Consider the following 72,089-nt stretch of genomic DNA (forward strand, 5'->3'; position numbering starts at 1 on the left):
CAGCCTCAGGAAAGAAATACATCCTAGGAAATGGGCTTTCGAGAACACTTCCCAGCTACATAAACACCTACAATCCACTCTGACCTTCACTGAAAAGTTCCTCTGAGGGAAGGAAAATTTTATCTTTTAATTTTTTCTGGTGTTTTGGTTTATTGTTTTTGCTCCTTCTCATGCAATATAATTAAAATGATGTCCTCAGAATTGGAGGATACTTACAATAAACAGCTTATACAGATGCTGAACGACTCAGCTATGGTGCTTAATCAACTGGAGAAGATGTTTATTGCTGCATATGCTCTGCTGCTGTGAAAACTAGCCCTTAAACATTCAGTTTCTAAACAAGAGAAAATAAAAATCCAATAAGAAGAAGTTAAGGTCCTTGATGCACTGTAGCGAAGTAAAGGCACAAAAGGATTGTCTCTTGCAAAACAGGATAGACTTAGGACAGTTAATACATTACAGAATGAATTACTAGCAATAGATGAACCACAGGACACATAAAATGCTGGGTTTATTCCAGTAAGTGTCTATGCAGAGAGATCTTTAAGTCTGCAAAATTTAACTCTCCTTTGACTCTCCCAGTGCCGACTGCTTTAGAACGCCAAAAAAAAAAAAAAAAAAAAAAAAAAAAGGCTACAGGCTGCATCACAGCTTATATGCCAGCACTTTCTCCTTGGTTTACCATGCACTGCACCCTATAAGAGGCCTAAACAGAGCTATTCAGTGACTGAAGTATGTATTTTAAATAAACACAAAGGATACAAAAGCAGATGTTAGCAGCAGTGATAAATAATTGGGAAATATGTTGAGGGACAAATGTTCAAAAGTCTCCACAAGCATAAAATGAACCTGTCACTATAACTGAGCCTCACGCTTAGCAACCAAAAACGAAGACACGGGAAGAGATGATGCCAGGACGATGCCTAGTTTTGCCTCAAGAAATATAAAGAATCATACAGCTCTAAACATTTCAAGGTCCTTCCTACTGCATACAAATAAACCAGTGTCATTTTGTGAGTTTTTTAGATTTGACAACATTATATAGGCAAAGCTCATCAGTGCTACAGGAATGTTCAGTCTGCAAATCATCCACATTTTATTCAGTAGGATGGAATTTGGCAAAATTACAAGGCTGCAGGAAAGATGGCAATAAAGGGTACCAGGAGGAGAGAACTGCAGAGCTGTGGAGAGCATGCGTTACATGTCTCTCTCATAGGGGACTTCTGAGACTTAATGGTCCCAAATTAGGAGTTCACTTTTGAGCATGCAAAGCTTGCGCACAAAAATTCTGCAAGGCTCAGCTGAGGCAGACAGTTAAGGAAGGCTGGCCTTTGGTGTCTGCACTTCTGTGAATCAGCTCCTTTATAATTAGCTAATTTTTGTCCTATGTTTCTTTTCAGGGAACAGTTTTTATATCTTCCCTATTATGTATTTCTGTTGGCACCTTTAAGTTTAATAAATTACATTATTAACAGCACTAATAGCAACAGAGTGAATGATTGGTAGGCTTTTCATTTGGCATGCTAGAAATTACAGTTTGAGATGTGTTTTAAATGTTGATAAACAGAAGTAGAGGCCTCCTACTTTGCTAAAGGAATAGATGTTTCCTTTCCCTCCTCATATGATCGATCTGGAATCTGACAAAATGATTTCCCTCTCCAATATGCTGCCCAATCCCTGCATCTTGTTTCTTCCTTAAACTTTGAGTTACAGATACAAAGCTTTTGCACTTTGACTTATCCTGACTCTACTGAGTCACCACACACCTAGAAATAGTGACCCCCCCCCCGTAAATCTTCAGAAGCAAATTGCTCTGAACTAGAAAAATAGAACGCATAGCAAAGCAAAGCATCTCCTTTCTTTGGGCAGCAGGGAGTAACTCATACAGATAACACACAATAAGCACCTGGTTAAGCTTGTTATAAGAAGCCAATATAAACCTGCCGGAGTCACTGAAGCACCAGTCATCAGGTTTTATTTTCCTCAGCCGTGCTAAGCAACACTGCATTCTTTCAGAAACCACACCAGAATTAGTGGGACAACCTGAGGAGCTAGGCATTAATGGCAAGTCACAGGTCTATATTAGGAAGCCCCCCGCCCTTTTTAAGGTGGATTAAGAATGCTGAAAGATTCCTGGCAAACCGCTCTGGAGACCAAAATCCAACCCTAATATAGATGGAGAGCATCTGTATAGCACAAAGAGAAACAGCAACATCAAACTGCCTCCAGCTTCTACTACTAAACCATCAAAAACACAGCAGAAAAGTTGTTGTTGTTGTTTTAACAAATTCATTTAATTCCTCTTTGTCTCCTTCCTGTCATATTTAAGGGTATTCTAGTCAAGATGCTTACAGGCAGGAATGCTTTTAGGACCAATACGTTTTTAGAACAAGAGCAAAGAAAGCTTGCAAAGAGCACTTTCTGAACTTGTCAGTAAAAGTATTTGCAGTAGAATTTTTATTTCAAGAGTTGTATGCATTCAATTAGGGAAGAGGAGCAGTGCTGTGTGAGCTGAGTGACCAGGAGTGCAGCCTAATAGTTTCAGTACTAAGTATATGCTGAGACAAACTGAGTCAGGAACTGCTCACAGTAAATGGCTTATGAATCACATCAAGAACATAAACACAAGGCTGACATGCTTGTTCATGGATAAGTAGTGACTGAAAGCTTTTACACTTCAGGAAAACACAGATCCAGGCTCTTGCAAAATACTAGTGAGAAAGTCTCACTGAAATCACAGAAACAAGTTTTTCTACTCCTGAGCATCCTTGTTCTGCCAACCAAAGTAACCTCCCTGCTGCAATATTATCTAAACTGGAAGTGCTGAACCCCGTAAGGAAAACAGTTCTTTGACCTCAACATCCATCAGTTCACGTAAGCACAGAGTTATGTTTTTAACATTTCAAGTGATCAACTCTGACTACCAACTTGAGTGTGCTTTACTGAATCAGGACCAGAGTGCCAGCACTTTGCAGGACCCTGAATACTGAGCATCAAATGAATTTCTGTTTTGAGTCCCATCCTGTTACTGGTAGATAGAGGAGAAAATACTCCAGCAGTTCTGGTATTGGCTTTATTCAGACATCAAAACTTCCCGGCAAATCTGCAGTGCTGCCTTCTCAAACAAAATCATTACCATCACTTTATTGTACCCTAATCCCCGGGGATGCCAACCATGAGTAAAAATCCAATTCAAGGATTTTCACTGGGAGATGAAAGTGTTTCCTCACACTCACCCCTTGTTCCTTCAGCTCCGGGCAGGCACTGAATAACTCTAGATAGGATTCTGCATGGAACGAAAGGAGGAAAAGATGTAAAGCTGTGTTGGTTCTCACCAATGAATGCTCATGCAGGGAAGCGAAGATGAAAATGAGAGGGAAGAAAGCAAAATTGTAAGAGAAAAAGCCTTTATGATCCTAGTAACAGAAATTCATAATCCAACCAGTCTTTTGTTCTGGCTTGTCCCCTGAGGGACAACCACCAAAAAAAAAGAAATAGATGCAGAAACAGGAAGAGAGGGGAAAAAATTACTGAAAAAGACCGAGCAAAACAAAACCTCCCTTTAGCACGTAGCTTATAGCAGAACTATCTTCACAAACTCCTTTCTAATTCTCATAGTATCAGGAAGTGTTTTAGAACCTTTCTTCACTGAACATTAAACCCTCATCTGCCAAATCCACTGCAAATATCATGTGGTCTGCAGAACTCTGCTGGTCAGCAAATTGCTTTAAACCATAGCCATTAGGTCGCTAAACCTCTCTGTGGGATACTTGGTAGCTATTAGTAGCTTTTAGGCAAACTAATGACAAAGATTTCTAGCAAGCATGGGAGCAAATCTACCCAGCTTTCTACGTCTGATGGCATTTTTTTAGGCAAACAGATGGCTGTTCTGTACGTGATGGAGTTTTTGGCAAAAGGTTTGGAAAACTTTAAGTGAATTAACTGAAGAAAGGCCCTGCATGTCTGGAAGATTTATAAATAATGAACAGACTTTACACCCAAATCCTCTGTTTAACCTTTTCTCTTTCCATTGAACCTTTCAAATGGCTTTACCCATTCCTCATGTAACCGGAATAGGTGCCTTCTTGCAGCTGTTTGCATAATAACAACTGATTTCTCTAAAGATCTTTGCTGTTGGAAAGCCTGTCACTCCACTCTGAGCACCCTGCCCCATTCAATTTATAGTGAAGACAGACCACCTAACATACCCGAGCACTGGCAGGAATATCAAATGAAAGTGTCATTCAGAGGTACTCGAAAGAGTGCTGTTTGAAAAGCCAACATTACTAGCAAGTAGCCATGACTAGCTGAAGCGTGTTGATATTATTTCTAGTGATAAGTGAACTTCTGTTTAGCCTCAGGGCCATGGGAAGCTGAGGAGGCCAAGAAATGAAATGACCTAAGAAAGTCATGCTTGAGCCCATTTGTCCTTATTGGCTTTTATGTATTGGCATTCTCTCAGGTGCAGCAGATGAAAAGGTTTGGAAAGAGACACACAAGATGCAATGATTTTTTTGAATGAAACCCTGGCTCTGTTAAGTCACTGGGAATTTGAAATGAAGTTAATTAGAGACAGGAGTTTGCCTTTGGTTTCGGTCATAAGCTAAATATCCCAGCATGTCTTGATTGTTCTCTTCGGTATGTCTAAACATGGCCAACACACTGAAAGATTAAATGTTTGGTTCAGACAGACAGGCACACACCCGAGAGCTCCGGTAATCTTCCTGAACCTCCCGGGCCAAAGCTCAGACTGATATAAACGTGGAGAATTTGACCAAAACTGTACAATCCTTATATTAATGCTTTCAAAAAGGAAATCCTAGGATAAAGATACTAATATGTTGCTAAAAAGTCAATCAATGCTTTGCACAAATTCTGATTGCTTATTAAAATATAATTAAATTAGGCTACTTAAAACACTGCCCAGTGGGGCTGCAGCCCCTCTGAAAGGACTCCTACCCAGCTTCCCTGCCAAGGGCAGACTCTTCATAGAATGTGACAGTCACCCAGCAGTGGGAAATGACTGCCTTCAGCAAGCTCTTGGCCTGTTCAGTAGGTGTCCAACTAGAAATAAGCCCCTGATGCAATTATAATAAAGAAGATAGCACTACTATGAAGATGAGGGCATTCTAGATTTGTGATTGCAGTTAAAATGAGAGTATTATGGGCTGTTATGCCTTGTTAATTTTCTCAGGATGCTGCAGAAGGGACAGAGGTAAGGTCAGATCTCTTAAATGACTCTGTCTCCCAGGAGAATGAGACCACGGCATCCTTTATGTTCCCTGTAACTGCAGTGAATAATCACAGAACAGAATCACGGATCATGGGCTCTAACAATCCACCTCCTTCGTATTGTAGTAACTGATGCCTTCCCCCATTGATGAGGCACTTCAGTGGAGTTACTTTAATAAATACTGCGTGAATTGGCATAATGATGCCAGTCAGTATCATCTCAGACTCATGCTGAGCCCTAAAAGGCATGAATGTCTTTCTTAATATAATCATCTTATTTCAGTTCATCTCTTTCTTCTCAACCTGTCAGCCCAAAACGGTCCCTGTACCTCTATCAGAAAGGACTGTATTGGAGTAGGAAGAGAAGAACATGCTCATGACATTGCTTTTCTTCTCAGCTTTCCCTCTCACAATGCACCTGCTCAGCTCCTCCAGTCCCCTAAATTTAACAAATGCTTCAGGGCACAACTGCTGCCAGGAGAAGAGACCCATCAGCTATAAACGTTCTTGGAAGTTCATGCTCCTGCCTGTTCACTAACTGCATAGCAGGATCCAACCCAGAGATGTTTCCTTGGTGTTTCTATCATGACTCAGAGAGCTGGTTGTATGAGGGAATGAATGGGATGGAAAACATGGACACAGAGGGATTGACTGGCTGACTGGAATCAGGGATGGGAGCACCCACAGCTGGGCACACTTCACTCCCAGCTTTATTCCCTGCTAACAGTATAACCTATGACATGCATTCAACATAGCTCAACAGAGAGCAGGCTCTCCTTCCTATGGACTCACCTTCAGCCCTCAATATCCTGGTTCCTTGTCTGCATTCACAGACACTAATATTCAGGAAATTTACCCATTCCCTGGTGATACATGTCTGCCAATGTGAGTTTCAGGTAACTATCTGTATGAACTAGGAACACTCATTAAACATATACTGAGGCTTTATAAAGACAACATCATGCTGAGGAGACCAGGAAATGACCTGAAGAATTTTTCCTTAGCAATGTCTCTGAAATTTGAGGAAATTTTTTCTCAGAATGAGTGCTTTGGTAGTGTGAGAAAAAGAAGAATCAAAGAAACCATTGAATGGATCTAGAATGAAGAGCAGCTAAGTGCAATCATAGTAAATTGCACAAAAGTTCATCTTTTACTGATCAGAAAGAGTGCGTACATATGAAAACACACAAGGGGATGTGTATTTTTCCATATGGACTGAAATTCAGTTCTATGCAGAGAATCAGCATATAATATACTTATCATTGAAACCCTACTTCAGCATATAACACCATCGCCCAACTACAGGCCCTCAGGCCATATCTGGCTGCCAAAATTGTTTCACATGCTCTGTTGCCTTTGCAGAGGAGGAAGCAGGGAATGGTGTTGCCAGAGCAGCGTACCCTGATCCTCTTGGGAGACCTATACCCTTACAGCCATTATGCAAAAGCAGAAGGAGAGAAGGAACGTCTGTTTAACAACAGAGAAAAGGAATCCATATAACACTGTATTCCCAGATGGCCAGGAGCTTAAACAGAGGACTCACCCACAGACAGCAAAAGTTGGCTTGACCAAAGCATGCAGCATGTGCAGTGTGTATTGATGGTGGTTTCTCACAGCAGAAAACTTCTAACAGTGTTCTTTCAGTGAAAAGAGACAAACAAGTATTAAAATGTGTATTTTTTTTTAAACTAGAAAGATCAGAAAAACAGCCATAGGGGAAGGCTGCAACAGACATAGACGAAAAGGATGTACAGGTTCAGGGTACATTTTGTCTGCTTCAGACGTTTCCAAAAAGGAGAACAAGGCATTAATCTAATTTATTCAGCCAGTTATATGAGGTTTATGCCTCCTTTGTATTACCAGTCTGGCACAAAGCAACTAGAAATGCACAGGTAAATCTGTCCCATAATTTACGTTTTAGCTTTAACAAGTTATTTTACTGTTTCTAGGTGCTAAACATGTTTCTGATGACTGCAATACGCATTATGCAGTGATGCATCCTGAATAGATACATGAATATTAAAGGTTGCACTGTTCTGACAGCTTGTTCTAGAGTTTGCTTTATGCTGGCTGAGATTTTCAGTTCTTCTTAAATGTAACTTCCATATCAGCGTAAACTCTCTACCTCCTTCTGACAGGGTGCCCTTGTAGATGGTAATTTCCTGAGTAGGGAAGAAGAGACTCACAATTCATCTTGGATTGGGTATCCTACAGCAAGACATTTTTGCAGAACATAAATATGTATCACTAGATATAAAGCTAAGGTCCCATTCTTACAGTGTTGAGATAAATATGGAAGAATATTACTGACGTCATTGTGGCTGCAACAACGTGAAGATGGTACAAAAGAGGCCCAAACCAAGCATACACAGGAGTCCAGGACAAAGAGTTGCTATTAAGACTGGGCAAATATGAGGCAGCAATAAAAGAGAATCTGCCTTGATATTCTATAACCAATATCCTAATATTCAGAATGGGTGTAATATCAGTAGCAAGTAACTAGAAGAAATGAACTATAAACTAATACTGACTTTGTCTGCATACAATTATACTAGGATTTCTCAAATGGTGGACTTTTGTCTATCTCCAGACTGAAAGAAAATTTTGCTTTCATCTCTGGCATTCGCTCTCCCCCAAATTTGTGTCAAAGAGTCTGTATTCCTTTTTTATTCTCCTGGGGCATCGCCATACTTCCCAGCCCACCACAATGCTTCTTGGACACCACAGCCAGCAAGCCCCAACAGAATTTTCTAGTCACATATCTCCAAGCAACTTGCTGCCGTTAATAATTTAAGTCATAAATGCCCCCAGTTTACCTATAAGTAAGATATTTATAGGGGATGAAAATTAAGTTAAAATCACATGGGGCATGGCTGCACATGGTGAGGCAGAGCTCCTCTCTCATTCTGCCACCAGGCCTGGGCATGGATTGGTGCCTTTAGTAAATGAATGAACTAGGGGAGCTGAAGTAAGTGACACAGAGGAGCTTATCCTCTGCCAGCTCACACCTCGCCCATCACCTTCATCACCTTTCCCTGAGGCTTTCAAAGACAGATGCCCTCAGTGGGGAGGGAGGTCCCAGCCAGAGTCACCCTCTCACCAACATTTATTCCAACCATTTTAGCAGCAGATCTGCCCTCCAATTACACTTAAATCCTGCATCACTTGGAAGGGGAGTAGAGAAATGAAAACAGAGATGAACATCGGATACTACTTGCACTGTGACATAGCTATGGACAGTCACACTGTAATGGGATGGGAAAACACCAGTGACAAAGTAACCCTGATATGCTATTAAAAGCAATGTCTAGGCTCCTTGTTTTTGTTTGGAGCCAGCTTACTCTTTGCCCAAGCATTAGTGTGTGCCCAGAACAGGCAATTGGCTGAAATGTCTCTGCTTGGGAGCAGCTACTGTCAGGAGTTTAAACGTGTAACACTTTTTCAGAGGTAACAGGGAGAACTAGGGGAGCAAATCCTTTAGTGAACCCACAAGATGTGGCTGTCTCATTGCTAGAAGTGCTTTGGAAAACGCCAACCTACATCTGAAGAGACTTTCTCAATGCTTTTAATTTCTCTTCCTTTTGTTTTTGAAGAGAAGAATGCACAGGGGAGAGTAAAAGGAAGTAAACAGAAGCTGGAAGACCTGTCAGTGGGGGACTTTTATGGGTGTATAGAGAATCTCTGCAAGAGGCTGCAGCAGAGAACTGGAGAGACTGGAGCAGACTGGCTAGGACCTATTCTGGGAGACAGCTGGGTGAGAGGGAGAAGGGCAGGAAATCTAGCAGAGCCAGGAAAGGTGCAAATGAAGCTATGAAACAGGCAGAGGAGGAGAACAGAAGGCTAGAGAACAACTCAGAGATCAGAGAGCTGTATTTATTATGGTTTTGATAGCTGGGCTTGAACTGAGTGGCTTGTGTCACCAAGACCTGTACAGCAGAAGCTTAGCATGAGGCAGTCCCTGCGGGGCTGAAAAGCCAAGACCCTTGGCCAGTCTAAAGCTAGAGTTCAAACCAGCATTTAGGTGCTGTGGTAAATCAGGCAAGTTGGGGCTGAACATTAAGCTAGAACCCCTGGAGAACATACCACATGGATGTCATGCCATATGCCAGCATAACCAAGGAGACTGCTGGGGATGGATGAGGTTTCTTGCAGGTTGAGAGGAGGATCACTACACAGGATAAATGTGAGGAGGTAGGAGTAGGCTACAGAGGGGAAGAATCTGCTCTTTGGCTGACTTTACTGTATAAGAGCAAAACATTACAGCACCTGACTGTACTGATGCTTGGGGAGGGCTTAAGCTCATCTTTCACCCCAGACAGCTGAAGCTTTGCTCAAGGCTTCTTTCCAACTTTAGGAGAAACGGGGTGCTCACATTTGCTTGTGGAAAAGACAGGGCTCCAGAGCAGCTGCCAAAGGACATGCTGTTGCACTGCAGACGTTTTGCTCTATACCCAGAACGTGCTGCAAAGTGCTATGGCCAATCAGCCCAGCCTCCATCCCAACATGCTCCCTTTCCTGCCAGTACCCTGGAGCATGATTGCTGCACTGTAGCAGATCAGAAAATCTTGTGGAGTTATTCAGCATACTGCTCTCACAGTGCAGGCCGCTCTCCTAAAGCGCATCCAGCAACCAGCCTTCCCATGCACTGCTTGCACTACCTGCAGCATGCTGTTAATACAAGTCAAAGTAAGCCCAGAGGCAGCTGCTGCTACAGAAAATTTGGCAAATTCTGTTTGCAAGGTTGCTAGAGCTTTTCCCAGGCACTTGGCTTTATGTTCGTCTGGGATTTACATGCTCTTTGGTGCACAATTTCCAATGATCTTCTAGGCTGCAAGCAGATCCTAATTGCCACCACAAAGCATCACCTGACTTGCAAACTGAGACACATCAGAGCAGCATTCTCAAGATTTCTATCAAAGCCCTAAGTCCAGCCTTAGATCTTGTCTCAGGACTGTTCACCGAACTCAGTCTGGGTCCAGAACAATTACCCTCCAACACACGCGAATCTTACACAGCTTTGTTGAGAATGCTGATCTGGTTCTCGATTTGAGAGCATCAGGCTAAATTTCTTCCTTCCCTTGAAGGAATTACATCAACCCTTTATCTCCTCCCCTAATTTGGTGCAAGATCGAGCAAACAGCCATGAATTACTGCGTTTTGCTCCACAGCACACAACAGAAAACACACGAACCCAGCTTTTACAAAACCATCTGACATGGAAAGAAGTTATTGCAAAGCATTATGTCCCAAACAAAATACAGGCATCCCTGTAGTATCCAGCAAGACATGATACAAATCAACTGAAACGTTAAAATGTTTTGAAACATGTAATGAAATCCTGCCCCCTCATCCCTCAATCCACAGATTTTATCTAAGGGAATTATCAGTGGCAGAGGAAAAACCACTAGTCTCAAGCCTTAGTCTGTGGCTAAGTTTACTCAGCAACTGGGAAAAGGGAAAAAATATCAGGTTATAGATCCAGTTTCTTAGAACAGTCTGCTGTGAATGATGCTGGAAATATTGTAAAACAAACTTTCCCTTAGAGTAAGTCAAACATCAGTCCTTCCTCATTACCCGAGGCAAATGATTTTGCCTCCCTCTTTGTACCTGTATCTGTGCAGCACCTAGCATGACAGCCTCAAGGAAGGCTGAGAGGCAAATAATCAGTAAGACTTTGCTATCTGAAGCTGTCTCCACACATTGCTGAGAAGAAGAATTACTTTCATTGAAGGGAGAAGAAATAAAGAGAAATTAAGTAATTTGTCCAAGGCAGCACATGAAATCTGTGGTGCAGCAGAAAACTCCACTCTGCTGAGTGCTGTGAGGACTGAGACCCTCTGTCTGCCTGCTGGAAAGGGACCTGTCCCACTTCGCTGTAAGAGAGCTACAAGCAGACTGCTGCTCAACAAGGAAAGAGGGTGGGGAAAAGAGAGTGGGGAAAACTCCAGTCAAGATGAGGGAAAGTCCCCTTTCTGGAGGGCTAATTAGCATGTATCATGCTTTAATTGCTGAATTCTGTGGCAAGCTGAAGGGAGCAAATGGTTTCTCCATTTTGAGTGCTGGATTTGTCCCTAGAGCTGAGCCATGCACTGTTGCGTCATGGAGACCAGATGCAGCTTTGCAGAGGTGGCGCGGTGGCCCAGCATCGCAACTAGATCTGCCATGAAACCAAGCACCTTCCCTCCTGCTGAATCCAGCGGGATCAGAAGCTCTCAGCATTTTGAAGAAATACCTGCATGTGGTAGAACCTCTTGTACCCTGGGGGAATTTTCACCCTTTTCTGGCAAAGCCACCAAGCCACAATTCCTCAGTTCAAGCTGAGCTCCACAGTGTATTGAAAACAAGATTTTGGTTCCTAGTTATACTTGAGAAATACAGCCCATCTCCCCTGAGCTCACAGTACTAGCTCTCTAGAGATGAGCATGAATTTCCTTAGATGTTACAAGTAAATTCATTAATTGTTTCAAAAGCTGAAATTAATTAAAAATAGGGCCCTTTAATAAACTTAACATCTGTGTATCTTCTTTGTTCTGGATAATCTTAACAGTGAAATAACAGACTCTACTGATTTTTCTATATAATGAACTTCAACTGAAATCTTTTGCATTAGACAGCAGTTGAACAAAATAGGTTGAAATTAAGACAGATTATTATTTTATGCCTAATTATTAAAATTAGATAAGCCAGCATGAGACTCAAGTTAGATTTTCTGTGAGGGTCTGTGATCTCAAAGGTAGCTCAGCTCATTGCCACTTTCCCTCCATCCCAATCCCCCTGTGATTTTTGTATTCACAGCTCTTTTGCAGAATAAGAGAGCAGGCTGCAACTTTCATTCGTGGATGATTTAAGCTATGACTGGCTGCATGCTGTAGGGAACATCTCACAGCACTGCTCCTTGCCATTCAGCAAGGAAGCTGCAGGAGGCGGGGAGAAAAGAAGAACCTTTACTACAAAGAAACGTGGAGATTCAAAGACAAATCCCTCTCTTCGAAGTGTCAGGCAGTAGCATGCCAGATTCTGAGTTAAGGCTCAACTTGAAAGAACACAAGGCATGGACAGGCGCGGTTAGGCTTCCCAAGCAATTATAACTCTCCACTGTTATCCTAAGGGTAGGGAAAAAAGATCTCATGTCTTGAAATACGAGTTTAGGCTTATCTGGGACCTTGAACCCTAACTGCCCTATTTATAATAGTGGAACAGTCATGCAGGGCAGAGTTAAGGTTACCAGGGCCTGTTTACACAAATAGGTCAGATGCTGAATCTTCATGATCAACCCCAGGATGCAGTAAAGCATCAACGATGCTGAGATGACAGCAAAACAGAGAAGGCATGTATGCTTGGCTGCTTACCTTGGGCTCAGCAGTGCTCTGCTTCCAGACCAAAGCTGGTAAGTCCACACAAGGCTTCGCTATGCTGTACCACACAGACCATCACTAGATGAGGGAGATCCAGCCAGTCCTCCAGTGTGCTTTGTACACATCCTAAGGATACCCAAGCAAGCAGTCACAACTTACACATCATTTCCAGCAAGGAACATATTCTTACTGAGACAGCTCTAAACTTTGCAGTAGTGTGTTAAGACAGTGGGTACCTCTGGCTGCCTCTTCTCCCAAGACGCTCCCTGTGAATGTAGCATTCCCCCTTGCTATTTTTGATGGCTGCAATTCAAACCCTCCCCACCTCTCCTCAGAGAAACAGTAAAGGTTGACATTAAAACTACTGAAACTCCCTCTGACACGTGGAAGTTGCCCATAGCATGTCACTTAGTGTTTTCCACTTGACTGGTTTCTGTTGAGTCACCTTGTTTTATGAAGTTTTGTGATCTCTTTGCTAAGGTTGGCATCCCACATTTGTGCACTGCTGAGAGAGGAGGTTAGAACAGGTCACAGGGTTCCTCCCTGGGGAAAGCAGCAGAAAGCATAGAAGATAGGAGTGAATTTATGAAACTTTCTCTTGAAATACAGAGTCATGACAGAGGACAGCTCTGCAGCACTACTTGCAGGGGAAGATGAAGCCCGTGCTTTCTGATGACCATAAGCAACAGAAAATCTATGTAGGGCTTCACTGCACCTAGAGCAAGCACTAAACCCAGAACTTAAAATTCAGAGCATGTAAATTTTTCAGTAGTGGTAGAATTTGAAAAGTCTTATTCCCTTCAGGAGGACTTTTCTCATTTTAGAAGTAGGCAAAAAATTTAGCAAAATCATTTCAATTTAAAAAATCTTGGGACACAACCCCAAACCTCAGAGCGCATTTCTGATTTTTCCCCTTCTCTTCTGTGAAGACTGTGCCAGTGAACAGGGGATCCCACATGAGGGAAGAAGGGCAAAATGCTAGGTAAAAGGACACATTTCCTGAGCAAGAAGTGTCCCATATCATGGCAGAGGTAGAGGCGCAGAGTAGAGATGCTCCAGCTGTATCCCAGCACAAGAGTCCATAGCATACTGGAACCTCATAAGCCTATGGGCTAAATCATGGCTAGGTATAGGCAATAGTCAATCTCTTCGGACTGGGAGCTGACTTTTAGCAAGTGCTTCATAAAAACAGTAACCAATGTTTTTAAACTGATCTTAAAGTAAGTTCTTATTTCCTAACTTAGCTGACAAGGGTAACTTTATGCTGCAGTTCAGTTCCATGGTGCACTGTGAGCATTTACAAGCAGACTCCACTGGGATAACGCCTTGTTTCACTGGGATAAAGCTTCTTAATTCCTCTTTCTGGAATGTCATTACTTCCCCCACCCCTTGCACACCTTTCTTCAATGCAAACCAAAGCACACTAAGAGGGGACAACCAAGAGAGTCACTTCAGTGCATGCTCCCTAGCCAAACTAAAACATTAACGTAGGCACACCCTGAAAGTACTGTTTCACAGATGAATTGGCCTCAGGTCTCTTACACTGAAGGGCCTGTAGACTCTGAACTGGGATGAACAAAATGCAAAATCATTTTTCCCCTCAGGAAGTATAAGGCAATTTTTGCGGGCTTCTCCGTGTCTAAGCAGCACTACTGTAGACTTAAGCAAACAGCCAGTTATCAGGAGCAGCATACACTGAACACTTGGATCTTGTAAATCTGCCATACGTTTCCAACAGGCCTCAGTAAACACCTTTGTTAAATGGATGGAGAAAGTCACACATCATTGATGATGTGCCTTGGTTCTGGCTTGCAGGACTCCTTTTCTGCCAGAACACAGCATCATTTTCTACAGCAGCTCTAGTGCACAAGACAGCCTGCAGGTTTTTATGACAGCTGCAGACACTGTTATAGGCTCAGCCATAAAACACACAGCCCTGAACTACCTAGGATACAAGAGCTTTTTTCTCCCATGCAAGCAAACAGCAGAAAAGCTGGTCCTGTAACAGCTTACCTACCTGACGGTGCAGGGTCATCAGGGGTACCATCTAGGCCTAAAACCCGTGCTTCTGGGTGAGCTGTGAAACCCAAAGCAGGTAAAGTCAGCTGCAAGTTTTAGAAGGATCAAAGCTATGGGGGTGCTATTAAAAGGCCCAAGTTTATGTTTGCCCATCACAGAACGTTTGGGCCTGGTTTTCTGAATCTTCCTGGCCTCATTAGCTCACTACAGCCAGCAAAAGTACCAGCTTCCTGTACAGCTCCTCTGTGGTCCAAGTTCCAAAGCTTTCTATGAATCCCAGGTTCATTTCCATTCCACACTGATATATCTATACAGAGAAAAAACATGTTTCTGCAGCTAAAATGCTTACAGAGATTGCAAAGATGCCATTCCCTGGCTCCTGCTGCTGAGCCTCCACACAGATGGCCTCCAGGCACAGCACCCAAGGATAGAAAGGGTTGGAAGAGCATCTCAAACCCAGGACAGTCTGCGATTTTAACCTATCCCCAGACCTGATCTTTACAGTTTGTGCAGAAAGATTTTTTGAAAGGCCCAGTGTTTTGCGAGAAGTGTAAATAGTGTATCTGCAAGGCAGGGAACCTAGGAAACACAGTAACTCCCTTCCTAGCAGTCACATCAAAATAACTTGTGCAAGAGAAGGAGGGAACATTCTTCCCATGGCACATGCAGCCAAAATAAAGATTAGGATGTATTAGATAAAACAGAAAGTACTGATACAATTTATCTCATTGAAATAAACCTAGTTGTCAGGTGGAATAGCTCCTGCAGTGGTGGGATGGAAAGAGAAGCAGCATGAAGCAAAAGCACATGAGCTGCCTCTGCAGACACCAGGGTTCAAATCCCCATCAGAACCTCAATGAAAATAATTTAAAGAACTTAACTGGTATTTGACCTCAGCCCACAACTGGTGAGGATCCGCTTTCAGGATCTGCTAAAGGGATGGTTTCAACAGGAGCCTTGAAGCAACTGATCCACATTGTGGTTTATTTGCTGTCTGAATAAGCCCATGTGTAACTAGCTTTGCTAAAATAGCCCGATTTTCATAAGCGCTCCTCTATTCAGTAAACACAACCCATAAATCAGATTCAGAAATAATACTTCCCTCCTCAGGTGCTTTTATCACTCCCAATCCCTATTTAAAAAAAAAAAAAGCATGAGGGATTCTTCAGTTTACCCATCAATTTTGATTAGGTTCTCCTTTTATCAACATGTTTTCCTTAATGACTTTGCCCATTCAGTTTGCAGGTCCACTCAGATATCACACAGCTGAGCTTTCCTCAGCGGAAACTTCAAAATGTTGTTGGGAGGAAGGAAAAAGCCTAAGTGAAATCACAATCATGTGTGCTGGACTATTGCAAAGGAGTCATCAATTATACGGGTTTTGGACTATGTTACACTACCACAGCTGTTTGATAGCTAGGTGACATGATTTATGAGAGCAGCCAAGATTCAATTACTGATTTCCCATAAATTATCTATATGGTCCTTTCATCTTGTGCCAGGCCTCTGATAAACAAAGGGGACTGAGTGGGGGGGGTTATTTGACCATGAAATGAACTGGGGTTTCCAAAGAGAAATCAAAAGGAAAGAAACAACAAGCTATGTAGCGCCAGTGGGAGGTGTTGGACTTTAGATTCACGAAATTGGCCTGTCATTCCTGGGCAGGCACAAGAACACTTAGTACAGATGCACTGATTGAGCCAGACTTCAGACTATCTGTGTATTTGTCACAACTGCTTATCATATGCTTCAGGGGAGGCAGAGTATGACTAAAAGGAAATAGTACTTTTTGCTGCATTTTATAAATCTGTAAATATTATTGAGAGAAACTGCTTAATATGTTTTGGGGAAATTTTAGATGCATACGCTGATTTTATCAGAGCACAGAAAGCAGGACTGGCCCTTAGGAATGATAACAGCAATTTAATAGAGGCTGGCATTATAGTTGAAGAGTAAAAGTGACTGTCAGTCTTGCTTCAAGGCAAAACTGATCACGAAATACCAGAGAGTCTTGGCTTTAGGAAATATTTGGGAGTCTCACTTGGAAAACGTAAATGAAGTGGGAAGAAACTGAAAGATAAAGGCTTGCTCTTGTCATCCCATTGTGCCAATGACTCTAGCCAAGGCTCTGTCCTGCATGGCCAGTCAAGGACACCACAAAGCTGCTACTTATATTTATATGTTTTCCCCTCTGACTCTTCCACCCAGCCTGAACGGCTGTGAGCATGTCTCTGGCAGCACACAACCCCCGTCACAAGCACTTTCATTTCAAGCCTGAGATTTTTAATCTGGTCTGTGGCAGCTAAAAGCAGAAGACTCTCTAATTAGCAATGAAACATGCCACCTAGAGGAGAATCAAACAGTCCCTCAATTATACTTTTAAGGATTTGGGGAAGAGGGGAAGGGAGAACAGTAAACTTTGTGGGTCTCCTCTGTGCACTCAGGGGTTATAAATAAAAAACTCTGCCTCCCTTTAGAGCTAAAGGAGAAAGACGCCTCTCTCAAGATCAGCACAATTATGCTGGAAGCTTCTGGCTTCGGAGTATTGTTTTAGTCCCTAAATCCAGGCATGTGAATTCTCCCTGTTCTCACCATTGCTTTTTTTCCCCTCTGGACAATCAGGCAACTTTTCTTCCTCTCCCATCAATGCCAAGTCACTCTCACTGGAAGAAATCTACTGTACCCAGCACACTACAGGAAGGTCAGGGGAGAATATCGCTACACACACTTCTACAGCCCTCACATTTGTTCTCTCCCCTTTGTCCTTGCTCCCTTTCCTTGAACTGTTATGGTCCATCCCCATGGGATACAAGAGAGATGCAACCAGCAGAAATCAGCAGGTCAGCCCTGCAACCAGCCCAGTCCTGTGACCCTTTGGACCCAGAAGCTGGGGAGTGCCTCCAAAATTGCAACAAAAACTTTCTCTTCCATAGCATTACTGAAACCAACCTTAAGAACCTCAGGAAACAACTTATTATCAATATAAATGGGCTACACAGTTCAACAGAAGAGAACTCACTTTCCATTCAAGCCTGTGGATCTCTTGCATATGGGGACATAAAAGTCATCAAAAATAACCAGTGGCCATACACTTTGGGAAGCTGTTATAATCCTGATATCCTTTACAGAAAGGCCCCTTAAAGCCTAGAGCAGAGAATGAAACAGAACATTGAAAAATATGTTTCACAGACTTTTTAGTTTTTTAGCTCTTTTCTGTATTTCCTCTGGCTTTGTCTTATTTTTCCTGTATCCTTTGTTTTCTGTTGTATCATTCTGTGCCACCACCTCATGCTTACATGTGAGGGGGAGGAGGAGACAGAAGCAAGTAGTTATTTGTCTGTTTGTTTTAAAATAACAGAGTGAAAATTAATGTGGTTCCTTGTTTTTGAAGCAAAATCTCAGGCTGGGTCACCAGTACAACAGAACAACTGAGGAAAATGGATTTTATTAGCCAATTTATGATCCCTTTACTTAGCTGGCTGGTTATTGTATATCTATCCCCTTAATTGTGCAAGCTGCAATATAGACAAATAACAGGTGAGGCCCATAATGACAGGTTGTTACAATCCAGGGCACTCAACTGGCAAAGCTATTCTCACAGAAAATTGTCTCTGCTCACCTGAGTAAACCCCGTGAGGCTCCCAAGACTCTTTGGGAGAGGCATTAGCAGGGCTTTGTACTCAGTTCTCCACCAGCGGGGATGCAGCAGACGCATCAGGGATTGTTATTGGCATTGCGACAGAGACAGCCGAAACGTTGCTGGGAGCAATGCCACGTGCAGTGAGGGACAGTCCAACCCTGACAGAGCCACTAATCTTCTGCAGAAGGCTGGCAACGAGTGGCAGGGCGGGGGGACAACAGAGGGGAAATGAGTCACCCCAGGTCACAGTATCAAGCTTAAAGCCTGGGAAACTCTCAGTGCTAATCCAGTGCCTTCACCACTACACCACATGGCCTCTGACCACTTGGCCCATGGGATCTGCTCTCAGCTACCTGTGCACAAGTCAAGAGACTTTCAAGCAATTACCTGAGTCACGGCTTTGGGATGTGGCAAGAAACAACGGCTGGTCCCTCAGCCCACGTATTTTTTTGATGCAGCTCCTCCTCAGACATTGTCCTGCAGAGCATTTTACAAGCTGAGCAGCCTTTGGCCAGCTCACCTCAATGCTTAAGGTTCATGATTCACTAATTTGGCACTATATCCCTGGGTCTGGGTCTCTCTCTCGCTTTCAGACAGGGAACAGCATATAATAGCAAGGCTCTTCCTTGACTTAACCAGTCAATAGACTGCTTCAATCTCCCTTATTCTCCGACCTCGTTTTCTTCCTGTAAATGTCTAAAATAATTAATTTAAGGTTAAAAGACCCACGTTACTGTAGTGTGCCCAAAATAATAAATGTCTCAGAATTTCAATTACCCTAAAGGTAGAAGAGCTGGATCCCTTTTCTGTATCTAATGAGTCACACAGAACCATTACCCACTATCCATTAATTATAACAAGGTCAGCATATTCCCTGACATCTCTTCATAACTGCATAATGAACAAGCACTACCTAGTACTGTGAGTAGAGTCAAATCATAGATAGACCTCCCACAAGACAGTCAATCTTTGGTTACCCAAAATACTCAACAGGACAGCGCTGGCTTTGGGGAGAATCATTTCTGGATAGGATGGGAGAAGAGGACATGGGAAACTGAGCCGGCTGTCTGGCTTTGAGCCTAAAGAAGATGCACAAAGACATGTTGCTCTAGGAAGATGGGCCAAAGAGCCTTAACTACACCAAGGAATGGCTCTAAGAACAGAAAGCCAAAAAAATTTTTCATCCACAAAAGATTTCAAGAAAAAGGGGGAAATGGAGAGAAAGAAAAAAGAGTAGAAAGAATGAAAATAATGATTCTGGCCAGGTCTAGTCCCCATTTGTTCATATATCCCACTATCATAACCCAGATCTGCAGTTAGTTGTTTCATGGTGGGCTCTCATGCATGAAAGGGATGCAAATTCCCTCCTGAAATCTACCTCAGCCCACTGCACAAGGAAGGTTTTACTGGATGATGGAGGGAAGGAGGGTGGAGGAAGTGGTGCAGTCTCTCTATGAGCATCAGCTGTTCCTCTAAACTGATCCCAGCCATGAGGTGCATTAACAGGGCTACCCAGTTCCTGCTCTCCCCTCTATTTTTATCAAAACTTCATCCGCTTCTGTCTCATTCCATTCCTGCAAAGAGTCTCAAAGCCTTTATAAGTATTCAGGCTCTAGCTATAATTTGGCCCTTCTGGCTCCTCAAATGCATGCACTACCCATTCTCTCCTTCTGCCCTTTGCTTTTTCATCTTTTCTGGACTTCTCCTGCTTGTTTTTCATTTTCAAAGATTTTAGAGGTAGTATTTTATTGTAATGGGTTTTATTATGACAATGTACAACATCCTAAAGTGCTTTGGTGAAGGAAGAGAGAAAGGTTGTACTATAAATAAAATTCTCATCTACAATTAGAGGCACATAAATGAAGAATGTGTGTGGGTGAGTGCACACATGTACAGGTAATTCCTCCATCAGGCAGTAGCTGCACTAGAAAGTACTGGGATCTAAAGTACTAAAGGTGATGGTATTTAGCATTGCATCTTTTCCAAAGTAAGTTTCTTATTGAGGTTATCCCTCATATAAAAATCTACATAGAGTCCTGTAGACTAAAGCCAGAAAGACCACTGCAGGCAATGTAACACCCACTGCACTGCCTCAAGACAAGATCCAATACCATGAGAGATGCTTGTTTAAAATCATCTTGAAGACTTGCAGGGATGACAATATAGCCTTGCTGGGTGTCTGATAGTCTCTACCATACCCACTTGATGTTATGGCTTTTTGGTGAGCCAGCCCAAAAAGTCTTCCCACAAAACTTTTTCATCAGTCCAAAAGCCAACCAGGCTCAGAGTCAACAAGTGAGCAGGGAGCACCAGCTTCAACTGCTCTGTCCATGTTCTCTTTTCTGCTGTAGATTGGCATAAAAGTTTCTCTTTCTGTGAGATCTTGAGACCTAAGTCTATTGGGTTAACTAGCTCTTGTCTATCATCTGGAGCTTCTGTGCATTCAAACTAGTCAATACACAAGCTATTCCTGCTAGAATCATTCCCTGACCAAGCATCATTCTTTTTAACATATAACTGACTTTTTTTTTTTCTTAATAGCATCAATTGCTTTAAGAGGTGGGAGGAGCAGGGGAGAGAGCAAAAAAGTTTCCAATTTCTGAAATTCTTCTCTTTCAAGCTGCTCTATGAATGAAGGGAGCCAGGAGGGGGGGAGATGACATGCAGAGAAAACAAAACAAAACAAAGCCAAAATAGATATTATAAAAAAAGAAGCATAGAGAAGACTAGAGAAGGGGGAGCTACAGCTTTACAGACAGTATTAGCATCTTGTTGCCTAATGAGCCATAGATGTAACAGACACACCACGAAAATAAAAGGGGGAGGGAAAAGCAAGCATCAATAACACAGAGAAACAGCTACAGAGGCTGTTAAGTGAATGTCACTTCCCTCATAACCTCTGAGTCTTCCCATCCAGCTGTCCACCTCCCTTCCCAGATGCTTGTTCTCTGACTCTCTCCTAGCACTTTATCTCTGCAACTATTTGGTTATTATTATGTTCTGAGGCCTAGAGTTGACAGCCGCAAAGGGGCAAGATTCAAGAGTGGAACTGCTCTTCAAAGGTCCTTTGAAAGGGCTAACATCTCCTTCTCGCAGTGCAGAGGGATACTCCGGTCTCACTAAAGCTAAGAAGAGAAAGGGCTAGAGCCCAGGGACACAGTGACAAGGTCATAAGCAATCATGTTTACTTCTCAGTATATCATGGCTGGGTTTTCATGCTCAGGAAAAGCAAAAAATCCCAGTCCTGCCTGCTTGGGTTAGCACAGCCAGGTTCAGGGAGACATCCTTTCATCTTGAAAGCTTCCAGAGCAGCATCAACCTTCCTTACCAGTTGTTTTACTGGCACAGCTTTTAGGCAAGAAAATACCAGCCAGGCGTAGGCCTCTGTGGTACTGTCAACTGCCTCCTTCTCTGTAAAAGGTTTGCCGATGCCAACACCCCTGCTTTCCTTGGGGGAATGCAGGAAATCCTCAGAACCTGGCAGATTTATTGTCAAATGTGTAATGGACTGTAGATTTTCCTGCCACCATGGGGAGCAGGCCTCAGGAACCATACCATTATGCAATAAGACCCTGCAAGAGCCAAGCGCTGGATCCCAGTCAACCTTTTTTATTCCAAGGCTTGTTTTGGAGCAAAGGACCATACACAAAAACCATGTCACAGTGGAGGGAGAATGCTAGTAAGTGGAGTTTGCCCATTTCTAGGTTGGGTAACAGAGTGCTTGCCCACTTTTCACAGCCCAGCAAACCCCAGTTTAACCCTTCCTTTATGTGCTATGACACCATGAATACAGGGTCTGGAGAACATTACAAGTAGAAGACTGAATTTTAACAGGACCTATTTCTTCTCTCATTTCTATGGATATGATCCTACCTGATATCCAAGGGAAAAAAGAAAACGGGATGAAACTGGACCTAGAATGCAGCTGGTTCTCAGCTAAACTACCTTTGCTTTCTTACTGGACATGGAAGAATATGTTCTAGCCTTTTTCCTGTTTCCCTGTTTCTTTCTCCTTCCTTAACCTGCCAGTTCCTCCCTCTTTCCTTCCACAACTCTCTCTCTGCCCCTCCTCCTGTCTTCTTTTCATTGGCAGCTCTCACACCTGCCTCCAAGGTTTATTTCCTTCCTGTTAGATTATTTGGAAGCTTGCTTGTACAGCACGAACAGTGTTTCTGTAATAAAGCCTCAGCCACATTCCATTAGTGTCATTTCCATCTGCAGAAGTGAAGTGTCAGCTAATAAAAGGCAGCACAGACCCCTTGGGCAAGATAAAATGAGAAAGCAAGAGAGGAAAAAAAATCTACTGTCAAAGATGGAGAAATGATAAATGTCTTTCCAGAAGCAGAAGCACCTGAAACGGGAGTAAGGAAGCACTGGGGGAAGGGGAGGGGAAAGGAAGGAGGGGGGTTTATTATTTTTGCTAAGAGAGCTTGTTTCCAAAAGGTCTCATTAACTCAAAAATCACCTGCTACCCATCTTCTCTGTACACTAAAGGGCAACATCCAGCCTCGCCGAGCCTCTGCAGGGAGGTACTAATGTGCAATTATTGCTTGCAAGCAGTAATAGCCTGTGGGGGCTGCACAGCGGGGGCCTGCCCCAACAGCAGGAGATTCCTGCTGCTGCACACAGCAAGCAGGCAGCACAAGCTGCACCCAGTACAGTTTTGCAGAGCCTTGTCTCTGTGCTGGTATGAGAAGAGAGAGGGGTGTCGCTGACCATGTGTAAGCTGGGAGACCCAAGGGCATTTTCAGCAGCCAGAACCAAGTTTGTCTGCCTAAGCCATTTCCTGACTCCATGTCAGAGGCCCAACAGGTTCCCGTCTAGAGGATCAGAGTTATCAATAAGCCCCTCAGCGCACAGCACAGCACACACCTCCCCTACTGCTTAGGGGCACATTTATGACCCATTTGCTCCCTGTCCACTCCCATTACACAGAAGGGAGGTAACTGTGATGCTGCTGTGGCCTCATTCTTGGCCAGTAGTCCTCACCAGCCCCGCATGCCACACAGTGAAGTGTTCACATCAGTGGTCTCTTTCCACAGTGCCCTTCCCTCGGCTGAAGACAGGGCCAGACAGGCCCAAGTATCAGATGATCAGAAATCAGGTTTAGTCAGGAACAAGGGCCGATCCTATTCCTGAAACTACAACGTATCTCCCTGATCTTCAGATGATTTTTGTCTGGATTTGGACTCCAGTTCTAGAGAAGTCTCAGTTCTCTTCTGACTTTATCTATGACATTCAAGCTTTCCAGAGCCAGATTACTACCATGCTGCTTTGCAAGCAGCTCCCAGCCCCATGAGAGAAACACCATCATAAATCTGATCTCTGATTAGACTTAAACCAACACAGCAGCTCTAATACCATAATCCATGTAGCCAACACAGGCAAACACAATCACATGAAAGGGGTCAAGTGTGCCATACCCTAGAGATGTCAGATCTCTAACTGGGCCACTGAAGCTACTGGCAGCTGACAGAAAAGACAATAACCTTCAGGCTTTTTAAATTACCCTGGGGAATACAGTCAGTCCAGACTAAGTCCAAAGGCCACATTCACATCTTCCTAAGCAGCCAGACTTTTTTTTTTTTTTTTTTTTTTAATAATATGCAATGCATACGTACATGCACACACATACCTTACACAAGCACTGGTTAAACTTTTCTTCAGTATTGCCCTCAGAAGCATGGACATGGCTCACTTTGTTCTTAAACCTACCAGTAATATGTCAGTGCCAATATTTTTGAAAGCAACTACCACATACAAAATCATCATACAGGTGAACACAGCAAACTGTACTGTTTAAGGCATCAAGTTCTCCTCGTGGACCATCCAAGAGACTGTTTTCACACTAATTTCAGGATTTTCCCTCAGATTTTAAATGGAAAAATATCACTCACTAGTCACTCTCCTCCCCTCACTGCTTTGACTACATAAGGATTTTTTTCCCACATCTCTATCAAAGCATCATCCCTAGGGACACTGGCAGAGTTTTTACGCCTGTGACAGATAACCACGTCCCTCCAATTTCCTGGCTAAAAGCTTCCTAAATTCACCTAGCTCAGCACTCCAGGGAGCCAACTGGATAGCAATTTGCTTAATAAAAGTTGTGTTTATACAAAGATCTAAATCCTATTTCCTGAGAACTGCCAAGGGATTTTCAGGGTGTAAACCACCTACTGCTGACCCTCTACGGCAAAGAAACTTTTATGTTGCTGGATGGGTTTTTTCATCTGAGAACAACACAGGCTTTTTCTGGTGATGCTGAGAGGGGGATATGGGAATGCCTGAAGACTGTCATGGGCAGAAGAAAGGTTGGGCAGTTGTTTCCACATCTGCTGAACAGCCAGTTAATGATGACAGGACAGAGAAGGGATTGCTGGAAGAGGCTGCAGTTCTCTGAAATTTTCCTCAGGGAAACTATCCATAGCCACATTCAGTGTGGAAATAAGCTGAATGAACAGACAGGTCTCTGAAGAAGCCTGGAAAGCCCTTTTCGTTACTTCAGAGGCAGACTGCCTTATGATCCTGTCACTGCACAGAGCATCTAAGTTGCTCCCAGGCAAGCCCAAGAGACTCAGAGCTGGCACCTGGGTAAAATGAGGCTGATATGATAGGAATGATTAAAGCTGGAAACAAATATCCATCACTGATTCAAAATATTTGAAGAAGATTTGCTCATCTCTAGGGACCAGAAAACCATTCTGTAAAAGGCTCCTTTACCTGAGAAGAAATTCACTCAGGGTCTTTAAGCCTCCAAAACATTTGCAATAGACTAACAAATACGAGTGGAAAGGTAGCTCAGTTTAACATCAACCTTGTACACTCCCAGGCTTCCATCCCTTCTTCACTGAAAGATTATCCTCCCCACAGATAGATGCTGGAAGTCATCCAAGAACATTCTTTCATTCACAGGTGTTTCTGGAGCTTAAAACAGCAATGCTTGTTCGGGAAGATGATGAGGGAAAGATTGCCTCGGTCCTTTAATCAGCTTTTGTCCGTCTCCTATCAAAATGCAATCTGATAATACTCAGCACAAACTGGAACTCTCTAATACAAACAGAAATGGCTCCAAAGTTATTCTACCAGCCAGATGAAACACTAATGACACAAATTAAATGTAAAGACACTGAAACACACAGCGCACATCACTGTCCTGGTGTACAAGAAGTTGAACATGAGCCAGCAATGTGCCTTTGTGGCCAAGATGGCCAATGGTATCCTGGGTGCATGAAGCAGAGTGTTGCCAGCAGGTCGAGGGAGGTGGCCCTTCCCCTCTACTCAATCCTGGTGAGACCACATCTGGAGTGCTGGGTCCAGCTCTGGGCTCTCCAATACAAGAGAGACATGCACATACTGGAGTGAATCCAGTGCAGGGCCCCAGAGATGATTAAGGGACTGGAGCATCTGACACAGAAAGAGAGGCCGAGATGGTTGAGATTGTTTAGCCTGGAGAAAAGACAACTCAGGGGTATCTTATCAACATGTATAAAAACCTGATGGGGGGGGGAGCAGAGAAGACAGGGCCAGACTCTTCTCAGTGGTGCCCAGTGACAGAACAAGAAGCAATGGGCATGAATTGAAAGACAGAAAATGCCACTTAAACATAAGAAAAATCTTTTATACTGCAAGGGTTATTGAACACGAACAGGTGCCTAGAGAGGCTGTGAAGCATCTATCCTTGGGATATTCAAAACCTAATCGGACACAGCCCTGAGACACCTGCTCTAGTTAACCCTGTTCTGAGCAGAGGCATTGGGCTAGCGATCTCCAGAAGTGCCTTCCAACCTCAGGCATTCTGTGATTCTATGATTCTACATACCTCCCCTCCTGAAATATGATTTCTTGGATGGTATTTCTCTCCCTGTTCATATAGCTACCATGGAAATGCCCCAAACTTTTAAAGATTGCTCATTTCTGTATGTTTACAATTTAGAAATTTTCTTTTGTAAGGCTTCTCCTAATGATGTTGTTAAAAATAACTGTGTTAAATAATAATTTCGCTTAAAAATATTATTTTATTGCACAAAGCTATGTTTTGTGTCAGGTCCTGAGTTGTAAAAGCAAATGAAAATTTAATTCAGATTTGTTTACATAAATATAGGTCTATTCAAGCTGCCAAAGAATCTCCTGAAAGCTGTAGCCCTGATGCTGCAAAACAGTTTAGATTCCCTGGCCAGACTACATCTACAACACCATGACATTTCCTCTGGCTGAATTACCTCAGTGCATCATTCAGTGCCTGGGGACACTCCCCCACAGAGGATGATGCAGACATCAGGAGGCTTAGGAACCAATACTCCTACAAGGAGCAGCTCTAGCAGACATGGGTCTATTTTAAAAGAAGCAAAAACAGCACAGTCTGAGGCTTGAATTTTTTCTGAGCCTTGTATTTGAAAGATGCAGGTATTTGGGGACTTCTGTTCATGTTTGAGAGAAAAAAAAAACAGTCAAAATATCAGAACTTTCAACGAAAATCTTCTATTAGAGAATCGACTGAGCCCCTACAGAATTAAGCTTCTTAGCTTAGGGACACATCTAATTTGGAGTTGCACAACATCTAGCAAAGCAGTTCTCTAACTCTCCTCATGCTCCTTGAGACAGGACTGTAATAAAACAATGATAACAGATTCTTATTTGCTACAGTCTGTATTGGGATTCACTTCAGAGTCACACTGACTAGTATAAATAAGATCAGAATCAGGACATTATTCTTTGCATTCTTGTTTCATTATTAAGTCCTTATACACTGCTGACATGACAGTGAGTATCTGTGGCGGCTCTTGCCTCCCTCCAAATGATTTGTTAAACCAATATCCCATGCAGCTGTAGAGACTCTCTCATGTTCATGGTGTTGACACTGGAGAAATCAACGCCTCTGCTAATTCTCTGGTATCAGAGAGAGGGATGAGGAAGTCCCTGTTCTTGATGAGAAGTCAAGGACAGGAGGTTTAATTCGCCGGCAAAGCTTCAACAATAGCAGACAGAGAGGGAGAAACACGCTCAGGCTTATTTGAAAATGCATTCAACTGTTGATAGCAGTCCAACAAAGGATCATTACAAAGACACAGAGATGATGTGACAGGGATGCAGTGAGGTAGTTCTGGGACTGAGAGACCTTAGTTACAACACCAGGCTACAGAAGTGGAGTTGGAATCCACAGGAAGAAGAAAAGTTATGACCTGACTGAGTGATATCAATTCTGGAGGGACTGAGGAGGGAAAAGAAACTACAAAGCTACTTAAAACTGTATCAAACACACAAACCAAGGGCCATGAACTTAAAGATCTGGGAAGGTTGAGCCACAAAGGAACAGAGGTGGAAATCAAGAGCAGTAAAAATAAAACAGGCACACTGGAGAGAGCAGTAAGAGTGAACAGTATAAAAATGGAGCTGGACAAGAGTATTGACAAGTAAAAAACATTGGCCCTGTGCTCTCTTGGCCAGACATGACTGGAAACAGTGCACCAGTTGGGCTCTGGGGAGGATGGAGAAACTTCGACCAGGCAATCCACCCACTCTCCTTCCTCCTGACAAAGGCTAAGGATGGCTCACAAATATGCTGTCACATCGACATGCATTACTGCCAGGTATAGGTGTTTGACACCTTACTGTGTGGGGCACAAAAAAAGGGGAAAGTGAGTCACTCAAGGAAAGTGCCTCTACATCTATCCTCTTGCCTCTACATCTATTTCATTAGGTCTAAATTACCCTTGTTGTGCAGGACATTTGAAAGCAAATTGCCAAAAATTTCAATCACTGTCCCCAGCTGCTAAATCCCTCACAGGACCCAGTACCCAGTCTGATTTCTTGCTGAGAACATACTAAGTAGAACAGGACTAACCTTGCAAGTAGAACATACTAACCAAGAGGAAGTGAGAGAAGGAAGCAGCACATGAGCCAGCAAACATTCCACATCGAAAAACCTCAATAGGACTTGGTGGGGTTGATTCTTTTCTTTCAGAGCTAGCTTTGGTATTTGGACCAAAAAAAAATATACAGAGGTACAGGCAGCAATGATTAGAGGGTGTAGGCACAGGGTGAGAACATATGTGCCTGGTATCATCCTCTGTCTCCGATTTTGACAGGGCAAGGCTTGGGGGGTGGTTTTAGCCACAGATTGAGAAAACGCTGCCCCCATGAATCACAATGTTGGGAGAATTAATTAGTTATTGTTAAGTCAGCGCTGTAAGCACACACAGCTCCATTCAAACGCAACCTCTCCTTGTTATTACAGAATCACTACATAATCTGCTGCCATAGCCTTCCCAGGGCCAGGACTGAAACAGTAGGGCCTCTGGCTGTGGTGAGCGGGGTGCTTTAGTAAACGTGCAGAGAGACTGCTGCAGCTGAGAACTGAGATGAAGCATTAGAACAGCCCAGTCAAAGAGGCATCTAGTTCCAGGGAAGATTTTTCACTGGAAGTTAGGTACAATGGCAGGACTGTGGGAATAACAAACATCCAGGACAGAAGAAGAGAAAGAGAGAGATGAATTTGGGGATGGACAGATTGGCAGAATTCCAGCTGAGCCAAAGATGTCAAAAGCACTGTACACTGCAGGTCAGAAGACAGTAACTGAGCTGCAAGCTGGCTTAGACTAGCAGGAGGTGCTGCAGGCTGAAGCTGAAGGCACACTGGCAGACTTGAATGGAGATCAAAGTAAACTGAGAACTTGGCTAAAAACCCTTTTCAGCTAAGGGAAGGGGAATCTCTCTTGCCTGTGACAGTAGACTAAATACTAGAGTAGTTTTAGGCCAGACAGTGAAATTGCCTCCCCTTCAGAAGAGGCAGACTTGCCAGTCCTTCTGATTTGGATTGCTTTAGGTGGGGATCAGCAGGCTTTTCCAAGCAACTGGAAGCCTGGACTGCTAGATACCAGGACCTGTTGTGCATTCACTGTTGGTAACATGTGGGTGTTGATCTAGATATATCTAGAATCTTCCAGATTCATGATGTATGATCACTGGGTCCCCCACAGGGTGCCCCAAACTTCCTGTTTTAGCCTATCACAGCTTTGACAGTATCTAGTTAAAAAGTCTTTTAAAAAATCTCCTAAGCAGGTCAGTCACCCATGTTTAAGAACAGCACTTCACTTGCATTACAGTAGTCAATTCACCAGGCCCTAGCCTTCTCCTCCCCTTGCCATCTAAAAATTTTTAGCTAACTCTGTGCACCCTTCATCAGGAGGCAGCCAGCCAGCATTGTCCTACCAGCATATAAATATGCTGCCATGCAAAGTGCATGTTTCCCCACTTGCTGGAAACATGCTGCGTAATGAAAGAGTCTCCCAGCAGGAGAAACCACCTGTGTGCCAATTATCTTGGCACACACTGTGGGATCAAATGGGGCAAAAACATAGCAGTAGATACAGCAAAGCTGAGCTCTCCTGCCAGCCTCTGCACTCAGCTTAATACTGCCTTGTAATGAAGTCATTTTGGCCTGCAAAGCATGCAAGCAGATGGGCTGTCATTCAGGGTCTACTGTCTGCATCATCCATTCCTTGGGGTTTGAACTTATTAAGGTCAGTGTTTTACAAACATAATCAAGGAAGGAAGCTTGAGAGATATTACAACAGCAGTTAAAGTGTGCCCTGCTTCATCAGCGCTTTTGAAAAATTAGTTTAAATATCCTCAGTGGCAAACAGCATTTAGCTCTGCTCAGTGCAGGAGAGGGAGGGAGGAAAAAGAGACAACACAGGGTTTTTAAAAATAAGACTCAAAGCAAGTTTGGCACAATGAATAAGTCAGAAGCAACTGTCTCCCTACAGCGCCCCACCGCCTGAAACTCCTTCCTGATATTAATCAGTGCCATAGCTAGCCAAATACAAAAGCTGTGCTATTTCCTGCTGAATATTTCACCTTACTCTGAGATATTAGCAGAACCAGCATCTCTGTTTCTTTGGACCATTGCAGTATTTCGCCTTATGTTGCACTGTGCAGCTACAAGGTGGTGGCTGCTTATAACCCCACCACAGTCACACAACAGGCTTTGCAGTGCCTGATACCGCTGTATCAGCTTTCCTATTTTATATCTTCTTTTGCCACACTACCACAGGGACCTGAGAGCACCCTCTGTAGTGAACGTTAAAAATTAGTTCCTGTTATAAAACCTCATTTTCATGCCTTCCACAATATTTTGTTTCTATGCCGACATTCAGATTTTAGTTCCATACACAGAGGTAAACCACAACATGCTTTAAAAAAGTCTTTTTTTTCTCCCTTCTTTTTAACAAAATTGTATCAGATGATTTTGAAATTTGTGAAAGGGCTTGGGGAGAAGGGAGGGAGGAACTACATATATTTTCTCTCAGCTTTTCTTAAAAATAGACAAATAAATAATAAACCAAGTAGCATCATTCAGTGAAAAAAGCCTAGAGGCTTGAAACTGGGCAGCACGTTCCTAAAATATTAGTTTGATTTTGCTGAGAAAAGGGGCAACTGAAGCAAAAAGAGAATAATTCTGCATCAAACTGCTCTACAGAGCATCCTTCCACAGCAACTGATACAGTTCCTTCCTCACAAGGAGCAGAAATGGCACCCCCATATTGACTTCACTGCACACCCTCCCTGCCAACCCTTATAAGCTCACAGTCTGCTGTCCCTGGGCTGCTGCTGGACCAATTTGCATGAGGAAGACTGTAAATGTCACACGGAAACATGCACAGCGGTATTCTCCCTAAGCAAATAAAGCTTAGGACCAGCAAGCAAAGAAAATTATGGCCACAAAGCAGCTGTAAATCAGCCCCATTCCAGGGCCTTTGCAAGTTTTTCTGCCTCACAAATATTTAGCAGATTCAAAGCTTTCCTTCAGATAAAATCTAGCACTCTCTTACTTTGCCCATCATGAATTTGCAACTCTCACAGTGCAGACTGTACTGTCACCCTGATAACACAGGGCAAGGACACTTCCCTCTTGACACAAAAATTCCTACAGAGGTGGAAATTACAAGGTTCCCTTTTCTCATTCATGGCAGTAAAGGCTTGAAAGTCCACATGCTTCATTAAAACACTAGCAGTATAACTGTTCCCAGACACAATTTCCCCGGCAAGACTGTAGGCACTTAACTGAGATGCTTAAACTAGAAATTAGTAACTAGTCACCCTGAGATCTCACAAGGGGAGAAAGACATCTCCAAAGCATGATTTACTCCACTGAAGTCTAACCCTGTGGAAGCACCTTTCACACTATCTAGACTGAAAGGCTGTTCAGAGGCTAATGCAGACTCTGAAGAGACCAGTTTAAAGTTTGGTGGGCTGAGCCGGGGGTGCTCAGTCATCAGACATCAGTTTTTGATGTAAAGTTTCCAAAGGAGAGAGAACCCCTCCTTTCCCTGGGGAGCAGCAGCAGCTAACGACTCCTCCATTAAAAAAACATTGTGCTGTACCTCTGTCTGTGGAACTAACTGGCACTTGCCCATGTACAGGACCCTTGCTGATGAGGGACCAGCAGGGCCGACCCCAGCAGCCTCTCCACAGCTGTATCAGCTCCGTAAATAAATAAAACAGAGTCAAAATAAAAGGATTCCATTAGTTGTCACAACCTATCCCACATTATGCCAGCAGAGCACAGGATTTAGCACCTGCTAAATCTCTGAAAAGCCCTGCTTTGTGGCTGTGTTTTTTCTTTCCTCTCAGGCTTTCCCTAACACATTTTCAGAGACCAAAACTATCTTACCATGGCTCAGGTAATAGGGAATGAGATGTGAAAACGTATATCAATGGCTTGTGACCAGTCTCTTAACACTATGCACAGTCAGCCACAATGAAACAGGCTTTTAGTAGGACCCTGCTAAGGATCAAAACTGCCTTCTGATAAATCATTTGTTCATCTGCTTCCTGGAAGTTGTTCTTCCAGATCAGTGATGTTCTGGATGAGGTTTACTGTGGGTTTTTTTTCCCCTCTCAGTGTGAGATCACCCAGCTCTGGCAGAGACATCCTATGATTGCATCCTATGATGCAATCCTGTGCAATGTGCTCTAGGTGGCCCTGCTTGAGCAGGGGGGTTGGACTAGATGATCTCCAGAGGTCCCTTCCAACCTCAGCGATTCTGTGATTCTGTGATTCCATCAGTAGCAGATACACAACAGAGGCAGAGCGACTGAGGTGGCTGCACCACAGATCTCAGCCAGGTGGCCTCAAGAAGCAGGCTACAATGGGGAAAGGAGATGGGCGCAAGCTGGGTGTGGGGCAGGATGGGCCTACCCCGTTCCTCATACCAGAGGCAAGGCCAATCTCTGTGTGCCTGAGCAAGCCCAGAACTTTAACCAACTACTCCTTTTCCCAGTCAATTTCCTCATCAACTCCTTTCCTTCAAGAAATCTCCTTACCTCTTTCATATCAACTTTTCTTACACTGTTGCCCCAAGGCTCAGTTTGTACATTACCTGCAAGCTCTTGAGAGCATGTAAAAGGATTGCATTTAAGCATGCAGTAAACTGGGAATGTGATCAAGGTGTTCTGCTCTTTGTAAATGTATAGTGCTAGGTAAATGAATATGAAAACCAGCCCTATTTGGATAATGTTGAACCGTGCTCTGCCTCTATGCCCATTCCCTCCATAGTATTCCGATTTCCAAACCAAGGAAGCAACCCTGACAACAGGGAAGTGAATCTCAGGGTAAGCAGGTAGGAACAGAAGTAAGGAAAGAGGGAAATGTGTGTATTGTCACCAGGCCGCTCTCCAATCCTCCAGGCTTCTTTCTGGTGTGCCTGAGTTTCCCAACTAAAGAAGTTTACTTTGGAGAAAAATCAGAAGACAACAAATCCATTCCATTTTCCCAGAACTTCTCACTGTATAAATATTGGCATGAACTCCCTTCAGGGAGCTACAGTATTGCCATCAGAAACCAGCAACCTCCTTCCATCTCTGGAAACATTCAGCTGCACTAAGGCTCTTCCAGTATGACTGCCCCAGCCATGGAAAAGGAGCTTTTCTGTGTTCTTCCTCTCTCTCACTCTCACACACTGGACAAGTGATAATTTGGCTCTGAAGATGTTATTGTGAGGACAGAGTTTAGACACCACCAGACTGATTCAGTAACTTGGCACTTCACATGCAACTGCCAGGGAAACATGACCTATATTTGCTTGGAAAGAGGAGACTAGGAGGTGACTGAGGTGAAACACAGCTCTACAGAGAATTCATGAGGCACTACAAAACTATTTAGGGCTGTGTCAAATGTGGGAGCAGGTGGCATAAACAAGAAAGCTTAGGAAAGGTCAGGCCTTGGAGGACTTGAGTGAGAATCTCTTTGTACAGAGGAGAGCTGATCTCCGAAACAATTTCTCGCCAGAGGCGGCCAGGGAAGAAAATCAAGTAAATAGCTTTGAAGGAATTGGAGGACAGAATTCATCTCATCTCATTTTAAGCATCTTAAAATGAAGTATGTAACCTAGGCTTGTCATCAAGTCTCCCTCAACAGCGGGTGGAAAGAAAGGCACATTAGAGGGCAATTAATCCTGGCTATCTGTGAAGTGGATGAATCTGAAAGCTCCTGTTAGAATGAATCCAGTAACCAGCTAAAATGTGCTCAGAGAACTGAAATTAGGTGAGGAAAATCCCACCCTTAATCACCACAGAGCTCCCGAGAAGGTGGCAAACATCTGCCAGTGTGAATTTAATGAGGTATCTCCTTGGAACGGCACCCCAAAAACAAGCAGCAAGAAAAATTATATGGATGGGAAGCTGACCACGTGCCAGCTTCAGATAATCAACAAAATTCTCAGCAAAAACAAAACAAAAAACAAGATGGTCTTTATCAGCCTTTAAATCTCTGGAGGTTTTTTTATTAGAAAAAGATAGAAAAAACATGGAAAGATGATGAATGCTAATGCAATAACTGCAGAAAGTATATTATCTTTGATTCCTCTTTGCTTGGATCTATAAACATTTCAGAAAGAGTGACTGGATTATAAGATAAATTTCATTTATTCCTGATAAAAGAATAATGCTACCTTTTTGACAAGTGTTGTTCAATATGCCACCTGAGTTATTCTAATAACGGACACTAAAAATGAAATATGATCGGATTCCTAAGAAGATCCTGGCAGTTAATGGGGGAAACCATTTCATAGCTCTTTCTTAGAAGGTTCCCAGATTTCTTGGGATAAGAAGAAAGTTTTAATCAGCCTCTTTTCAAAGTGCATGGTGCAAGTTTGGAGGATATGGCTTTATTCCTGTCTTAGCGCTAGAAGTTATTGAAGAATCGGCAAAGAAAAGTCAGAGGCATACAACTTGTCAAAGGCAAGCTGCCTTTGTGGCCACATACCAGCAGAAAGCGATGGTGTAGGAGATCACAGAAAGAAAGACAGGGTGAGCTGTCATAGTGAGCACCAAAAATGCGGCAGCTGCAGAAGGTAAAAGCAGCGCCATCATGCATCAGGGTCCAGAGTCAGTGAGGAGAAACTCTCTCTGCTTTCCCACTACACTGCACCACGCTGGGAACAAAGGGTGCAGGATTTTCAGACTTTCCCCTATCCTATGTATTTTTTATTGCGACAGACCAGATTTACTCAAATCTACTGGGTCCCACTCTGATCTCAGCTGTACAGACATAAATGTGGCATTAAATCCCTGTGACTTATGGACTTACGTTAGGCTTAGACCTGTGCTGTTTGATTAGAATCTGTTCTTGCACAGTACAAATTCCCTGTTAGGTCTCCATGGGCTTACATTTGCACAAGGTCTTTTCCGAGACACGCTAAAAGTGCCTCCTTGCTTTTCAGATGTACTTCCACCTTCCTAACACAGCTCCTCCACACTGGCGTCCTAGTATAACCAGACTGCCGAGGAGCTCAGGGGAACCTCTCTTTGTGGTTGGCTGCCTGAAGAATACAAACACTATGGGAAATGGAGATTATGCAACAGATAAATCAAAGGGAGAATGTGTTCTCTCTTCCCTTTGCACAGATCCCATACATCACCATGACTCAGTGCCGTTCTCCCAATGGGGACAAATTCCAACTTCTAATGCACTTTCCATCTGATTCCTCTGTGGTAACAGATGAGTCGCTGTCTTGAGATATTGCATTTTGATTGTAATATATTAAACCCCCTCTGTATTTCAGAATGATTTGGTTTGGGACCCAGTATTAATCCCATTTCAGTGGTCTGAGCTATGCGTTTTACCACTGTGATGAGAAAAAAATCCCCCAATCCAATGGCTATCTTGCCTCCCCTTTCCCCCAGGTTTTTCTGTTTTCTGTTTTTCACCAATCCTCCTAGATGTCATAAATCAGGTAATTTTAATTTAGAGATCATACCTCTGGCTTTGAAGCCAGACAAGGTTAGCTCTCTCCTTGTAGCCCATTCCCTGCTAATCTTGTAAAACTCCTCCATGCCAGCTTGGCTGGAACTGTTGCTTAGAATGGGGGTGGGGGGGGGTGGGGGGGGTGGAGGCACAATTTCTGTTCTGCAAAGTGTTTGGGTCTTTTGCTGGACGCTTGCAGATGGCATTCTGGCCACTGTCCAAAACTCCTACACTGATGCATAAGGACAAATGCTGCAATCCTGAAGATTTTCATAAGCCCTCTGCACTGCAAACTTGTCTTTAGCTCAGCAGTACGAAGCTGATACTACCATTTCCAAACTCTTTCTAGTCTTTCCAATAGGTTATAAAGCTCTCTCAGCTATAACATTTTCCAAAAACTAAGCAGTTCTCAAATCCATTGCACTACCTCCTTGTGCATGTTTGCCTCTGAACTCTACTGCCTCCTTTCTGTAAACTCTTCACTGAAGCATCTGCAGAGGGGATGTATGAACTAGGAGAATTCCAGCTATCTGCATGAAAGCACTGTCTTTCGCCTGTAAGGAGAGCGTTTGGCCCCAAGCTGAGGGTTACAAAGAGTGACCAAGCACATTATCCATGCATCTTTTCTTTATCTATAAAATTCCCTTTCTAAAGAAACATGTAGGACCAGCAGGGGATTAAAAACAGTTGTTTCACAAGCATCCCAGGTGACTGTCTTTCATCTCCCTTCCTAATATTTCCTTTAGGTTTGCCTAACTTCTTACTGTTTCTTCTCTTTGCTCTTTCCCGTGCCTGAACAGTTCTTGGATTTGGCAGGCACACAAACAACAATTCTATGACACACATTTTTTTAATGTATCAAAACATGTTCCTTTGATCCATTTTTTTAAAAAGCAAACTCTGTTCACTCAAGGTTAATAGCTTTCTCGCTTCGACGGGCTATAATAGAGTTCCAGATGTTGCTGAGAATTTTTAATAAAACTCTCATCTTTAGAAATGAGCAGGGCAAAGCAAGTAGCCTCTCAGATACCCCCAAAACCAAAAAAACCTGCAGGCCTCCCTGAGAGGTGGCCCAGAGGGTTCTTCAGTGCTGACATTTTCACATATTTGATAGAAGTTTCTGTGAAGTTATGATAGCTATATGAGCTCAGACAAACAGCTGTCCAGACAATTTTTATTAATAGCTCTTCTACAGCTCAGAATACCATACATACAGGAAACGTGCTGAAACCAAACACCGACCTCAGACAAGTCATGTAAATTTGTCCTTAGAAAGTCAGTATTTGTACTTCCAATATGAAGAGAGAAAATTGTCCCCATTCAGAAGCCTGCATGTACTTTGGGTGACTATCTCAGATGGCCCCCATGTAAAACGTACAGGAGGGAAGGAAGCAACATTTCAGTCAGCCCTGACCATCCAGGACTCTACCAGAAGTTCCACCAGGACAGTGCTCACTGCTGCTTTGCCAAGACATCAGAGAAACCAGTCAATTTGCAAGCAATTCATGTGTTCACTTTGATTTTCCATATAAACTCAGTCATGTCACTGGATTTTAATCAAGCTATTTTATTTAACAGGGAAAGCTAGTCACTAATCACATGATTCACCACATTAGGGATGCTAACAGATACAGGCAAGAGGGCTCCCACCATCCAAATTCCCTCACCTCCAAGGAAATCTCTTTGTATACTGTCTAGAAGCCTTCTATGTACAGAAATCCCAAATCTTCAAAATAATGACATACTGCATATAATAAATGTTGGTGTCTCTTTCCTTGACTTTTGGACTCTGAACATCAAAAACATCCCCAGCTTAAGCTGATTTCCCCACCTACCCACCCACAGTACACAGGAGATTAAAAATCTTCCTTAGTTCCAGAACAAACACCAGAAAACTCTGATAACAAAGCTTGAGATCCAAACAGAGAGAAAGATGAAGTTGATGGTAAGACCGTACAAGGTTAGCATTCAGGCAAAAGACGCTGTTCGCAAAGGGAACATGGTTTGGCAGGTCTTACACAAATCCATTTGTCTGATTGAAATGCCAGTTGCAGTATCCTTGGCATGTGATCAAAAATAAAGGTTCAGTAGTGTTTCCCATTGCTGGTCCCCTTTTAAAAAATGAAACTAAAATCTACATGGAGCCCTGACTCATCCTAAATCAGATGAACATACCGAAGTGAACATTTGGAAAAGTGTTAGGTAATATGGACCATCTTTTGTTCTGCATGTGCCCACACGAAAAATGAATCTCACCTTGTTTCTAGTTTTATACACAAGAAACTAAGAATTCTTTATTTTTTTCCCTTCAATTCAATGAAGAAAATGTTGACGTGAAAATCAATTTTTTTTTTACCACTTCCAAAGCAGATTTCCCTGGGAAGTCCTTATCTATTTTCCATAGATAAAACGAGTTTCTAAGAAGGATTTGAATCTGCCAGAAGGAGACTTACCAGACAGTACTGGAGGGAGCATCCAATGCATGGGAAGAAGGGTCAGAGGTCTATGATCAGAGACAGTAGAGAAATCAAATATAGCACTTTGGTAGAGCAGAGAGGAACACACTAGGAGCCCAGGTCAACAGCATCAGCAAGAGTTCAGTGATGGACAGCCTAGAAAGCAAGAATGGGACATTTTCATTTAAAGAACCACACAGTATTCACAGGCACAAGCCAAGGTCTCAGCTGAGCAGGTAAACTGGCACCTTTATAAAGTTTTAGCCCAGCTTCCTAAGGAAGCCAGTGGCTGGGCACACATATTTTAGTAATCTCTCTTGAACCCCTTTGAGTAATTTTAAGTCATATTTGACGGGGGGGGGCGGGGGGGGGGAATCTCAAAGATACCAAAATCTGACCTATCTCACTTCAACTGGACGCCAGGGAGAGGAGGGTGACCTTATTAATGCTTGCACTGAGAGAACGAATACAGTGTGAGTTCCATCCTGATTAGACACCAGAGAATCTACAACAAAAGAAAGCTGAACCCACACAGCCTGCAGGACAAGCTTCAGTCAGCTCCTATTTTCACAGAATTATTCACTACAGAGTGCACATCAGCACTGGTCCGGATGCTCCACTGCCTTACCTTAGCTAGGCTAATCCCCAGTTTATTTCAGGAAAGTTTTATGGATGACATTGATCATTTACATAACAAAGGACAAATAATGCAAAAAAAAAAAAAAGAAAAAGAAAAAGAAAAAGGCTAACAAAGGCTAGACAGACATAGTGCTTTACTAGCCAAGCACACTGAGAATGCAATTTTGTATGCATGGTAGCGCTCAAAATTATGTCAATTTTACTCCAAAATTTTCTCAAGGTTCTTCTGGCTTCTTCAAGGTTCTTCTGGTTCTTCTGGCTTTCTTTACTCCAAGCAGGTGTCTCTCACAGCAACCTTTGCAGAAGCACTCTGCTTCGCAGCCATCATTGCTTCTTCTTGTCTTCCATCTCCCTTCCTTTTACCAGGGAGGAAAACAAGAGCTTTGCTGTCTGGGGACAGCTTAACCTTTTCATACAACTTACTCAAGTCATACTTTTTCCTTGATTTCATGCTCAACTCCCCAGCAACTGGATTTGAGGTCATCAGTGTGGCAAGCTGAGCAACAGCTGGAAAGTGATTGCAAACCATAAGGACAGCAACATGGCTAGGAAAGCCACAGTGCTGTGGCCTCAAAGAGGGCTCACAGTAGATCCCAGAATTCACTCAAGATGCTACCTTTGTTGTGCAAGGAAAGTAATCTTTCTTCTTCTAATACCCCAAAACTTTTTTTGCCATCTTTTCCAAAAGTTAATAAAAGCAGAAAAACCTTTAGAATCTAACTGAATCAGCCTCTCTCCGAAACGTCACATTGTCTGACATAGCAAGTCATAGACTTCATGGAGGACAAAAGGAAGAAAAACCTAGAAATCTCTATTGAGAAAAATTCAGAAAACTGTGAAATCAGCCTTTAAAAATAGCTAATAGTAGAAAATGAATCACATTAAACTGTCGTAAATGACTTTTAGAACCCTTACAGAGAGGTACCATGACCTCAGCAATGAATATATCCATGAACCTCAAAGCAGTGCTAACCATTGCGTATCATCCAGACGCACTGAATTTAGGAGTGCGCCTGCACTGGGTGATCCAGAAGGAGGGGGAAGAGTCATAAGGAGAAAAGAAACTGCTTGCCTAAAATGCACTTCATACAGAAATATCATCTTGAAATTAACTCATATTAATTTTTAAAGTGGAATTTTAAATAGAGCTATAATTTTTAAAAATCTGGCATGAGTCTTCCTCTTGCCAGTTCAGCATTTAGACTTTCACCTATGGAAGAGTTCTATTTTGAGTAACAGCACCGACAGCAATAAAGCTGAATAAGGGTAAATTTAAATTAGTCAGAAAACCATCACACTTGGATGAGAACAAGTCCTCCCAGGGGGTAATGTTTAAACTGCCTCTGAGATTTCTAAACAAAGGACACTCCTCTGCATTGCTCTTTATAGGAAAGTCAATAGCCTGAAGAAAGATGGATTATTTTTCCTAATTTCTGTAAGAGTTTTTATCAAAAGTGTCACATCAACAGGGCATTTGAGGTTAAGCTCCCGATTTTGGTTTCCCCTCTATCCTATTTCCAATAGTTAGGAAAACTTCATAAAGAACAGAGATGTCTGTGTGAATGCATGGAAGCTGCAGAGCAAAAGAAAGGGAATAACATTTTCCCCAGAACCTGGAAACCGCTCAGCTTTACAAAGAAACAACCCCTGCCAGAGTACTGCATTTTACCATGACTTGTCCACCTAGTACCTCTGCTTGGAATAGAGCCTATTTCAGGGCTATTCCCAGAAGTCATCAAGATCAGTTTTAAGTCAGGTGTCCAGTGTTTCATGGAACCTACCAAGGAGAGTGGTACTACCCTTTCACACCTCTCATCCCTTCCCTGTGACCTTTCATTCCCCTCCAAGCGGGCATCAGAGGCCTCGTTTTAGCAATGCAATAAACGAACGGCAACTCAAACGAATGGCACAGCAGTTTCAAGTAATGCTTCAGAGCCGACAGCCCTCATGGGAATTGAGGGCAACTCTCTGCCCCAGAGGTAGGATGGTACAAAGAGCCAAAGAGACACTCGGTACGACAGCAGCTAACAGTAAACAAAACAAGGCAAGAGAGCTACATATAAAAGAGCTCACCTTCTTCATTCTGTTCATATTTTTACATCCATAGTTGCTGAATCTAATTATGTGTGTCGTACTACAGAAGAATGCATTGTCCAGCTACAAGCTTCCCAGGGAAAACCCTGCACTGCCAGGAGGATCAGCTATATATTAATTTATTTAGATCCCACTAAAAATTATCACCCCAATCTCTTTAAAACACAAATAAGCAATGATGGCCACATTATCCAAGCAACAAAAATCTCTATCACATATGAATATTTAACTAAATCAACCCATATTTCTTATAATAGATCAAAGTACTTATCTTGCCAGACATAACCCTCTCAATTTTTTACCCTCAAAATAAGGGTAGACAGGGTAAGGAACCAGTGTTTATATTGCCTGGAAATATTTTGCTGATGGGGAAATCAGCTTATCTTATGAATAAGGAACAAAAAATTGGGTGTGGAGCAGAGCTCAGCCCAGAGCAATAATTCTTAAAGTGAAGAATTAACTGAATACAAAAAAATTTCCATTTCTGCAGCAACTTCTGTCTTTATGAACAGTCACAAATTTAACCCCACCAAAATACAGAGATATTCTCATTTTACAGCTAGGGATACTGAGGCACAGAGCAGTGAAAAGCTCATGATCATGTCTGGCATCTGTATGCCTCCCTGTGCACACGTGTGTCTTCCTGCTTCCTTCCTTCCTCTCTAGCTAAGAGCATAAAGGAGAGAGCAAAACTCTTCCCAGGCAGGCTGTGCCTCTGGATAAGCACAGAATAAGCGAGGCAGAGAGATTATGTGCTAAACACAACCAGGAGTCCCACAGGAGAGCAGAGGACTTCTCCTGCAGCCTGAAAGGGAGACAGTTGGCAACAGCTGCCAGGAACAAAGCTCTACATATGGTAACACAAGAAAAAATCTGCACAGGGCAATAAACACACCCTGATCATTACTGTGGAACACGCTTGAGATACAGTGTTCCAGGAGGAATAGAAGGACTTCTGTTTCCACTTCACATCTCAGCTTTGGGCTGCCAGCTAACTTGGGAAGAGTTTGCAGACATAATTATCTGGAACCTGACCCCACTGCTAGAATCAACTGGTGAAATTTGCCTCCTGGACAAGGCACCACTTCAAAGCTTCTCCATTTATGTTAAGCATGGGGGCGAACATTTGCATTTACACACATTACATGAAAACATCCTTTTTATTAAAAAAATAAGACTCTGGTATGATATGCGTGATCACCAGAACCTGCATATCAATACAAGGATGCAGGGAATGCAGACCCAGACTTAGCAGCATACTCTTCTGTCAAGATACTCAACAAAGAGGAAGATATCAGAAGAAAGTAAGCAATTAAGAGTGATCTCAAGTTTGTCAAGACTGTCAGGGGGTTTAACTTGTCAGCTGGTTCTATCAGAATACCATGGTAAATCAGATCATACTCACTGAGGGAAATGCACTGGTTATGAAAAGACTTGTAGTCTGTGCTCCATGTAAGTTTTCATCCATTAAAAAACACTCAAGAAACTGGTTATCATATCAAACCATGAAAAGCAGACCAAGCCTTTACACATGGGGCAAGATAGATTCTACTGTATTAACCACCAGCCTTTCAGAGATGTGCTGAGGAATGCAACCCATTCTGGGGAATGACACCTTGGCCACAGTTATGTTGCTAATTCTCAACAACATGGATATACACAGGGACAAATAGGTCCAGCTGGTACAGTCCGCTGCAGCAATTCCCTTCAGCAGTGCCGGGTCACCACAAGCATATCAGAGTTCTCTCTCTGGGGTCACCAGGTCAGTCCCCGGGCCTTAGTCCTTTACCTTCATGATCAGTGAAGTGGACCCATAGTACCTGACAATCTACTGAAGCAATCACTGCAGCTGTGGTCAGCAGCACTACTTCTCTCATGCGAAGGAAGCAACTTTCCGCTGTATTGTCTACACATTCACGTTATTAACTCTCATGTGATGCAGTAATCCTCTCAAACTTCATCCTCCTCCATGCTAGGATGAATTCATTTGGCCTGGCCTTTTTTCTAGCAAATATTTAGCATCATGAGTGTGTGTACATATGTTTTTTAAAAAAATTCTGAACAAATCACTCAACTGCAAATGATTCTCCTCCAGGGAGTGAACAAAAGAACGAACACGTGCCAGATGTTAGTTGCACTGTTCAGTGCACACCTGGAAGGCAGTCAGACGCTGCAACGCTGAGAACAGTAGAGGAATCGAGATGGGACACACCAGAATTACCAGCGTTACATGAAATTAATTTTCATTCTGTTTTCCTACCGGGTCCATTGCTGCAAACAGAAGGGATGAGGTTTCAGTGAAAGTGCTTTACATGATTAAAGATGAAAGGATGGCAGAACAAGGTAAAGAAATGTACTAGTACAAGAATTTTGTTGTTTAAATTCATCTTTGCTATTTCAAAACTATTGCATACTTACAGCTTTGCATGAGAATTTCTGGTCATTTCTATAAAAACATTACTGATACATTGTTTAGATCTGCCTCATGGGAGTTTAGTTTTAACTGGTCTCAGACAGAACGGTCCACCACCTCTTAATCTCAGTAAATTCTCTTTGGAAAAGCTATTTGTACAAAACCAATTTCTATATTTCAGTGATATTATATCAATGTCATTGAAAAAAAAATTCCATCTTTGAAAAATCCCCTTTTTGAACTTGTGGTTTGGGATTCCTTTGCTTTATTTTGGAATATCGACATTCTGAATTTATATTACTTTCACTTTCTCATTTTCACAGTGACATTTCATGAAATTAACTAACAAATAAAACTGATCTTTAAAGATAATCATTTGGAACAAATTGTGAGGTTGGAACCAAACACCATTGTTTTCCTGTAAATAAAAAATTATCATCAAGTGACTTCACATCTGGAAATACCACAGACTAACATAAAAAGAGTAAAAAAACCCTGACAAGAATGAAACTCCAAAATGCCTGATTTTCTACAAGCAAATATTTTAGAAGTTGTTTCACAGGAATTTGGAGCGAAAAATGACAAAATGTCAATATTCCCCATGAAAAAGACACACCGAAATCATCATGCATGGCAACAATTAGAGAGGAAAGATGTTTGTTAGGGTACTAGCTTGGAATTTAGGATATTTCAAATTTCCAGTTGGCTAGAGATTTCTGGCTAGACTACTGGCCTTTCTATGTCTCAGTCACCAAAGTTGTGAAATGTAGTAAATAACCACACACTCTATTCTGTAATACATAGTTATTATGATAATAAGATGGCATATAAATTCACTGGATACCTGCCAGTTCCCTCTAGCCACACTCACCTGCTCCCAACAGCAAAATGTTTACTGATAATAATTAAGGCTGAGATTATCAAAAATGCCTAAGGGATTTGGATGCCCATGGGAACTGGCAGTACTGAAGCTCTCCGCCTATGGATTTTACTGAAACTCTGATTGATTTATTTTTTTCCACTGGCAACATTTCAAGCGCACACATGCAGAACAGCAAGAATATTTACATGGATAAGATCTTCGTGTTGGCTAGGCAGAGAATCCCATTGTGCTAGAGACTTTGCAAGCAGACAGCAAATAAGAGCGTCTACTCCAAAGAGTGTTATTTCAGTTCTGGTACACACCTAAAATCAGGGACAATTTTTTTTCCCCACAGTACGGAAAATTCTCAATTTGGGAGCAACTGAAGAGTCATGCATAATTCCAAAAGCCCATTTTCACAGGATCTTCCTCTGCAGCCATGAAAATAACTTCCCTCTCTTCCTTTCCAAAATCAGATTTCAATCAATTGAAACTCTCAATGCAGAAAAACACCTTTCTAAATTATCACCTTCCTTGTGCAGAATCTTCTCCTTCTCCACCAATAGAACTGTTGATGTTAGTTTTGTAGCCAGTAAATAAATCATCTGTTGTCAAGCCAGATAAGCTTTCTACCAGGTGGAAATAGAGAGTTTTCTGATGAAGAGCAGCAGTATGGAACGGGAGGTAACATGCAGCACTGTGCTTTGCTGTAATAGAATTTTGCTTGAGAAACAATAGGATGAAACTAGTAAAGGCCAGAGGTGTCAGGTGGAGAAAGCCTTGCTGGTTGCTTTCAGCCCTCCTCCCCCAAACCCAGCGGCTGTAGAAAGAGTACAGTCAAGACTTCCAGAAGTGAATTTCTCTTGCTGGAGGTGCAGAGTGCATCACAGCAGTGGTGGGTACTACTGATGCTGCACAAACAGTTTCAAGGGATGTTGAGGAGGAGAGCGGGGTCAGTAGCACATTCCCAAGTGAGAAGGTGATTCCAGTTCCCTTTTCACACAGGTGGATCCTGGCTCAAATCTTCCACAATGGCCCAGCCTTTAGCTAGCTCAGAGACTCATTTCCTATCAGCTGTAAAAGAAATGATGAAGCCAGTGCCCCTCAGAGAACGAAAGAGGGCTCTGGGTTTAGAAACCAATTTGATCGCAGACAACTTTTGTTTCTCTTCCATCATAGACCCTCCCACTCAAGATGCCCTGAATGCTATATCAGGTGTAATTAACCCTGTGCCCTGAATGTGGGCGCAAACCAATCTCACTGTTCAGGAAAGTCTTTGTCAAAGACATGAAGGTTGATGAAGTTTTGTGCTGGATTCTGATGCTCATATGCCTTTGCTCTCCTTTTGTACTAGCATTTCATTTCATTGGAGAGGGAAGGAGCTCTCGCACAACAGAAGATGGTTCTTAATCCAATTTTTATGTTTGCTATTCTTTCATTATTGCTATGCATTTCAGCAGCTTCTTGCTGCAGTTATGCAGTTCTCTGATTCTGAAGGCAAGCAAGCCTTCTCCAGGAACAGCAAGTGAATAAATAAATAAAGCACTGCTAAGAAGAAAGATGAGTGAGGAGGGCAATAGAGAGAGGGCTTGTGTGGAAGGAACTGGACTGCCCACTGCAAACTTGTCTTCCTCTTTACTTCTCCCTCCAAACCAGATCCCAGGGAAGACTTGGGTTTGTCATCCCGCCTCTGCTTTTCTTGCAGAGCAGACAATGACTCTGGGGAAAAGAACAAAACCTCCCCCTTCTGTGCAGGAGCAATTTGCTTATACTTCTCAGATTCTCAGAGGGTGGAAGAGGGATGAGATCCTCTTTGTTCTTTATTGCTTAGGATATTTGCATAAAAGAAGCTCTTTGTTATTTAAACGCTCATCTGCTCCTGCTGCTTATTCTCATTTTGGAGTCATAATCTTCTATTAGTGATGTGCCAATTGCACAGCTACAGGGCTGGCCCAGAGGTTAGACTCTGCCATGCAAGAGCCCCTTTCAGAGCTCCATACCCAAGAGGATTTGCAAGCTTGAAGGTCCTCCTTTTTCAATGTGTAGGTCTGAAGCCTGGTACCAATACTGGTATCAGTACTGTTGGGCCGAAGCCAAAGAGGCTGCTACGGTGATAATCTAACCACCCCACTAGCTGATTGTCGATTTTGGAATTTAAGAGTCAAATAATGGCAGTGTATTTCCAATGGCCAGAAAGTGTCTGAAATGGAAACTTGAAATACAACTATATTTCCTAACACCTGACCACAGGCAGTCCAGACACATTCTTTCTTTCTGAGAGCATGGCTTACCTGCCTCTATCAGACATGCCCATTCCATGTTCACTCTGGTCCAGTAATGAAGAACATATTTCTGCCTTCACGCAACATTGCTCTGTTTCCCTGCATCTTGCTTCATATGGGAGATCTATTTAGTGGTGCCAGTAGCCATGCCTGCGAGAATCTGGAACAACAGCTGCTTCTCTTCTCCTTACACCAGACCTATGTCCTGTCCTTTACTGATGTGCATTGCAATAGGAACACGGGCAGGATGGTCAGGGAAACAGAAAGATCCTTTTAATTTACAGAGTACTCTTCACCAGTGGCTTCTTGCATCAAAGGAAACGGAGATTTTTTTCATTAAAAAAATTAACAAGGTAAGCTCTCCCAGTACACTGTGGAAAGGGCAGTAAATGCAGATCTACAGCATCCATCTCCTGATGTAAAGTGCAATCAACCACCTACCAAATTCACAAATGCCTCTGGCTGCTCTGCAAGCTCTACCTTCCACCCTGCCGCTAATGACTGACAGACAAGAGCTCCATCTGGATACACTACATCTAACTTAGAGTAATCTTGTTCCCACGCTAAATAAGAGACAGGACTCTCTCATTTCATGAGCTCCACTACTATTCAAGACTGCTGCACCATTTTGAGTATTCGCAGAGTTTCACAAGCCTGCATTGTAGGTGCTGGATTAGTCTGAATAACACACTGAGACCTAAGGTGAAGAAGGCTTCAAAAACATCAGGATCAAGCTGAGTTCATTGGGAGGGAAGGGGAGCATCAACAAGTTGGCACAGAAGCTCAATGGTTGGCAGAACAGAAAGTAAGGTTAAAATGAAGAGAATGATATGACTGATGCTTCACAGGAACCAAGGAAAATGGCATAGTCTTGCAATGCCCTGAGATAGCCCGTTCACAGCCCTGCTTTATGCAGGTCTATGGGATTTAGCACATACATTTAACTGTTTTAAAGAGAGCTTTGGAAACTTCTGGGAAAGATTGATGCTACAGAAGGTGTAAACCTTTAAAATAAGTACTTAGCACATCCACACATCACAGGTTTGCACAGAAAACAAAATATGCAGATAAACTAGAAGCAAGGAGAGAAATCTCAGTACACTTTTAGTCATCAGGAATGCAAAAACACTATTCAGACTTGCTCTGAAGAGCACATTATGTAGACTTGAGCATTATAGATTCCAGTTATACTCCCTCCATCTGATTTTAGGTGAACTAAGCATCATGTTGTCCACCTGATAAGTCTCTAGTTCCTAGTTTGCTTGTAAACCAAGGAGTGATCATGATGTGTCTATGATCAAAAAGCAGAAACAAAAACCCTCCACAGACCAGCTGAGATTCAATCTGAACAAAGCCAAAATACACGCACTCCACACAGCACCACAAAGCTAAGAATAATAATTACCTCCTTACAAAGAATTAAAACTGAAATGAATAAGGAAGACTATTTTAGACAGTGAACAACCTATCTATAAAACCAATATCTATATTTCTTATTGAAATATCATTTTTGTTGGTAAAGAGAATACATGAACCTATTATTTTGCAAAGCATGGCTAAATACATTCACAACAAACATTGAATAAGTAACTAGAAAAGCCAGTTCTTTAACTGCTAGTTCTGATGCCTGTAGCCAGACATGCAGATAATGTATTCTGTTCTGCTTCTAGCAGCTGGAACAAATTTCCCATAAACAACCTGGTGGGCAGTTTGTAGTGTATCTAAAATATATTTTTAAAACGCTGATAGCTTTTGTTTCCAATTATGAAGGCAAACCTGCAGAGCCGAAAACTAGGGGACACGGCTGGTCTTGGTCCACACAGAGCAAAATATGGCATAATTGTTCTGAAGTAACTTCTCACAAAAGTAATGCCAAGAGAGTTTGAATAAAGAGCCCCAAACCAAACTAGTATAAAACAGGAATAGTTCCACAGGTGACATTTGATTTTCATAAGAATACACTGATCTGCACCAGCAGAGGTTTCACACAGAAATTCTCCAAGTACTATACAACTCCATCAATTACTACCACTGACATTATTTTCTCTGTACATCCTCTTGCCAGGGTTGCTTGCATATGAAATCTTGTCTGACAGGATCTGTGCGGAGAAGACATATTTGTCACCACATTCCTGTGTTCCTTGTTACTCTAAATTCATTTCTGAGAAGGGAAAGTATTAACTGAAGAACCAGGGAAAGCAAAATGTCGAATCTCACTATGCAGTGAAAAATGCTTTGATCAGTGCACTGGAGCCCTTACAACTGCATAAAGTTAAAGACTTCTCAGCATCTCAGCAAATGTAAATATTAAACTGATTGTATGTGCCTTTGAATTTAGAAAGAATGCACAGAATACACAAGAATTAACACGACAGCGGACACGAACAGGTTAATAGTGATTCTAGCCATATGCTTTAGGCAGGCATTAGACTGCATACATCATACCACAAGAGAATAACATTGTTTCCTTTCATACCTTAGACTGCAGACAAAGACCTGGGATTTAGTTCCCTCTTCTACCTAAGGGTACTTGAATCCACATTTCTCAAGAATGTGATCAAACCAACAAAGCAGGCCTCAAATACTCCAGGAAAATGCTCTTGTTCACCAAACCTGGCACCCGAGCTTCTCAGAACAGCAATACCCTAACACAGAGTAGAGGGCCATACTTTCCCTTACCCTCTTGCTGAATATTCAAGTATTGCATATGAAGTACAAAAACTGAAGCAGGAGTTCTTGTCCTCATTCATACACGAACATACCCCGTCTACAACCTCACTGTTAAGGAAAGCTCTCATGAAACAATAAAAGTAGGCTCAAACTCACACAGTCAGAGGAAAGGATTGAACACAAACCTCTCAAATAATGGGCAAGGGAGATTTAAGGAACAGACAGATGATACCACTTCCAGATTTGTAAATCCAGTTAAAAAAAAAAAATCTCCCAAAACCATTAAGGTAGACCCCCAAATAATTATGTAGTGATCAAAAATGCATTTCCAAGATTTTTTTTCGTTTTTACTACAACAGCAATACAAAAGGATTTTGTAAATTCCCATAAGCCTTATCAGAGCACACAGCTATCCGGCCACAAATGTAATAGCACTTACTTGCCCCTGGTAAAGAGGGGCACAGCTCCGTCTGAAGGAAGGGCTGCTACTTAGCTACTACTGTAACCCTGGTGGGCAGATTCCCCTCCACACAGACAGACAGCTTGGACATGATGTGCTTCTGAAGGAGGCATTAAGTGGTGTACAGAACTGGATGAATGAAGGTTTCATACTGGTACCCCTACTCTTCCAAATTTCTTTCCCCATCCTTTCTACTTGACATACATGCAGACACTTCAAATAAACCAGTATACTTGCATACACCAATGAAAACCCATACAGCACATGATGCAAAAGCAGGTTTGGCAACTCCCATGAGATGTATGACATTCACTGTAGACATGCTTAATGTAAAACACAAAGAAATTGTGGTGCTCCCTGCCACAGGAGGTTCAGAAGGCCAGAGTTATAAATGGATTTAAAAAGGGATTAGACAAATTCACAAAGGACAGCATATTAAACAGAACAGTCTGGTTACAACAGTCAGTTCAGAAAGTCCTTAAATCACCCATCACTAGGAGCCAAGAGGACACAATAGAAAAAGGCTCTCTCTTTCTATATGCATGTGTGTTTTTGTGTGTTTGTGTGTGTGTATATATATATAAACATACACACACACACACTATATATATATATATATATATATATATATCCAGTTTCATATACTTTTTCTTAATTGTCTGCCGCTGACCACTGGCACAGATAATACCCTGCATGGATGGATCTTCAGTCTCTCTCTATATAGACATTTTGACATTCTTGCATAAGTAGCAAGCATGCTGGCATGGGAAACACCAGAGAATTAAGATTCACTTCACCTGGAAGATGGTGTTCACAGCCCAAGATGCTGCATCAGAGTCATGGGGTCATTTCTGCCACTCACCTTTAAACAGGTTAGAAGCACACAAAGCAATGTGGGCTATTTCTAAGTCTCAATAAGCAACATAAAATGGCCATATGTAATTTTAAGAAGCACAAGGAGGATCCGTAGCTCCTGTGATTTAAGTACAGGCCACCTACATGCTACATTTTTCCCCTGTAACAGGAAGGTAAATAGAGTTCTTCACTCCCTCACACTGGGAACCATAATCCTCTGCTTTATATTTATTACAACAAACTCATGTTTGAAACAAAGTTCAGAGGCTTGTCTTCTTTAATCAATCTTCCAAGAGACGCACAGAGCAGTAAATCACACTTGCATGGAACTGAAGCAGTAAGGCTAAATCGGAGTTTTTCCCTCTGTTCCCCTTCTCAAAACAAAACACAAAGAGAAGGTGCTCAGACAAGCAAGTTAACTGAACTGATGATATAAGCCACATCACTTTCTCCGAGGAAAGCAAAAGGCAAGAGATAATAAAGCATCTTGGCTCCATGACAATATGCTAGCTAGGCACTTTCAGGAGTCACACATAATGAATATTCAGCAATCTCTGGGTATTGTGGTACAGCAAAGTACCTCTGTCAGGGGAGTCATTTCTGTGGCTGAGGTGAGAAAATAATAGATGTCCACTTGGCAGAGGTAGCCACAGACATGTTAACTTAGAGCACATAGATCTCTCTGGATAGCATCTGGCTGGAGATTATTAATGAGTCCATTAATGAGTCCGTTTCCACTGTGATGGAGCGAGGAAGGAGCTTTTAGCACACATGCTGCAAGCAACCCTTGGAACTAAAAGTTCAAGCCAAAAAAAAAAAAAAAAATCACAAACAAGAATGAAAGCAGGGACTTGTCTAAAAGTACTGTACTATTCAACAGCATCCACAAATGTGCACAGGATTGACATCTTATTCACAGTCACAGTCAGCAAGGATCTCACAAATGCACAGAAAGATGGCTTCACACTAAGAATGCTTATGCAATTACCTGAAATTCCTAATTTCTCTCCTCATTTTCATAATATTCCAGTCAATATTGTGTCTTGATATATTCCAGTTCACACTCACTAATGATGCCATGGACTTTAAATGGCCCCTCAAACACCAAAAATAATGGAGAGCAGAAGACCTGGTCAAAGAGAGCAGTTTGCAAACAATCTGGGGATCCGTGTCTAACTTCGGGGCGCACCATAACAATTTTATACATGCACTAAAGTAAAAAAGCGCTTATCTCTAAAAATTTGAAAAAAAAACTAAATCGATTCTTCAGGTTGTTACAGCTAGGGTGTTCCATGATTTACCTCTACATACCCATTTTCTTACTACTTTGATTATGCACAAGTGCTCCCTTCCCACAAGAAGCACTTATCTAGATGTTGAATTTACAGAAATAGAAGGTAAAGGCTCATATATGAATGGAGACCAAAGAAATTTGTTCTTATTAATCTCTGATTGGCTGCAGTAGGAACTGGATTAGAAAATAGTTGTTGTCACATTACATTCAACAGAATTTCCTAACTCAAAGTCCTGTTTGACAGCCAAAGCAGATGAGATATATAAAGTCCCACTGAAAAGGAAAACGTTGAGATCTCAACCCACTTCTACCGCTCTACAGTACCTCATCATTGCTATAAATCTCCTACCCTTCCCTTTTTCCTCTGTCCCTTACAATTCCTGCCATGGAGCTACCATGCAGAACGTGGCCTATATTACTGCAGGTCTCCAGATGTTGGTGCACCCTCTCTCATTTCTCATTTGCTGCCCTGAGCTGCAAGCACTGTGCTTTCCAAAGGATGAACCAGCCCCTTGACTATTGTGACGTGCTCTCTTCGGATGTTTGATCCAGTAGATGGCAAGATCAAAAACTGCAGTTGCCTTACAGATATTCAGCTCTATAGAATGTCAGTACCTTATTTCTTTCGTCCTCAGCCCCACTAATTTGTGCAACAGTTTCATAACCTGGGGACTTTAGTCTTGTTTATATTGCATTGGTCTTGTCTTTTCTTCTTCCTCCTCCTTTCTTTTTGTATAAATCAGCTCTTAATCCCCTTCCCTCTGACAGAAACATGAGAAAGCACCGAGTCATACTCTCTTTTCCTAAAGAAGGAAGGTATTTGCTGCTTTACTCTCCTGTCACTTTTCAGGTGTTGCACAAGAACTGGACCAACAAAAACCAACCTTCCATCACCACGGGCACATCCAGAGAGGTTGGGATATTTAGAGTTAAAAACAGCTATTATCAATAAGAAATTTGTCTCCCTTCCCCCTCACCAGACTCTCAGAGCATCTCTGGAAACAGCTCAGTGCTGCAGAGAGACCTGACTTCAGAGAGCGAATTGATTAGATGTAGGATTTTTGTGTTAATTTAAGGCTGGTGAAGAGGGGCAGGGAGAGGCTGGAGGCAGTTGCAGAAATCTTTTGGTACCATGCAGGGGGATATCAGCGCTAGGGCTGCACCCAACCCCTGCAGTCAGTGCCTCTGCAAAGCACCAAGCGAGTTCCATAATGCAGTAATCCACCCTGCCAAGCCTCCTGCCCAGCAGTTCCCTGCTGCACAGATACATCTACAAATGGAAAGGTGTGTTCACTCCCATGCACACTAGATCTCACCGAGTCCTCTTAATGTTAAAGGGCTGAAGGGTAGAGACAGAAAGCATTTCCTTGGTTACACCTGCCCTGAGGTGCAAGATACCCAGGGAAAGGAAAGGACTGAACAGCAGTTCCAAGATGCTGGACTAACAATAGGGTTAACCAAGGTACCAGGGAAGGGCACACAACTCTCAGGCCTAGAAATACCATGGATGTACAAACTGAGAGACTGTAACCATCCTAGCACCATCTGCCACGTTGTTAGCATATAGACTGCTCCACACAGAAGCGTATCCTTGCGTGTGCCATACTTCACCAGGAAGCAGCCAAGCTGCTGGTACAGCCTTCTCTGTCTGAGGCACCAGAGGGTTAGACCCATCTGGGGGCAATGAAGGGATAGTTTTGAGCATGCGCTAATACCCAGCAAGGGACTCTCGCAGGACTCTGGACTATCTATTCATGCTGCCTGTGCAGTCTTCATTGGTACGGTTACCCATGCTAGCCAGGTTGACCCATAAGAAGTTAGGTAATGTCTGCACAGTCTTGTGCAGTCCCACCTCAAGACTCTTCTGGTAGCCGGTGAATCTGTGCTACAGTCCCATAGTCTGCCATAGGGCAGAAGCACTCAGAAAGGCACCGAAACACCCAAGCTGGCATTCAGTAGTCCTGTTAAGGCAGCAGCACAGACAGCAGTGCCAAACTTCTGCAAAACGTCTAACAGCTACCAAGACTCAGGCAAGTTAGTTTAAAGCTGTCTACACTGCAGCACAGACATATCCCCAGAAGCAGCACTGCAGGGAAACACATACACTGTTCACACCATGTAGCAGAACAGTGGGCTAGGTGAAATGGCTCCCCCATTTCTGTGCAGGATTGAGCCTCAAAAATGTAATTCACACACAGTGTGAAAGGAGGGCAGCAAAGTGTGGAACTGCACATCCTACTCACCATTCCAATTTATCTGCAGCGGGGAAAAGAGCAGACTAGCTGTCCCAAATCCTCTAGAAAGGTGGCTAAGAGCCCAGATGTCATGAACAAACATGCTGTTAAGCATGGTGGAAAAAGCAGGCTCTTGAACATGGGAGTTCAGCAAGGTTACTGTAGGAAATATCACTAAACCTTCATTCCTTTCTGAAACCCACCAGAGTCACAGCTCAGGGGATCACAGTGAGGTATATATGAGAAATCTACATATGCATTCACTTTTTACCAGTTCTGCTGAGAGGCCATATCTACAGCAAATTCAATTCACATTCAAGTTTAACTGCCAAAGCAACTTTCTCCAAATTTGACTTCCATGGAGACAGGACAGGGCAAAAGCTAGCATCTCCATGTACAGTACGTGCAATAAGCACTGAGCCGTATATGCTGCTTCACGCAGTCACGTCCAGTGGATGTGAGGCCAGGAAGCCAACATTAGTAGAAAGAGGAAGAAGGCTTATGAATTCCTTACTCCCCTGTTACTTGTATTGCCTGGTTAAAAAGGGCTTTTGTCAATCAGTTTGAAGCCATGCTCCTCTCTTCAGCAGAATTTGACTGACAAATTCTAGCATTTGTCGCCTGAGGAAATCTGGCATTTCAGTAGTCCTGAAAGAGTCCAGCTGCATACCAACATCTCTGTTGCTGTTGACACTAGCCACCATGATATTCTTTGCCTATAAGAGCAGCACAGCACCTCCATCATGCAGAGGAGTCAAAGGCATCCTCCAGTTACCAAGCCAGGCTTTGGGGTGCTTGATGCTCCAAAAGAAGTGAGCCAGAAGACAGTACATCTTCTACATCTTCAAATATATTCCCCACCCCTGGAAAAACATTGTATGAAGACGACTACCTCTGCTGAACTCTGCCATACCTCTAGCAGTACCAGCCATTCTGTTAGCCACAGGCTCCAAGCCCCTCCGGGCCTCCTCTGAAAGATGTGGATAAAGCAGGGGGCTGTGTCAGACACTGCTGTGAGGTACTGTGAAAAAGACATCCAGCTATGACAGCAATGGGATCTGCAGAAGCAGAAGAACTAAGCGGGTAGCTTTAGGGTTATTTGTTATCCATAAAGGCCCTCAAACCTTAGCAACAGTGTCAAATCAGGTCACAACGCCAGAGAGAGCAGCATGAGGACTTTGTCCCTTTCCAGACATAGAACAAAAGCAAGCGATCGAAGGAGTGTGTATGTGTGTCTGCCACTTTGTGGGAAACTGAGCTTTAATGAGTTAGGAGAGAACTCAGTTCATCTTGCTGCAAGGAGACAATCTCTTCCCTCTCCTCCATGCAGATCAATGTGACATCTGAACAGAAATTATGCCTGTCCCTTCTGACTACTCCATCAAGGCCTGTTACTGCCACACAGGCTCTCTGTGGCTGAAACAGCAGTTGCCTCCTGGTGAGGGAGCCCAGGAAGGGAAGGGAATGTAAATGAATAAAATTGCCAGCCACCATGTACAGCATCACGTCCACTGGCACCGGCCAGCACAAGCCTCTGCACAAGAAATAGCTAAGTAGCCTAGAATTCTTCAGAGTGGAAAAGAGACAGCTGAGCAGGGATATAGGAAAGGTCTATGAGTGACACAAAGAGGGAAATTGTTTACTCTCTCTCTCAGTGCACAAATGAAGTGGCACCAAACAGACTAGCAAGTAGCAGGTTCAAAGCAAACCAAAGGAAAAGCTTCATGCAGCACTCCTTGCCACAGGAGGTTGGATGTCAACTTTTTAGAAGGATTCACAAAGCAGCTGGAGAAGTTCAGGGAAGAAAAATGCCATCAAGACAAAACCAGTATGTCTGGCTCAAGCAGCTGCTGAGTTGCAAACTGCTGGAAATCCTTGCCCTGTTCTTCCAACTGCCCCACAGGCATGCATCTGTGATATTGTTGGAGACTGGCATTTCACAGCTGGACCTTTCTCTGGCTCAGAACAGCTACTGTAGGATCATCAGCAGAACAGAACATACTAGTGCTCCACAGGAGATTTCAAACTAATCTCAGGGCAGCAACTGATGTTCAAACAAGTCAGGAGAGATTGCAGAGCTTTCAAACCATGGTACCCCTAGCTGTCCATTGGGTTGAGGCTCTGTGGAGAAACAGGTGTGTGGTCTCAGCAATGAAGAAAGGGCTGATGAAGGGTCAAAGCAGGCTGTTTTGACTCCCTGTATAAGCCTTCCCCAAGGATGCCAGAGACACAGGCTTTGTCCCTTGCAAACAATAAAAGACTGGTTAGAAATTTCCATGGAAAGATGGTGTGAGGTAGATTTCCAAAGTGCAGAGTGCAACTGCATACTGATGGGAGGGGTAGCAGAAAAGGAGTGATACCAGCTTAGGTTTTTATTCCCTCATTTACTTTAAATCCATTTTAAACAGACACCACTAAACTCAAGAAGACTTAAACTAAACTAAACTAAGCCGATTATACTGTGATCAATAAAATAAAAAAAAGTCACTTTTAAAGCCAACTGTGAACCTCCACAGAGAGGCTTGTACTTCTTTGACAAGAACAGTTTAAATTTGCACTGTGGTTTCAAAGTCCGGGCCACATCCTGGCACAGATAAGCCTTAAATGTTTCTGATGTTTCCTCCCTACTCAGTGGGCTTCAAATCCCCTGGCCCCTACAAAAAGACTCAGCTCAGACTCCAAGCTGGCCACCTGCAGCTGGAACACACAATTCCTGCCACTTGAAAGAAACACACCAAAAAGCCTCTTTCAAAGAAAACCCTCCAGGCAGCTGTGTTTGAAGAAACACAGACAAAAGCTCTTGCAACTAGTGCAGTCTTTGTAGATTCTCCTGGGCATACAACTGAAAGGCAATTTTCCCTGGGGAATGCATTTCCTCTCCCTTTTGTACCACTTACTACAAAAGGCAGCTTTGTTGGCAGCAGAGCCAGGACCTTCAACTGGGCAAATGAAGCCCAAATGCATGTCCCCCCACTATGGGAGGCTTTGCTACTCTCCATGCTGCTTCACACCAGGGCAGTGCCCATAGGGCACTGAGCACCTGAGGGGGATTTAAGTCCTGCAGAGAAGGGCCTTCGTGGAAAGCAATGTGATGCCCAACAGCAGATGCAGCTGAGGCTTGAGAGCACACAAGGCTCCCTTTTTGGGGTGAAGATGTCTAACCCTGACCTCTCCCAGCCTGTAAATGGCTCCCAGAGCTAATGTTGCTGCCAGGTTCATATGACACAGCACAGGTCTATATGGACCTCACCAGCTTGGGTCCAGACGCAGTCTAAGTGTCAGCGTACAAATGCATCCAGGCATCCTAACTCACGTCTGTCCTGCTCAAGTCCCTTTAAACCTCCACCCTCTCCCCCACAACCCAGTGTTTCTGATCAAGAGCTTGCAAGGAAAGCACAGGCTCGACAGGTGAGGCAGTGGTGTCAAGATGCTACTCCCTCTTTGGTGCAAATGTCACTTCTCTACTTGAGTAATTTGGCTGTGAATTTTCTCTCATTCTCTCTCTCAACCCCTACTTGTATCACTCCATCCCTAATTACAGAGAACGATAAATCCAGCCAGACACTGCTTTTCTGGACAATGATTTGGTCTGACTTTTCTCAGAGCACTAATGAGTTCATTAATAGAGGGGTTTTCCTTCTTCCTCCCCCATCCAAATCCATGTTTTATTAAACACCATCAAACACATGGGTAGCTTTCCTACACCACAGCAGGTGATGCCCCTCTCTGCCCCATCTTCTCTCCTCCTCTGACAGAAAGAGAGGCATAGTAACACCCCTCTCAACCTTTTCCTTCTGTCAGTGGAGATGCTTCCAAGATTAATCATGCAAGCATGATTAACAACTGTTCGGTAACTAGCATGAGGAGGATCAATCATTAGTTCACAAATATGGCAGACTGGAATGCCTGTCAGGTCAGAACCAGCATTGGAGTTTAGAAAACAGTTAAGAGCGCTCTAGCCTAAACAGAAAACTACAGTACGCAGTTCATCTCAAAAGATAGTTTTGCATTCACCAAAACTTAACTCTACAGCATCTCATTTATCTATCTATCAAATGAAATATTTCAGGTGGCCTAGAGGGAAAATGTTCTACTCGGTCACTCCTGAGAGAAGCAAAGGAATTGAAGGGGTAGATATGCTCAGAAGATTAACACTTCCATGGAGAGATTAGCTCCCTCCTATCCCTATTCAATAAAAGCACTCCCAGAAAAGGGGAGATACAGGTTCATTTCCCCACACCACATGAAGAAATAAGAACCACAGCTTCACCGCTAAGGAAAATTTCCTAACAATGAGGCCTTTGTCAGAGGTTTTGCGAAAAATCTCACCTCCCAGTTTCTGTCCCCAGCAAATTTAACCAGTATTTCCAAAGCCAAATAATAAACTTGACTAAAATTGCATTTTTTAGTCAATCTACTATTCAACCATCTCTAAGAAGAATCCTACTTTGAGGCACTGGAGGGCAATCACTGGACGGGTGACCTTGCCTGCATTATCTCTACAAAATAGATGCCAGACCTTGGAATTCCAGATGTGACCAGTGCAAGTGTAGAGGAAAAACACAGACCAAGATGGGTTTGCAGATGAGAACAAGTAGGACAATGTACCTCATGTCAGTATATTTTGATGCTGAAACTTTGAAGTGCTTCTCCGATCAGGCTGAGTTTCTTGGGCCAGATTCTGATTTGAGTTACCACAGCGTAAATCCAGAATAACCTCCAGAGATGTAAAAATTATTGAAGAAGCTGTTCTAAGCTGACATTAGCATGAAAAGTAAAACTGGATAAACAGGTACTATCCATCAGGATTTTTTTTCCATCTCAGGGCTGGAGTCAGTAAGAACAAACTCCTGTCCTATTCTCTAGTAGGAGTAGACTCCTACAACAACTCCAGTGAATCAGCGTGGATGAAGAAATGAGGTTCAGATTTAGGGTTGTTTCCCTAGGGTTTCCTCAGGGATCATGATCAGGAACCATTTGTTCGATGCAAACACAATCACGATATGTTAAAAGTATATATTTTTTGGTTCAGTGGCCAAGACAGAAAAGTGGGGAAAAAAATTCAAATCAACCTACCTGCAGCTGACCTTACAAAACTCTCTGTAATTCTAAGCAAAATATTTCCTTCAACCAAAAAAGTTCTAATGACTTTCATTTTGTAGGTTACATACATCCTTCTCACCCTTCTTTGATTTTCGTACTTACTTCCTAATATTTTGTCACTCAAAATGGAGTTTTCATTAAGAACAACATCAGGAGGAAAAAGAAACACCATCAAACATTTCAGATGAAAAATTAAACACTTGGTATTTTTTAATTTACAGTTTCAGATTTTGTCAGAAACAATTCCACAAATTCAAACCAAATTCATAGGTAGTTTTAGTTCCCCTCACTCAGATCATTCCTGTTCTGGATATAGAGACATGTCTACTGACCTGAAGAGCATACACTGTATCCCTAGGTATTTCTCTTCTTGGATCATTTACAGTGTAAATAGTCTAAAGTAGTAAGTCTGAGACAAGGCAAGAAGGTCATTGTGTTGATGTGTGAGGTACAGAGAGATACCAATGATTCTGGAGATTTCAGTTCTGCCTTCATGCTCTGCAATTTTTCCTTCCTCTAAGTCCCTTATTTGATGGAACTATTTTCTCATATCTGTCTGCAGCCCATTTGTTATCCTCTCTATTAATAAACCTTCCTTCCCTGATGAATGACTGCAATTTATCATTAAATTAGATGATGAAATGGGTCTTTTTTTTTAAACAAGGAGATTAAATACTATCAACAGAATATTTCTCCATTATAAAACTCCATCTTCTCCACCAAATGCAGAAGTATCACTGTTTAAAGCAGGCCTAAGATGAGCCAAGGTGGGAGGGACAACTGGAGAGGTGACATCCTGCTATATAAATATACGGATCAATCTAAAAAATGACTGTGAAAGAAAACACATGGCATTATTGGCCATGAGGCACTATTCAGTCTTTGAATGGCACACTAAAAAAACGTGTCTAACTTATACATAGATGAGGCTACCAGGAACTGACATGACAATGCACAGTCTAGGTAATAACTGACACGACACCATACATATGCTAGTGGTTAATCACACAATAAAAGTTCAATCAGGAAAAGCATCCAACTAACATGAAGCAACTTTCTGCTGGAAACCCATGCCATCCTCTTATATCCTCTTTGCATCATGCAGGTCCCAAGAGCTGTCCCTTATGAATGCACTTAAAATTAACACCAGCATGACTACAGAATGTGTCCTTGACTCTACTGTAGCTAGTAAAGTAGGTCTGCTGCTTGTGAGCTTTTCTACATGGTTTCATTCCCTGGCCACGTTCTCTCCTTTGTAAAACGGAGATTGCATTTACCACAATGGCTGCTCTATGAGGGCAGTGACAAAGCCTCAGCCTTTCCTAGGGGATGTTTATGCCTAGCTGCATAACTGGTGGCGAAGAGAGATGGATCAAAGCCTGAGAGGCAGAAAGGCCCTGTGTACCTCATGCTCCTCCAAGAAACAGTATGACTGCAAGGGCTATGCTGAGCTGCTCTCACTTATTCCCACATCCAACCACCTTTACTGCTACAGTCAGCCTTGGTAGGGCATAACAAAAATAATGCATCACTGGGTGGCACAGTAAAAAATAAATAAATCCAGTATCATTCCCCAACAGCCCCCAGAGCCAATAATCTCTTCACACACCTAGTTATTTGATTTCTATCTCCAGAGCTTAGGAAGTGATTTTCATTCATTCTTGGATGCTAAGCAGATAATCCACCTCCTACCCCCACAAGTCCGCAACACAGACAGAAGGAAGAACTGGGCTTCTATCCCACTGTGACCTGTTTGCCTGTGATAAACTTTCTTCTGTAAGGAATGCAGGCAAGATAGGGGCCAAAAAACCCCCACTAACTTCATAAATTCATAAATGCCAGTGCACTCTTTCCCTCTGCTTGTGATCTTTGCTGTAAACACACACTCTGGCAGGGCTATTCACAAGCCTGTGTCAGATTCCTGCAATGAAGGAATCTATTAATTCCAAGTAAGGGCTCATTCTCTAAAGAGCTACTGATAAAATGGGACTGATAAGATGGAGGTAATTTAAAGGTCAGATGAAATGCAGCTCATATTCATCCTGCTTTATAACGGAACATTACCAAGATGCTTCATCAGCAAAGGGGCATTTATACATGTTTTTAAGAAAAACTGCTTATCTGCAACAGAGATACTGAATGTCTGATGGGAAACCTTCCTGCATTTATCTACCCAGCAGCTGTTTTCCTGCTGCCTGCCTGAGTGTCCCTTTCTGGAAATTAAATCTCCTATCATCTTTTTATCACACATTGGAGAGAAATGGGAACCAAATGCAATGTTCACACAAGCAACTGAAGCAAGAACTGAAACTGATAGGACTGCCTTAATTCAAGCATGTAAGAGAGTAGCATGAAACAAGTTACTGCTACACTCAGCCACACTCCTCCCCCTTCACTCTGCGCTTGTGACACTCATTGCTATCCCAGTCCAGCCGCCTGCTCCACTCCTTTGTTTGCCATTGGGCCCACAAAGCTCGATTCTTGGCCTTGGAAGCAAGTATCAGGGCTCTTTACAACAAACCATTGCTGAACCTTTGTCTACGTGTATTGAATTTTTTTTTTCATTTGGTAACGTAATACTTCTCCCTTTTCACAATGGGATAAGTAAGCTATATCAAAGCACAGCATATGATCTGATGCCGCCATGGGATCTAAATTCAAAGAAGAAACTCAAGGGTACTGAATACACTGGACCAGTGTTTGCCCCTCAGTGCTCCATTTTCAGGTCAGAACTGAAAGACATGGCTTTTGGAAGACAGCCACTTCTGTCATTATCAAATAGCCTATTGCAACCCTGAGGTAGTTATGTGCTAAAGGAAACTACCTCCACTCAGAAGGACATGGCAATGCAGCCATGTCTAGGTATCCTGAATTCCACGTGTTCCTACTATTTAGACTTCTCTGAAGATCTGGAGGCAGCCAGTGTGCAATACCAGATTCCCAGATGTTGCTGGGTGTTTGGCCATCTGGACAATGAGCCAGCTGAGCCCCTTCATTCCATCAGGGAATTAATTTCTTTCTTTCCCTCATCTAAAAGCCAGTCAGGTTCCTGTGTGCTCATCTCACCCCAGTGCATAGTAATTGAACATTACCTGTTGAACATAATCTGAGAAAATCCTCAACTGTCATGCAAAGGTTTGAATGCTTAATAGCAATCAAATCCACTTCGGTGTGTTTGTGTGGGAACTGCGCCTAAATGTAATTAGGATTTTTGGAAGCATTCAGGCATCTGCTCAACAGGCAAAGCATAAATATGATCACAAAGAAAAGGAATAGTAGCTGCAATTTGATGCCTCCCAATTCAAAGCACTCTGATGCAAATGAAAAGCAGCAGTGTCCTCCAAGCACAGGAATTTTTGTCTTTCACTCTTCAGCCTGTCACACACTGTGTTCCCCAGGATTCCTGAGTCACACACCACTGGAAGCTGGGGGAGCAAACCAAGCAGTACTAATTGCTTGCCCTCTTCATACACCCCTGACTAAGCATCCACTACTGGCACCTGTTTGAGACATAAAATTAGGCTTTATGGACTTCTGGTCAGACCTACTACAATCCTTCCAACGTACTAAGGTTGTACGTATTGAGCTATTAGATCCCAAGCACACACGGGCTTCCATGCTATGAAATCCAATCCAAACAGTTTTCCTCACTTTTACACACACTGCTCTTTGCTAACCAAACTCAGCAATCTCTGACATCATCATCAAGAAAATACACAGGAACTGGCTTTGTCTGCAACATATGAAGCTTCTCTGTTGCCAGAATTCAACTGGTATGAGGTCCAGATAAGCTCCTCCTTGCTGGCTGAAGAGGCAGGGCTCATCTGGCTCCTCTACTTCCCACTGCAATAAGAGACTGTTGCAGTCAGATCTCTCCTTCTCTCCAGTCTATTCTCCGCCTCCATCCTTCACATGCTCCTCCCCAAATCCCTATAATTAATATTAAATGTTACAGTTTTGTCCTATTAACACAAATTGCCCTTTCCAGAGGCAGATTAAAGAGTTTCCACTGGGGATTTCTCCTCTCCTTTACAGTTTTGCTTCTGTGATCAGTGCCGTCTGTGTCTCTCACTAGCTCCTAGGGAAAAGGAGTGGGAGGGAAAAAGAAGCCAAACACTTATTAGCAACTCCTTTGAAGAGCCAGAGATTGTGAATTAAACTGATGATTAACTCCCCTCTTACCAAAAAGGCAGGTTCTCCTTTTCGTCTCCCTTCTCCTCCTCCCAAATGAATGCTAATTGGAAATCACACAAATCATGTGCACAAAGTTTCACTTAAGCAATTTACTGAGCCTCTTTAATCAACAGACTGTTTCTTTCTCTCTCTCCCCATTTCTTTGGGGATTTTTTGCTCAATGAGAAATACATGCACATAAAATACTTAAGTGTATAGTCATGTGTAGTGTTTGGGTGCACATGCATTCCCCTTCTCATGATCCCTCCAGTCTGGTTCCTCAAACAGGAAAGAAAAACACATATTGGCCCTGAGGCTGCTCTAGTTCCCTTTCCAGGTAGGTCCTTAGCGATATTCTAGCCCTGAATTCTTAAGAAATATTTAGGTACAGACATGATTCATCAAGCATGTGCCACCTGCATTCAGCATCACAAAGGCTGGCCCATCCACAGAAAGTACCCATACTTTCACCATCAGCAGGCACACAGCCACGCAAAAACCTGTGCACCACCATAGCTAACAAACTGCTTGTAGTACTTGCTGTAACAGATTCGCTGCAGTAGTGTCCAAAGGTACCACTAGTCCAAAAGAGCAAGAAGTCTTGGACCCTGTTACAAACCCACATTCACCACCAAAACCTTTGGACACCTCCATATTTGGTGATTTGTGAAATATACCCCACCGCTGCATCACTTGCACTTTCACAGAGACAACTGGGAGAAAGCCAAGATCCTCCTTCCTAAAAACATCAACCCCAGGGGAGACTCTGATCAGCTGGCATTGTTGAGGGCTTTCACTAGAAAGTAAAATAACTTTGAGTCTGCTGAGCCAAGTGAAAAGGACCACGTACACTAGCTGGTTTATAAGAACATTCTGTAAGTAAATTACTGTTCCTGGGGCTGTGATGGTAAATGGATAATTATGGATTTAGACACTCATAATATCACCAAGAAAATCCAGCCAATGAGAATTCACTATGACAGTTCATCATACTAATTAAAAACCAATTGATTATCACAAGATCTAACATCTATGAAATAAGATGCATGTTTAAAGTGATTTAGCTATTTATAATCAAGATAATTTTATTTAGTGTACAACAAGCCCCTTATACAATTTGAATTAAATGCAGAGCTACCTGTAGAAACACTGCATTTATTTAAAATGTTTCAGGATGCAGCAGCTTTTTTTCAGCAAAGAGAAATGAATCGGTCCCTGGAGCTTTCCTTTCTTCTGCTAAGACAAGGGAAGCACACTTGGATTGATTTCTAACACACAGTTCCGCCACGTGAACTATTTTATTGGGCCAACAAACTGTTTAACAGACAAGGTCCCAGAGGCCTCAAATTTTAACGCGAGACATAGAGACACCCTCTGTCAAGAGCTGATGTAATGTTAACTGGAATTTACAAGACAATACATCATATTACCCAGTGCCAGGAGCACAGCCTATACTTCAGACTGCCTGAAGTCCACTGTAAGACATTGTTTTGTTCATCTGTTACTTTGTCCACCTCCTGCTGTTACTGTCAGCATTTTCCACGGTAGGTTTCTCCTTAATTTTCCACCAAAACAGTGCAGAATTTTAGAGGAAAACAGGTTGACTGATGCTAAAAAAGCATCCCTCTATATAATTTATACAGGTGCTAATCTGTTTTCAGTAATTCAGATTGAGGATTTGGATTCAGTAGTGCCTCCTGCACCTCCCAGGGAGACCTGTCCAACCTCAGCCATGTTATAATCCACTGGAAAATCTCAGTTCCCATAGACTCATAGAAGTTCTCACAAATTTCTGCCTAATTGGAATTGGACTGCTGCTTAGACACAAACAGATGTTCCCATACAATTTCTTAAGGCAGTGGAGACGCACCCAGATGGGGTCAGTCCTGCAAGTTCTTCAGGTTCACATATCCAAGACTTCTTGGGCTTCCTTAAACGCTGAGACTTGCAAGAGACTTTCCCAGCATTTCCTGGTTAGCCAAGAATCTCACTTAACTGAGAAGCAGCCCATCTCCAGAAGCTGAAGACTATCTGCATATGGAATGAAGATAAAATACTTTGACAGCTCACCTTAGGAACCCATGAAGTGGTTTGGGAATGCCTGACTCTTCATCCCAATAGATGCCCAGAAGAGTTCAACAACTAGGACAGGCGCAATCTAGCAGCAGCCGTAGACTTTACAACAGGACTGTTTTCTAGCCGGAAAACCCAGAAGTGGTGAAGGTCTTCTGAGGAGATGGGAGGGACCTAAATGGAGGAGAAAGAGACTTTGGAAGGACCATGTCTCTCTCCATTAGCTCTGCCCAGCATAGTGCATGTTCCAGCTGATGCAATGGGAGCAGGGCCGAGGGCCACGCAAACCTTCTACTCTGTTACAATTGCAGCCAGCCCTCAGGAGTTCACTGCTCAGGTAACAAATCCAAGGCCGCTTCCATTCCTAGTGTGTAGCAAACCTGAACCTCTAACCACCTATTCCTGACAGGAGCAGCTCGAACATGGGCAAGTGCTGAAGACTGAAATGACCACTACTCCACAAGTCTCGAGCCTCAGGGAAAAATCAGCCAGAGTTATCATGAACAATACAAAATGTTGGGTGTAACACTGACTATGCTGCAAAGCTCACTTTGGAGATTGTATTCTTGTCCAATGTGTCAAAGAGTTTTCATCAAATATCTGTATACTGCTCTCTGCTATCTGGATTGGCACAGACACGGTGAAAGGATGTTAAATGCTGCCTTCCAGAACACTGGTTACAAATGGGGCTTGTCTAGGGCTCCATACACTGGCCCTTTTCTGTTAAAAGCCACTTTGAAGTTCTTGAAATTCTCTGGGAATTAATATTTGTATTCTTCAGGTTCACAACACAGCCCAGATTTGCAAGCACTTTCACTGTGAGAGACTCCAGTGGATAGCTTTGAGGCACAGCAAAAAACACCACAGCCACCGGCAACAGCAACCACCCCAAATAAGGCTTTCCAGAAAGACAGAAAATGCCCACCCTTTTTGGCGGAGTGTTAGAAAGGGGAGACTTCTATCAGCACTGCAGGAATGTTTCTAAATACAGAAGTGTTCTCTGGGTTACAGATCACACTACATATAGTGTGATGACATGTATGGGGGAGCATGCACATATATGTATGTACGTATATGTCTGTGTGTGTGTCTCAGAGAGCTGGGATTGTTCAGCCTGGAGAAGAGCAGCCAGAGGGGGGATCTTATCAAGGTGGTTAAATAGCTGAAGGGAGGCTGTAAAGAGGATGGGGCCAGACTGTTTTCAGTGGTGCCCAGTGATAGGACGAGAGGCAACAGGCACAAACTGAAACATAGGAAGTTCCATCTGAATCTAAGGAAAGATTTTTTTACTGTGAGGGTGACTGAGCACTGGAACAGGTTGCCCAGAGAGGTTGTGGAGTCTCCATCCTTGGAGATATTCAAAAGCTGTCTGGACACGATCCTGTGCAACGTGCTCTAGGTGACCCTGCTTGAGCAGGGGGGTCGGACTAGATGATCTCCAGAGGTCCCTTCCAATCTCAACCATTCTGTGATTCTCTATGTCTGTCTGTGTGTATATAAAATGAAAATAAAAAATATTATCACACTACCAACACTTCGGGAATTCTGCTGTTATGCCAGATTTCCACAACAGGTCTCAGAAAGACAAAAGAATTCAGGGTTCCAGCATATATTTCCCACCCAGAAAAGCATAAGCAAGTTTTGATATTTATTCTGAACATTATCTCAGCCCCGCACCTTCTCCTTTTCCAGATTACCACCATGCTTTCCTTGACTTTTTTTTAATCTTTGGTCTCTGGAGTTGATCTGCAATTTCACCTCAGTAAACAAACTGTTTGATATCTTTGTTTCACCATGGAAAGGGTAATAGGAGGAAGCAGAGAGGAAGGCAAGGAATCTTGGGGAAGGTTCAGTTAGGCTAATAAATCAGGAGTTACTTTGCTGAAACAGAAGAAGATACCCTAAGGAGTTTCCCAGTTCCATTTGGGGTAAAAGGTACCCATCTTTGCATAACAGAAAATACAAAGCAAATGATTTATGCCCAGTGCCATCATTTACACTTGTGAAACGTGAATGGGAAAAAAATCTGCTGAGTGAGAGAGGCACAAATTCTGATGTAGCATGCGTTAGGCTGATTCTGCAGAGGTGTGAATGTCAGCACCACTTGCCCTCATGAGACGGCATACAACACTTAAAAGATTTTTGTAACTTCTTTTAGCAATGAAGATTAATAAATATTTTCCAGTGGCAATTGCAACATTGCAAAGTGCAGCAAGTTAACGTAAGATGCTCTGGCCTAGTTACTGTTGTATAAATGGTAACATAAACCACTTTACTCACACCAGTATAGCACCTCTGATGGACCCACTCAGATCAGGAAATAGTGCATTTCTCCAGCTACCTGTATCATTTTGGAAGAGCCTTAAGATGAACTGAAACTACATAATTCAGTATATGAAAGCCCATGCAGCTGTTATAATACTTTGGTTATTCCTTCACAATTTAACCAGCTTTCAGATATCAAGAAAAGCGTATTAGAACAGCCCATGTCCACAACATAAAGTTCTCTTAAAAACTGAATATCTAAGCTCTGGCCCTTTGGCAGAGTTCTTCCACTTCAAACAATATGAATGCAAAAAGTGGGACATCAGGAGCATCTACTGATCTTTACCATCATCAGAAATGTCTCACGATGTTTTTCCCCAACAGTGAATCAGACTGCTTCCAAAGAGCAGTATCCCCTGCTTTACTCTCCCCATCACAGCCCAAGACAGGTTAGGCAAGGATGCTTTCACATAGAACTCCCCACCAGTTCAAGGGGTTAATTTTCCTGTGGGTAAGTTATCTGGGAGGAGAGGGGGAGATTATTTTCATGTCTCTCCTAGCCCATGACACATTACATGAAGAGTTAAGAGGCTGAGTTCTATTTGCACTTCCATGTGTAAGCAGCAGCGATCACGGATACATTTCCGCATCTGTTACATTCAGACAAGGAGCCAAAAGAAGATACAGCATCACAAGTTTCTTTGGTTCCCACTGAAGAGCTACCCATTGATTTGATTTACTGCCTTTTATTTCCAGACAACAGCTTCAAAGATTCCGTAATCAAGCAGCAAATGCAAAGTGAGGCCACGTCTGGTCGTAGGCACGGAGATTTAATGAGAGGACTGTGATGCTCCGTGTCTCAGCCAAGCTGTTTCTCACCCTCAGTGTTCCAAGTCTTCGCTGTAACTTAACAAAGCCTTTCCTCACTGCACAGCCTATATAAATCACTTTGCCTAATTCAATCACCTTGGTAATGAACTATTTTCATGGGGGAGGGAAAGCTATATAGAAGAAAAACGCTCAAACTGTGCAATATCATGAATGAGCTGCAATTTCTTTTCTCGACTTGTCCAAAGGAAACGCATGTTAACATTCCTATTTTTACCATAAAGAATTATATTGATGCTTGGAAAAATCAGAGCTAGCCTATTTTTTTCCAAACCCACTGCTGCTGAGGATCCATTCTGTTTACACCCTGTTTTTTATGCTTCCGTTCTTTTTAATAACTACAGGCCACTGACACTTGATACAAATTTGCACAGGCTTTGCAATTTTAGTTCTTTTCAAGGCATGCAGCAGGTAAAGGCAGCAATGGAAAAATACTGCAAAACTTGTAACCAATAGCGCTTCAGTGTCTTTGCCTTGGCTAACTGCGGATGCAGAAACTAAATGCCTTGAGAGTCATTAGAACCAACTAATATTTGGATGCTTTAAAGATAAAAGAGAATTTTGATTCTGATAGTAAAAGCAATCTTGCAATTAAGGCAAAAAAGACTGTGATACAGGAGAACTGGTGTCCTTCTCTGATGTATACCTTTATGAATACTCCCCATGCAAAACAAATGATGTTAATCACTACTGTCTTAGGAATGCCAAGTGATTCCATTCATTAAAGACAGGAGTCACTTGGTTATCACTAGGGAAAAGCCTCATCAAATGCTGTGATCAAGGTGTGCGTGTGTGACAAACGTTTCCTTCGTGCAGATTTAGCAACGGACAAATGGGCAAAGATGACTATGCCAAATTACCTTTGCTGAATCCAATGAACAGTCCACACTAATATCCTTCTCCAACTGGTGAATCAATATCACACAGAAAACAGAAAACAAATTACAGAAATGCCATTAATAACCCAGTCCTGCATCAGCTCTCCCTGTGAAATAGAGGGATAAAAGCAAGATGTTTTTATAAGGATCAAACTAATAGCTTAAGTCAATGAATGATCAAGTGAATCTCTACAAGTTCACAAGACCACAGTTTTGAACAATAAAATACAATATGGCTGTGTAATAAATCTTTTGCCTAACTACATCTCAAATTCACTGCTGGCCCCACTGGGGTATGGCTACTTTGGTTGACAGTGCAGCAGCCAGATCTGCCACCCCACATGACTGCAATAATCTTGAAGTGTTGAAGTCCACTAAATTGAACAAGTCAAGGGAACAACAATACTGAAGCACTCCACCAGAGAGAGACCCCTACCAATACAATGCATCTCAGCAGTGCCATCAAACCTGGAGGTACCTCAGATCGGGGAAAGACTCTACCTTTTGCTTATACAATGTGAAAGCTCACCCTCTTAAGCAGCACTTTTTGGTGCACTGGAGACTGAGACCATTAGCAAGGGCAGCTCCACAGATCCCTTCAGAGTCAAAAAACCTTGCCAAAAAGGATGGAGGACCAGATCTTTTTGATTTGCTAAAAGGACAGGGATCCTAAAGGGCTTCTTTTTATCCTTCAGATGTCTGACATGCAAATATTTCCATTGCCAAAAGCCTTAAAAAAAAAAAAAAAAAGCTGCAGCTTGTTTCTTTCACTGCAGAAAAATGATGCTACTTGATCCTATGAGTGAATTGGGGAACACGAGAGGATGTTTCAGTATCTGGATACATGGACACTGAGGGGTCACTTCAACATTGCTGCCTGTTATCTGATTTGCTTCTGAGTCTGCTGCCTGTGGTTAGATTTTTTCTCTAAAAGGGTTCCACTTCTTGGTGTCTTCCACACACACTCTTCTGAATCTTCCAGAAGAATGAAGTAAGGGAGGTATGCCTCTCCCCTACCCGGCCCTTAAAAAAGGGCAACAGAAATGAGGAGGGAAATGTGAATTCCTCTTGATTTGGCCTGTATGCTTCTATCTCTGTGTGTCTCATAACCTGGTGCCTGATCACCTCGAAATAAATAGAAGGTTCTTTTGTTTTTTTCATTTTAAACAGGCTAGGCACATTTTAGAAGAGCTCAGTTTCCTGCAGCATGCGAGTCTTGCTGAGGCAGGAGCTATGGGCTTCACACAGCCAAGAACTAAGACACTGTTTCCCCAACACATACTTGATGTTCAGCACCCGAAAAGTCCCAGCAAGACTGGCTGCAAGGGCAACTTCAGCTTATTTTTCATTCTCATGATAGTGGATGTGAAGGTTTTATTGGCCAAGACCTTGGAAAGAAACAGTACTTCTGGGTTCTTTGGGATTCCCTGGTAATTATGCTGTATAGGTCAGAAAATAATTAACTTGTGACCTGCAACTGAAGCTTCTAATGGAAATAGCAGTGTATTTTCTCTAGAGCTACATGGTGCATGCCTGCTTTCTTACTAGCTACCCTCCCAACAGTACATAAATTAAAACAGTGACAAGTACATGATATGCAGCAAGACTACTCACAGCTCAAGTCAAGTGTCATTACATGAAATATGAGACATTGAAAAATATTAATAAATCGGCACTGCTATGGGGAAAAAATGACCATCCATTCATTTTAATTCCTCTTCCTTGGGTATTACTGCCTTGACCTGATTCGTGCACCTGACACAAGGAACAAAGGCACTCACCAGAAGACCTGAATGCTGTTCTCAGTAAACTCTTGACCTGACCTTCTGCAAACATACAGTTTGTCATGAACTCATTCTAGCACAGGACTTAACACTACTTGCCAAAGAATCTACCATCACAGATTGGTTATCACTATACTTACAGGGGCTGTGTTTCCACCTACGAGAAATCAATACAGCCCCTAATCTGCTTCCAAAGAAATCTATTGCCCAGGAGCGTGAAGGTCAAGGACAACCTATACAACTGCTCTTTTTGCAGAGAATGATATCAGGTAGGAATCTTCAGATTTAAGATATTCAGCATACAGTAGAACATGAGAACACTGGTAGAAACAGGACAGTAGATGGAGATGCACCATATGGACACTTCAGATGGCCACTTGCACATTCTGTGGGGAAGGAGGAGGACACGGAGGCGTGGACATTTCTGTACAGGATGCTTCTACCTGACCATTACACACACTTTATGAGAACACACAGGAATATTTTCTGGTGTTATTTTACCAATAATACGAGAAAAATTATGTCCCAGGCTCTTGAGTTGCTAGGAAAATTGTATTTAGTTGAACTGTCCTACCCAAAAATAGTTTATTATAGATAGAAGTTAACTAAATAGGATTTTACTTTACTGAACCCTTTGTAAAATTCCCGATGCAACTTTAATTTCAAATCTGGATTTCTTTTGTTCAGTATCAAAAAGGTAAGCAGTGCTGCTCTAGCAGTTTGAATCTCTGTCTTTGGAAGCACAATCCAAGTTCTTGGGGAGCTATTTCCTCATTAGCCATTCTCCAAAGAACAAACTGACAATAATAGATTTAGTATTCCCAAGACATGCTGAGTCCACTTCACTACTATGCTAGCCACGTGTTCTCTGAAAATCCTGTAATTTATTTGGGAAAAGAAGGTAGTGTGTGTGCATGTTTTATTTTCAGCTTGGGAGATTGTTTACTCCATATATATATTTATTATCAGAATTTTTATTTTAAAAAGGCAAGCAAAGAAACTGAAAATGGTCCTACTAGCTATAAAATCCAGAGGTGAAAAACAGATCAAGAACGGAGTTAGACTGCAATTGTGAATGAGGCTTTAGGTGAAATCTCAGTGGAGGGGCATATTCATTCAGCCACAAAGTGACTCAAAGGCCTGCCAAGTTCCTCATGTCTTTAAGAGATACTTAG

Source organism: Apteryx mantelli, chromosome 14, assembly GCF_036417845.1.
Source record: "Apteryx mantelli isolate bAptMan1 chromosome 14, bAptMan1.hap1, whole genome shotgun sequence".
NCBI classification, from domain to species: domain Eukaryota; kingdom Metazoa; phylum Chordata; class Aves; order Apterygiformes; family Apterygidae; genus Apteryx; species Apteryx mantelli.